The sequence below is a fragment of the Borostomias antarcticus genome (genome assembly GCF_949987555.1).
Source record: "Borostomias antarcticus genome assembly, chromosome: 13".
Lineage (NCBI taxonomy): Eukaryota > Metazoa > Chordata > Actinopteri > Stomiiformes > Stomiidae > Borostomias > Borostomias antarcticus.
In genome coordinates, this window is record NC_140246.1 from 13,572,716 (window position 1) to 13,643,035 (window position 70,320).

The 70,320-nt window shown below is 49.6% G+C and overlaps 1 protein-coding gene across 1 annotated transcript; it reads right to left on the reverse strand.

Moving 5' to 3' along the window:
* Positions 1-34,105: 34,105 nt before the first annotated feature.
* net1 (neuroepithelial cell transforming 1) lies at positions 34,106-42,727 on the reverse strand. The gene is made up of 9 exons (XM_084447840.1): positions 42,489-42,727; positions 38,774-38,881; positions 38,364-38,531; positions 37,663-37,725; positions 37,191-37,364; positions 36,818-37,075; positions 36,527-36,697; positions 36,025-36,211; positions 34,106-35,902 (listed from the first exon to the last, which is right to left on the reverse strand). Exons 1-9 carry the CDS (start codon positions 42,579-42,581, stop codon positions 35,457-35,459), a joined length of 1,668 nt encoding a protein of 555 aa, XP_084303966.1. The 5' UTR covers positions 42,582-42,727; the 3' UTR covers positions 34,106-35,456.
* Between the last annotated feature and the right edge of the window lie 27,593 nt (positions 42,728-70,320).

The following is a 70,320-nucleotide window of genomic DNA, read 5'->3' on the forward strand; positions in this document are numbered from 1 at the left end:
GACATGTTGAGTAAAAGGTGTGAGGTGTGTGTGTGCGTGTGTGTGTGTGTGTGCGTGTGTGTGCGTGTGTGTGTGTGTGTGTGTGAGAGAGAGAGAGAGAGAGAGAGAGAGAGAGAGAGAGAGAACGAGAGAGAGAGAGAACGAGAGAGAGAAAGAGAAACAGAGGACAGAGAGGGGGGACTGCAAGATTAAAACTGGGCTCCCTACAGAGGATGATGATCAACCTTTTGGGGAGCGTTTGATGGAATGATCAGCACGCTATGCTCGCATTGTGATTGGTTGCTGTCTGTCTGCTTCCACTCCAACGCAAAGGAGTCCACTTAAACACCCTGACGGAAATATCTCCTGCCGTTAGTTTAGTACCCACTCGTGTCGAACATGCCCGACCAGAGACACATCCGTCTACTCCAGGCTGGCGAGATTGTGTGGCGTGTCCGTTTGCGCTCACGAGGCACGCTTGACCTTGAGCTGCTAAAGTACCCTAGCAGCAGTCAAATACAAGAGAGACCTCTGGGAATACTGTCTAATGGTCCTAAACACACACACACACACACACACACACACACACACACACACACACACACACACACACACACACTGTGCTAGTAGAAAACAAACATAATTATGTACAGTAGCCAAACACACACATTTTAAAAGCTCTAGGGAACACTTAATGAAGCACTTACTGCCCCTTGGCAAGAGTCTGTCCAGAGAGTGGAAGACGCCAGACATTGTGCTCTCCTCCTCCACAGGGTCTGGTCCCTCCACACGCCCTGGTCCCTCCACACGCCCTGGTCCCTCCACACGCCCTGGTCCCTCCACACGCCCTGGTCCCTCCACACGCCCTGGTCCCTCTACACGCCCTGGTCCCCCACCACAACCCCCCACACAGCCCTGGTCCCTCTACACGCCCTGTTCCCCCCCCAGGCCCTGGTCCCCCACCATGACCCCCCACACGCCCTGGTCCCTCTACACGCCCTGTTCCCCCCCCAGGCCCTGGTCCCCCACCATGACCCCCCACACGCCCTGGTCCCCCACCATGAACCCCCACACGCCCTGGTCCCCCACCACAACCCTCCACACACCCTGGTCCCTCTACACGCCCTGGTCCCCCACCATGACCCCCCACACGCCCTGGTCCCCCACCACAACCCTCCACACGCCCTGGTCCCCCACCACAACCCTCCACACGCCCTGGTCCCCCACCACAACCCCCCACACGCCCTGGTCCCCCACCACAACCCTCCACACGCCCTGGTCCCCCACCACAACCCCCCACACGCCCTGGTCCCCCACCACAACCCTCCACACGCCCTGGTCCCCCACCACAACCCCCCACACGCCCTGGTCCCCCACCACAACCCTCCACACGCCCTGGTCCCCCACCACAACCCCCCACACGCCCTGGTCCCCCACCACAACCCCCCACACGCCCTGGTCCCCCACCACAACCCTCCACACGCCCTGGTCCCCCACCACAACCCCCCACACGCCCTGGTCCCCCACCACAACCCCCCACACGCCCTGGTCCCCCACCATGACCCCCCACACACCCTGGTCCCTCTACACGCCCTGGTCCCCCACCACAACCCTCCACACGCCCTGGTCCCCCACCACAACCCTCCACACTCCCTGGTCCCCCACCATGACCCCCCACACGCCCTGGTCCCCCACCACAACCCCCCACACGCCCTGGTCCCCCACCATGACCCCCCACACGCCCTGGTCCCCCACCATGACCCCCCACACGCCCTGGTCCCCCACCATGACCCCCCACACGCCCTGGTCCCCCTCCATGACCCCCCACACGCCCTGGTCCCCCACCATGACCCCCACACGCCCTGGTCCCCCACCACAACCCCCCACACGCCCTGGTCCCTCCACACGCCCTGGTCCCCCACCACAACCCTCCACACGCCCTGGTCCCCCACCATGACCCCCCACACGCCCTGGTCCCCCACCACACGCCCTGGTCCCCCACCATGACCCCCCACACGCCCCTGGTCCCCCACCATGACCCCCCACACGCCCTGGTCCCCCTCCATGACCCCCCACACGCCCTGGTCCCCCACCATGACCCCCACACGCCCTGGTCCCCCACCACAACCCCCCACACCCCCTGGTCCCCCACCACAACCCTCCACACTCCCTGGTCCCTCCACACGCCCTGGTCCCCCACCACAACCCCCCCCACGCCCTGGTCCCCCCCCCACGCCCTGGTCCCCCACCACAACCCCCCCCACGCCCTGGTCCCCCCCCACGCCCTGGTCCCCCACCACAAGCCTCCACACGCCCTGGTCCCCCACCACAACCCTCCACACCCCCTGGTCCCCCACCACAACCCCCCCCCACGCCCTGGTCCCCCACCACAACCCTCCACACCCCCTGGTCCCCCACCACAACCCCCCACACCCCCTGGTCCCCCACCACAACCCCCCCCACGCCCTGGTCCCCCACCACAACCCCCCCCACAACCTGGTCCCCCACCACAACCCCCCCACGCACTGTTCCCCCCCCAGGCCCTGGTCCCCCACCACAACCCTCCACACGCCCTGGTCCAATGGGGTTGCAGAGGGTAGAGACCTTGGGGTCCTTGTGAGACCATCCTGATCTCCCGAGCACCTGCCAAGTATGTTTTAAAGTGCCTGTCCTTTTCCAGTTCCCAACGGAGAGTTCCCAGACGGTTAAGCAAAGCAAAGCAGGTTAGGCTAGGGATGGGGGGATTGAGTGAGGAAGGACTGGTCACAATAATCCACGTCAAAAAAGAAGACAGAAATGTGAGAGTTCAGCCGGGGACTCGCTGTTTTTCAAGGAATAAAAGAACATTTTTGGAGCAGAGCGCGGGTTCTACAATCAGTCTTTACTGGTTCCCCTCCAGACCTGCTCTGAAGGAGCCCATTGTTGTGTGGAGGTACTAGGGAGGTATTTCTGGCTGGTCTCTATCTCTCTCCGACAAAATGGAACCCCTGGCCGCCCAGGCTCAGCTGCTCACAAAGGGAGGATTCAGAGCGCGGGGTGCAGCTCGCTGCCTGGTCGACGGCCTGCGAGGGGAACCAGAGACGGGGGGGGGGAACCAGAGACGGGGGTGGGGGGCGCGGGGAACCAGAGAAGGCCACGGCGTAATGGAGCTCTATCTTATCTCATAAGGCCATCTTACACTGCACCTTGAGCTGGCAGAGCCGTTACGCAACACGCGCACGCGCACACACATACCTGTACATACACACATGTACGCATACACACGCACATATACACACCCCGCACGTACATGCACAAACACACACAAACACACACACACACACACACAATACCAAAGAATACCAAAGCTTCTTAAAGCAATAAAGAACAAAAGCCTTCACAGACATACCTTAAAATATCCAAACCTGAGAGAGCTCACGTGCTAAAACCTGTTATGGAGATGAGGACCGGTGCCCTCAGACGAGGACCAACGTCTCTTCCAATAGTTCCTGGAACACACAGATCACTGGCTTTTCGACAACATGCTTCTCTGAAGAAGACACGCTGTTGTTGAGATGTCAGTGATTTGTGTGCCCTAATACATTTTTAAGATGATCTGTGCGCTCCTGTACCCCTCCAGCGTATCCCTCGGATTCACACCGCCTGGTTGTGACTTTTTCCTCTCACACACACCCCTCGCCTCTACCCACTCTACCCACCCTACCAACCCTACCCACCCTACCCACTCTACCCACCCTACCAACCCTACCAACCCTACCCACCCTATCAACGCTACCAACCCTACCCACCCTACCCACCCTACCCACCCTACCAATCCTACCCACCCTACCTACCCTACCAACCCTACCCACCCTACCCACCCTACCAACCCTACCCACCCTACCTACCAACCCTACCAACCCTACCCACCCTACCCACCCTACCCACCATACCCACCCTACCCACCCTACCCACCCTACCAACCCTACCCACCCTACCCACTCTACCCACCCTACCCACCCTACCAACCCTACCCACCCTACCAACCCTACCCACCCTACCCACCCTACCAACCCTACCTACCCTACCAACCCTACCAACCCTACCCACCCTACCCACCCTACCCACCCTACCCACTCTACCCACCCTACCAACCCTACCTACCAACCCTACCCACCCTACCCACCCTACCAACCCTACCCACCCTACCCACCCTACCCACTCTACCCACCCTACCAACCCTACCTACCCACCCTACCCACCCTACCCACCCTACCTACCCTACCCACCCTACCCACCCTACCAACCCTACCCACCCTACCTACCCTACCAACCCTACCCACCCTACCTACCCTACCCACCCTACCCACCCTACCAACACTACCCACCCTACCCACCCTACCCACCCTACCAACCCTACCCACCATACCCACCCTACCAACCCTACCCACCCTACCCACCCTACCCACCCTACCAATCCTACCCACCCTACCCACCCTACCAACCCTACCCACCCTACCAACCCTACCCACCCTACCCACCCTACCAATCCTACCCACCCTACCCACCCTACCCACCATACCAATCCTACCCACCCTACCCACCCTACCCACCCTACCCACCCTACCTACCAACCCTACCCACCCTACCCACCCTACCCACCCTACCCACCCTACCAACCCTACCCACCCTACCCACCCTACCCTACCAACCCTACCCACCTACCCACCCTACCCACCCTACCAACCCTACCCACCCTACCCACCCTACCCACCCTACCAACCCTACCCACCCTACCAACCCTACCCACCCTACCAACCCTACCTACCAACCCTACCTACCAACCCTACCAACCCTACCCACCCTACCCACTCTACCCACCCTACCAACCCTACCCACCCTACCTACCCTACCAACCCTACCCACCCTACCTACCAACCCTACCCACCCTACCAACCCTACCAACCCTACCCACCCTACCCACCCTACCTACCAACCCTACCTACCAACCCTACCCACCCTACCAACCCTACCAACCCTACCCACTCTACCCACTCTACCCACTCTACCCACCCTACCCACCCTACCCACCCTACCCACCCTACCCACCCTACCAGCCCTACCCACCCTACCCACCCTACCAGCCCTACCCACCCTACCTACCAACCCTACCAACCCTACCCACCCTACCCACAGGGCCCCGGGGGCGGACGGGAGAGACGCTCTCTGTCCCCTGGCCCCGCCCCCTCTGGCCCCGCCCTGCTATTGTCTGCGTCCTGTTTGTCAGGTGTGTGTCTGAATCGCCGTCTCCCCGCAGCGCAACAGCGCCGTCGCGTGATCGGGGCAAATCGGGATGTAATTACCCCTTGTTTCAACGTGCTCGTCTGAGTCGGTGAGTCATGTCGCTCCCGGACGATTGCATCCCAGAATGCAAATGGTGAGAGGTCGCGACCCCCCTGATGAGTGAACAAAAGGACACGCGTGCAGCACAACACATTCGCGTGAGAGGTTGGAACCTCTTTCAGGGAAGGGTTGTAAAAGCCTCTGGCATCCGAGTGTGAGTGAGCGCGGCCCTAGCAGGTCGGGAAGCAGGGGAGGGGTGTGTCTGAGGCATGTTTAGGTGGCAGAGCCCCAATGATCTCCAGTAAAGAGAGAGGGGGGGGGGGGGGGGGGGGTTCTGGGCAACATCAGTGCAGACAGGGTGATATTCAATAAGGACAAAAATACAGCAAATGGAGCCAGAGACCCTCTAGAGCAGGGGTGTCAAACTCAAATACACAGTGGGCCAAAATTTAAAACTTGAACAAAGTCGCGGGCCAACATTGAACAAATGAATATTTTAATATGGACCCAAACAAGTTTTGCTTTAACATTGAATATGGAACAAGCAACGCTTATTACCATACAATATATAACTTAATAGTGCAGACATGCAAAATCGAATTTCAAATAAAAAACACATCAATGTTATTCATTTATAAAATAAAATTTAAATAAAAATCGTATGCCTCTTTTCTATTTGCAGCCTTCTGATTTAAATATCAAAATAAACTTTTTTCACAGGCTATTACATTTAAAAATAAAATAACAATAATAAATTAATCATGTCCAGGTCCTTGTACTTGTCGTGGTGTTTCGTTTCATAGTGTCGTCTAATGTTGTACTCCTTAGTTATAGCCACGTTGGCTCCACAAACAAGGCAAACAGGTCTATCTTTTACATATGTAAACAGATATTCTGCCTCCCACCTGTCCAGAAAGCTTCTGTTTTCTGCCTTTCTTTTCGCCATTTTAAAGAAGGGGTAACACGGTTACAGTTGTAGTATGAGATTGCTATGACTACTGTCACAGAAGAGAGGGCGTTTCTGGGTCCTGTCTTGATTGACGCGCCAAAACCACAGCAGAGCATTATGGGATTTGTAGTATTAGCGGTGAATGCGCTGTATAATACTGGCGGGCCAGCTCTAGTAGTCATTTGGTATTGCCTCGCGGGCCAAATATAATTACACTGCGGGCCAAATTTGGCCCGCGGGCCAGAGTTTGACACCCATGCTCTAGAGAGTGTGTATTGGGAATGTGTGTTTGTGTGTGTGTAGTTTACTATGATTTGTGTGTGTGTGTGTGTGTGTGTGTGTGTAGGCCCAGGGGGCTGAGGAGACACTAAGACTATACAGAGAAGATAGAAAGCGTGTTGGCGGCCAAATCACAGCCTTTACCCGTAACCTCCCCTGGTGTTAGTGTGATTTTCTGTGTGCTTACTATACATCACTACTAAGTATTTGTGTGTGTATGTAAGATATATGCATGTGTGTATGTACTGTATGTGCATGTAAGGATATTGTGTACATCCTAGAAATGTGCTTGAAATGTGACATATGTTAAACCACCCAACAGCATGACCAATTTAGGCCCCTGCAATGTATACTGACAATGCGGACCTAAACAGAGAATTCAAATGTGTGTGTGTGTGTGTGTGTGTGTGTGTGTAGGCCCAGGGGGCTGAGAAGACACTAAGACTATACAGAGGAGAGAGAAAGCAGTGCTGCCCACCAAATCACAGCCATAACAAGACAGATGGCAAACGGAGAGAGAGAGAGAGAGAGAGAGAGAGAGGGAGAGAGAGAAACAAAGACAAATCTTATTTTCCTGCCATTTCCTGCCTGTTTCCTTCTGTCTATTTTTTTGTGAAGCACTCCATCACGTTCTCTGTTGTAAAGCACTTTGAGATGCATTTATTTGTATGAAAGGAGCTATACAAATACAGTTTATTATTAGTATTATTATTGGTTTTATTATTATTATTATTATTATCATTATTATTGTTAAAGAAGAGGAAGATAGATTATTGGGGTGCAGGATGGAGAGAAAGAGAGGGTAGAGATGCTGCTCTCAGCAGAAGTTTAACACATGGGCACTTTGGCTGAGGAGAGAGACTAAATGTACCAGTCAGCAAAATAGATTCTCAGGCCGAGGGGAGAGCAAGAGTGATTAGAGAGAGAGGGGGGGGGGAGAGCGTGTGTGTGTGTACATGTGTGCATGTGTGTGTGTGTACACAGGTGCGCGAGAGAGAACCAGAACAGAGTGTGTGTGTGTGTGTGTGTGTATGTGCGTGTGTCTGTATGTGCATGTGTGTGTGTGTGTGTGTGTGTGTGTGTGCGTGCGTGCGTGTGTGTGTGTGTGTGTGAGAGAAAGAACCAGAACAGAGAGGGCTCAGTCTGGCCGGCAGCAGGCCGCTGTCTGGAGGTGGGAACCGTAAGAAGCCGGTCCGTCTGGCCAGGGTCCTTCAGCTGGCCTAGATCTGACTCCACTGTGTGCCAGACAGAAAAGAGTCACTCACACACACACACACACACACACGCACACACACACACACACTCCTCTCCCTTCAGCGCTTTCTCAGGAAACATGGGAGGGGGTGGTCAGCCAGGGCCCGGCCTCTCCCCTCAGATGAAGTGCTAATTGAGCTCACAGCCTCACAGTGGACTACTTTCAGGAACAGCCATTCGCTTTTCTTTCAAACTCCCTTCAAAGGCTTCCTGAAGCCATATTTTAAATGGAGTGTGTGTGTTGTCAGAGCGCTGGAGGGTGACAGCGAGTTGAAAGGTTACGCAACAGGCTTTGGGGGTTCTGGGAGCCGTGGAGGTTTTACAGAGGATACGTTTTGTTTTTTTTAAATCGCTGAGCGAACTTTTCCTAAAGCTCCGTATTGAACTACGGTTAAATGACTGCATGAGAGCCCTGCGTTGTTCCTTGTGTAGCTCTCTCACCCCAGACGGAGGCTCTGAGGGACAACATTACTGCAGTTTGGTCTGAGGGACGCCCGCGACCGGCCAACTCCACAGTTGTTTTCAAATGAAAAAGAACAGTTGTAGCTCGTTTGAAAAACTGCTGCAAAGGTAAGCTCTGCTTCAAACAATGAACAGGCCCAAAACAAGGCCTGGTTTTCACCAACTGATTAAGGACACCGTTTCAACTGACAGTCTGTGTGCTTTAAAAAGAAAAACACAAAAAAAACACCCATGTTTATAGTGTGTCTTTACATAGACGGTGTATTAAAAGCCTGTCTCTGTGCTGCCTCTGTTTATAGCTTTGTGATGTGTTTTTGCAGATGGATGAAGGCTGACCCGTGGACCAGGTCTGGAGGCGGGGCTCTCAGCCTGGGTGGCTCGGGGTTTGACGGCCCCGACGCGCCACGGTTTAGACGGGCGCACAACGCCATGGCACGCAGGGGCCGCCGGATCCGATTTCACCATCTATCTCATCCCCTCTCTCATACTCTCTCCCCGTACCTCCCCTCCCCTCCCTCCAGCGTTCTCATCCCCTCCTCTCAATCATCCCCTCACTCCGTACCTTCCTATCTCCCCCTCTCTCTCTCCCTCCCTCCCTCCCTACTTCCTCATCCCTCTGTATCCACAACCTTTACCCGTTGGCGAGCAGCCCCTCCTCACCACCCCCCCCCCCTCTCTCTCTCTCTCTGCTCTCCTTTTGACCCACATTCAGAATCAAAGGCTGTCTGATCTAGGAACTGTAAACACACCAGGCGGCCGGGCAGCTGACTCTCATCCAGACGGGGCTGACGGGAGATGGAGAGAGAGCGATTGAGCAGATAAAACAGGAGGGGATCTTGTATCGGGGCCCGTTAGAAGCCCGGGCTTCGCCAGACGCCACGGGCGGGCTCGTCGTCACGAGCGGCATGTCTCTTGAGACTGACTCTTGGCGCCGCGGCGAGCGCGCACGTGAGGGAGGCACCCGGCGGTTTTACTCGGAACAAGGTCAGCTCCCCCCGACCGCGGAAGGCCGGCTCTCGTTTTATGAGCCGCGCCGAAGGAGAGAGCGTGATGAATAAGTGCGCCGCACGAGTATGAGACTGATAACGGATTCTTTAAACTCTCGCTCTCTCTCGTTCCCGCCCGCCCTCTCGCTCCCGACGGCTCTGCGCTTTCTCCTCCGCACTCCGGGGGAAATCGGGGGCCTAGCGGTGTAGATCTCTGGATTAGGCAGGAATGCGCCCCTCACATGGGGGGGCTTCAGCGCCACTTTTCTTTTCCAAAGCTTCTATCAATAGCCGCCTGTCACTGACCCCGCGCCTCAAAACAAACCGTCCGCTGCTTAGTCCAGGATTATCGGACCTCTGCTACTGTATCACTGCATTTAGCAACACCCCCCCAAACTGGCTTGGCCAAAAAAAAGTTTGTACAAGTGTGAACCGGTTGAGTTGAATAAACTCACTCCGCTAGTATAAATAACGTCCGGCTGAGTCATCGAATAGCTAGCCTTTCAGTAGCGGAGTATCGCTACAGGGCTCGGTGTAGAGATCAGAGTGGTGTGTGCTGGAGGTGGGATTACAGTGTTGTTGTTGTCCTGGTTTAGGATCCGCATGGCCTGTGGGTAGAAGCTCCTCCCAAGCCTCTCTGAGTTGGCTTTGTGGATGCGGTACCTTCTCCTCCGACCGTAGCAGAGAAGAATCCATGATCCAGGTGAGTGGGTTCTCCTGGCTTTGGTCTTGCACCTGCCTGGTGTAGAGGTCCTGGAGGTGTGGGAGAGCTCCTCCCATGATCCTCTGGATCCTGCGTGGTGCTGCTCCCATACCAGGCGGAGATGTTCCCAGCCAGGATGCTCCCTATGCAGGTATAGAGACTCTGTAATCTGGGACGTCTGAGGTGATATACTGTCTCTGCCTTGACTTCCTCACCACAGTGTCTGCTTGTTGTTCATGTGAGGTCCCTGGTGATCTGGAGTCCGAGATAAGATAAGACAAGATAAGATCTTAGACTTTATTAATCCCCAGGGGGTGGAATTCTGGTGTTACAGCAGCAGAGTGACACTGAACAGAGAATCAAGTCATAGCAGGGTATAATCATAATAAACAAGTGAAGAAAATAATACAAATACAAAAACAAGTCAATAAAGTAACAAAGTGGCAATCGTGACAACCCCGACACTGTCTGTGTGGGAACTTGAGAGGCCGGCCCATCGGAGGGTCAAGGTGGTGTCCCGGGGCCCTCATCAGTCAGAGCTCTGTGACGGCGCCCCCCCCCGGGGGCGTCTCAACTCGCCGCGTTGACCCCGCTGCTCCGAAACCCATTAGGAGCTTAGGCCCAGTCGGATAGGAGAGCGGCGCCGACAGCCTTTTACCCGGCCGAGTCGACTGCTTCCTCATTCTCGCCCCGTCTGATAAACAACCTTTCTGTCAGAGTCCCAGGGAGGAGCGGAGTTCACGCAACCACTCAGAACGCTCTCCTAGTTACGAGGCGGTCTCCGCATACTTCTCTCTCTCATTAACCAGGCTTTATCCCCTGCGAGTACAAAGCGAGTTGCCAGAACGAAATTCTCTGTCGTCTTTCGGAGGAGTTGAAGGGTGAGTGATCGGCCTGTGGCCTCCATCAAAGGACCTGCTTTAACGACCCCCAAAGACGGACGACATAGAGAGCATTAGGGGGGGCGCGTGTGCAGCCATGCGGCTAGGAAAGGTAACGAGGTCGTCGTGAGTGAGGTGGTGACATCACCGGATACTGTTGTGTTATCGGTGAGTTGTAAAGAACGGCTGTTAAACCGCGACAGGCTGTACTTCAGACCGGTCAGAACGTGACCGTCCGCGCCATAAAGTCTTTCAGTCCTCTGTGGGGAACGGCTTCAGTGCGGTCACACACACACGTGTGCAAACGCACACACACACACATGTGCACGTGTGCAAACGCACACATGTGCACGTGTGCAAATGCACACAAACACATGTGCACGTGCGCAAATGCACACACACATGTGCACGTGCACAAATGCACACACACACGTGCACATGCGCAAACGCACACACACACACACACATGTTCTACATGATCTACGATCTATGATCTACCGCAGAGATCACAGGCGCTCTCTGTGTTTGTAGGCTATAAGTACGCCACTCACTCCCATCTCCATAGGGGCTGATGCGCAGGGCGTGTGTGTGTGTGTGTGTGTGTGTGTGTGTGTGGGCGGTGGGGCTGGAGTTTACACGAGCACGTGCCTCCCAGCCGGGGCTGACCTTGCTCCTCTGGTACGCACGTGGCGCTAATCTGGAGGGGCGGAGACTCGCCGTTAGGGCCCACGCCGTCTCCACGTGAACGCCTTGCCTTGGCCCTGCGTCCGCCCGACAGCACGGAGACTTGGGGGACGGAGACGGGGGGACGGAGGCCCCAGAAGACAGGGGGACGGAGGCGTGGAGAGTCGCGTTACCGGCCGCCGCCGAGGAGACGGTCGGATCGGTCGGGAACGACCGCGGTCGGGTCAGAACCGGCAGGACGACTTCACGGAACGGCTCCGGCTTTGATCCGCGCCGCGAGAGGTTTAAGTAACTTGTGGCTGACGTGTGTGTGTGTGTGTGTTCCCCACACACTCAACACAAGAGAATCCTCTTTTATGTGGAACATGAGGGCCAAACTAAGGGCCTTTGAAACATAAAATGTTATAAATGAACGTACTAATGACCTCACTTTATTCTTCCTGATAACTCTTACAACGTGAGAGGTGACTTCTTGACGTACGGTGCTACAGCGTTCTTTGGCCGTTCCACGCATCCCAGGTTGATGAATGGGGCAGATAATGAGTGATAAACGCCCGGGTTCACCAGGCTAAGGGAAACCACGTGTGCTTCCTCTCTGCCCGGCTCTCTGAGAGAGAGGAGGGAGCAGAAAAAACGTGTGTGTTAGCAGAAGCACAAAGGGCTCTTTGTCACCCGTACCACCGCAGGTGAATGACATCATCCCTTCTCTCTGTGACTGTGGTGAATTGGGATTAAGCGGTCCGGTGTGTGTGTGTGTGTGTGTGTGTGTGTGTGTGTGTGTGTGTGTGTGCTGGTATCAGCTTTCTTATGAGATAAAGGAAAATCTCACATATTACAGTATCTGTCACCTTACCATGTTATGACCTACCATAACCCTTTCCACCATAACATATATATATATATATATATATATATATATATATATATATATATATATATCAGGTTGATACTAGGGAGAGCACACCACACACATATGACCTCACACATGTCAATCACAGGCCTCAGCACCAGGGGTGAGGCTGGGTTACACACTGCAACCTTTCCCCACACAGATAACAGAACAGTGTTCTCACAATATCACCAGGACGCTAAACATACACACACGCATGCTGTTCACACACATGGAAGCGCTGGAGTTAAGTAGCATGTTAGCTCAAACACAAAGACAGATGAGTGAGAGAGTTTTGTGGGTAACTGCGGAGGCGTGAAGGGATTGGGTTACCTCCAGCGACAACAAGCCAGTGTCTGCGTGTTTAAACCTCTCTCTTTGTCCCCCAACCCCCTCCCATGGGATACATTTTCATCAATGCAAATGTTTGCTTTGCTCGGTTTCTTTCATTGTTCTGACTGTCTTTGAATGCACATGTGGCTGGCCCTTTTTAACCCCACTGATGACAAACAGCTGTCTGTCCTCTCCCCAGCCCTCTAAAAGCCCCCCCATAGCAGCCGGGGGTGGGGTGGGTGAGGGGGGCTTACAGATACCACATCAAAGATCTAAAGACAGCCTGGATGGAGTGGTGTTTTGGGTTGCGCTCTTGAGTTGACATGGTGAAAGAGCACTTAGGTGAAGATCTGTTTCCAAACGCTGCTGGAAAGTAAGACCGCCGCCACTTCAATGGGCCGTGGGGCTGGTTGAGAGGAGCCGTTCTCCTGAGGAGACAGAAACTCTGCCTCGCGCCCGACTCCCTTACAACTACTCCCTCTCTCTCTCTCTCTCTCTCCCTCTCTCTCTCTCTCTCTCTCTCTCCTTCTCTCTCTCCCTTTCTCTCTCTCGGCTCTGCTCGTGGTTTGACAGCTGTGGACGTTCCAGCATGTTCCATTCCCTCGTAGACAGGACACAGCCCCTATCCCCAGGTAGCACAGAGTACTTTACACTGTAAACATGTGCAGGATGCACGAGATGAACGTACGCACACTGCCATAATGGGCCCAATGTCCCCCCCCCCCCCCAGGGTTGACAGGTGAGCCATGTACCGTGAGCTATATCACAGGCTAAATAAAATATTCATACAGTATAATGATGATTAATCACCTCATGATTTAACACGATAGCGGTATATTACAGGAAGTAAGATTATAATTTTGGTATCTATAACTGTCTCAGTATCAATATGCAGCATGACAGAGCAGTGCAGGTATGAGAGAGCAGCGAAGTCTGTGTCTGTTGACGCCAGCAGCGAGCGGTTCAACTTGACCCGCCGGCCGCAGCTGGCTGATAGCCCGACCTGCAAGCATCCCACAATGCACCCCGGGATCAGATTAGAGTCACCTGCTTGGCGCCAGGTGAACGAAGACTTTCGGAGTTGTCGTTTTTTTTTGTCTTGTGAGATTATCGCAGGTGATATACAGTAGGTACAGTACGACTTGAAACCGTATCGGTCTCTAATGTGCTGTAGGTCAAGACTGTGAGGTACGGAGACGGAGACAGATCCGGGCGGTCCGGGCGGTAAGTTGACAAGGACAAAAACAGAAACGGGCTTATTGTAGTCTACCAGACAGCAGAAAGATGTGAGGGAAGGATAGGAACCAGAGAGCCGGGGGAGGGAGGGGAGCCACTCCAACACATCCTGGCCGCTGACAGAAGTGTCAGAGGACAACTAGCGCGTTTATAAACAGTGATGTCATTTTTGTGTGTGTGTAGGGTGGGGGGGGGGGGGGGGGGGGGGGTGCAGCCCGAAAGCAGCACCCTCTGGGGTTTCATTGTTCTAAAAACCTGATTGTAATCCTGGCTCTGTACATAGACTAGGTCGGTGTTCATTGTGATGTTATCTACTCTATGTCAAGGTGACCCACGGCCGAGACTGCTAAAAGCAGTTTATGAGGCACAATGAGAGGCTCTATTTTTGAAGCGGAATATTTTGTATTTATATAACTCATGTCACACTGTGCTGAGCGAATGACTCCAGACTAATGCTGTTGCAGGGCATCCTGAGACAAAAACTTAAAACAGCTGTTACTGGGGGGCTGGAAATAGACTAGTCAGTCACAAAGGTACGTTGGCAAACACTCTCCCCGCAGTCAACAGCCAGGCCTAAGAATAGCAACACTGCCTTCTCTCCTATGTGCTCCAGAGGTGCTGAATGCATCACATTCTGTCTACTCCAGCAGCCTAGCTGACTACAGAGACGACCAACCTGGCAACCCGCTGAGCCAATATGGCAGTGAGTAGGGAACAGTATGCTCCCGTCCAGCACCTGACCGCAGCCCCGGCCTTGGCCATGAGAACGCTATATTACACCAGTAATGATGGATGCTAAAATCTGCGGTCTCTGTGAGGCTTTGGTGTTCTCTGAGAGGGAACAGGCTGCAACAGACAGACTAGGGTCAATATTTAGGTTGGCCGCGTCCCCCCCGGTCACCCGGTAAGACATCTCCGTCGCCGCTAGGAGCTAATTGTGGGATTACTCCCAGGGAGGCTGGAGGAGGTGAGGCAAGGTATGGCCATCCAGGGGAGCCATCAGTTCCCTCCCCACACACACAAACACACACACACACTCAGATGCGCACTCTCAGACACACACACTTACAATTACACACACACACACACACACATAAACACACACACACACTCAGACACACACACACACACACTCTCCGATGCGCACTCTCAAGACACACACTCTCTCTCTCTCACACACACACACACACACACACTCAGACACACACACACACACACACACACTCAGACACACACACACACACACTCTCAGATGCGCACTCTCAGACACACACACTTACAGTTACACACACAAACACACACACTCAGACACACACTCTTCGATGCACTCTCAAGACACACACTCTCTCTCACACACACACACGCACACACACACACGCACACACACACACGCACACACACACTCAGACACACACACACACACACACACATACACTCTCAGACACACTCAGACACACACACTCTCAGACCCACACACACACACACACACACACACACACACACACACACACACACTCAAGCACACTCAAGTTGTGGTACTGTATGAACATGGCTGACAGCAGACAAGAAAGACTCAGACAGACAAGCTGATAGAGTAGACAGACAGACAGACAGACAGACAGACAGACAGACAGACAGACAGACAGACAGACAGACAGACAGACAGACAGACAGACAGACAGAGCCCTTCCTGGTCTGCAGACGCTGTGCCTCACAGGGAGTAGAGATCCTCTCACGTGAGTCACACACTAATAGAGTGAAAGTCAACTTACACACTCATCCTATCCACCTACTTCATTACATCAAAATGGAGGAACACACAGATATGAAGTTGGATACTGGAAGTTATACCAGATGGGAAGCAGCTGGCAGGCCTATGTTCTTAGGCCAGGCTCAGGTTCTTAGGCCAGGCTCAGGTTCTTAGGCCAGACTCAGGTTCTTAGGCTGATATGTTGCTGCAGACGTTTTCATGAAAAAGCATGAGGGTAATATTGTACAATAGTTACACAGGACTCTGGCCATGTCTGGGTTTGATTCCCTGGAGGGCAGCGCACGCTACATCTGCATAGCTGGAGGTGGACTGTTTTCATTACAACATGAACCCTCAACCTAAACAGACATATCTGTAACCACACACAAACACACACACACACACACACACGTCACCTCCGCAGTCTGATGGCGATGGCAAGTGGACACAGAACACGTAGACATTGACAGATTCCTGTTCTACAGACTCACGGAGGGAGTAGGCCCGAGTCCTCTTTGCTGAGTCAGCATCTGAGGAACACGAACCCAGAACGCTAGCACGTACACACACACACACACACACACACGCACACACACACGACCACTCCTCCCACGTGTAGTTTAATGAAGCCTCTCAATAAAGACAGACATGCCTGTTATACAAGCGTTACATAAACAGATACTTACGACGACCAATGAGGCGTGAGGACGCGCAACTGTCATGTTTTGCCTGATTGTGAGTAATGACAAAACACGCTGTAGGCCTTTCATATATCAGACGTGCAAACAAACAGAGGTTTTAAAGATATAAACAGAGAACTTATAAATACTGTATGACAAACGCAACCTGAAAGGCTTAGCGACAGTGATGAATGAGACCGCGAGGGTTGGAGTAGCGGATAAAATCACCCCCCAACCACCATCACCACCACCACCACCACCCCCCCCCCCCCCTTGCCCACGCGGACCCCTGCCCCCCCCCACCCCGGTACACAGCCCTCCCTGTGTTCTCTGATTAACAGAGTGGTCTGCGGTCGGCAGCGGCCTCTCGTATTTCAGTAATAAACTTCATCAGGAGGCCAATCAGGCGACCTCACGCGCCGCGGCGGGAGTAAAATAACACCGCAACCGCCACCGAGCGGCCTGCTCCCGGGGGACGGCCAGACAGGAAGCGCTTTAATCAGGGCTTCCTGCGCCACTCGCTGCGCGAGCCTTGTTTTGTCTGAGAGGGGGAGAGTAATGCGCTGAGCAGCTGCTGCCGGGGGGCGAGGGGTGCAGCTGGAGGCTCGGGGTCGGGGGACAAAGAGGCGATGCATTAGGACTGAGAGAGAGAGAGAGGGGGGGGGGGGGGGCAGGCCCAGGCAATGGCAGCAGCATAGTAGCAACTTCTGAGAGCTCTTCAGGGGTCATATCAGTATGTACCCCCCTCCGCCATTTATCTCTATAAAGTGCATTTATTTACAAAACAACAACAACAAAAACAGTTTGATTTGATTTAATTTGTCAAGACCCACACGGGATTGATCCCCGTCGTGGTGACTTGAAGCTACATTGTAACTGTCACATCCTCTTCCTCCCTGACTGCCAACCAACAGCTTTATGAATTATGGACGTGTTGATTCACAAGATGAAACCCAACTGGACAAAAGACACATTAGGGACTGAGCTCTTTAACAGCCAAACCAGAGTCCATAAACCAGTTTTCACACCCACTCAGACAATGAACAGTTTGAACAGTAAAGGAACACTTCTGGATTGCAGTGTGTCACCTTAAGAAAGACACAACCTATTCAGTGCTAGTCAGGCATTGATATCAGTATAAACCATCAAGAGCTGTGTTCCTACCAGTAGTACAACACAGTATGATATAAGACATGAGGAGGGACAGTTTACTGATGCTTAGATAGGGCTGAATCCACTACAGGAAGGCCACTGTTCAGCTCTCTGAGGGAGGACTGATACCAGCCCTCAGTCTCGCACCCAGAGAGGTGCTTATCTTATCTTGTGATGGTGGAGGTCACGTTCTTTGTCATGCCTCGTCCTCTCTTTCTGTCTCTCTGCCTCTCCCTCTCTCTGTCTCTCTTTCTCTATCCCTTTCTTCCTCTTTCTCTCTGGCTTGTGGGTGAGTCACAGTTGATAGTGTGAAGGTTGTCCACACATTTTTGGACAATGCACTGTATTGTACGTAACAGTGGTAGTACCTGTAGAATGTCAACAAAAGAACAGCACATGCCTGAATGTGCGTCCTGGGTCTGATATCACATATTTCACATAATGACCGTACAGACATACCCAGCCAGACGTAGAATGACATGGTATGGAGCTTTGTCCCATGGTCAGTTTAAACAATGTCAAGGGTTGAATGATGCACTATCACAAGAGCATAATAGTCAATAGACAGACATGAACTTTAGTAATCCCCCATGTGAGGAAAAGTCTTGCATATCAGTTTTTTTCTTTTTTTTTTCCCCAAGCCACCCCCCCTTCCACTCTCTCTCTCTCTCCCTCTCTCTCTCTCTGATTTATTTACTCTCATTTTCTTGTTCATATCAAAGCAATATGTGACCTTTGATTTTCTCAGAAAAGCACCCGGGGTGGAATTCTGCGATTTCTCAGTATCCTAAATATCAGACCGGCATATCTTACTGTTGACAGAAAACAGGTCGTCCATGCAGGCCTCGCTTACCTCCTCCTCTAACCTCTGCCCTACCTGGCGCTGCCTCACGTAGTCCCTCGGTCACCCGTGTCATAGCACCCCCGGCCCCCGGCGACATAGCGGCCAGACAGACGAACTTGACAATCTCTCTGGGAAAGTGGGTCAAACCGTCTCTTGCGAGCGCTACCATCACACTCACCGTGGTTCAGTTCAGACAGATGCTAGTCTCATCACACTCATTAGATACGGTGTCTCTCTTTCTTTCTGGTCTCCCCCCCTTCTGCGCCTTGTGTTATGATCTGTCTCTTATCTTCCTCCTCACCGCATAAAAAACAACGATCACAACGCTTAATCAGCCCAAAACAGATACAGATGTTTATGTCTCTGCTGGGAGGGTGAACTAGCGTGCTCTCTTGGTGTTGGGGGGGGGGTCATATTTTGGACGGACCAGGGGGAGAGCAGAGGGGCTTCCCCCGACGTCTTTCTCACGGCGGTCATATCCAGAGCCTGGCGGATCATCTTACGGCTGAACCGTATCTGAGCAGGAGCACGATGTGCGCTGCGTGTCATCTATACCGGCACGGTCAACACTCAATAGGGCGCAGTTGTGTTTTACAGACGCAGAACAATGGTAGGCAGAGTGACAGCCCGTGGGTATGGGTCACATCACACGCACATTGCTGTTAGTGCAGATTTGGATTACTTATTGACAGAATGCAATAGAATAACTTCAAAAGTTATAGTGTTCATGGCTGCAGGTGGTGGACTTGACTTCTAGTGAAAACGAGAAGGGATCCTCGTCTACATTTGTGGCGTTTATTTAACCGTTAACAGGTTAACAGGTCACGTCTAGGCTTACTGTGGTCAACCCTTTATGGAAAAAGCTCTTCTCCCTTTGCTGATGGAAACCGAGGAAACGACCTCTTTAAAATTCAAGATAATAAAACCTAACAACCATAGCCTATGACTTCATATAATTACCCTTTAATGGAAAAACAATGCCTTTAGTAAGAATTGTGTTCTCAAATAAATTGTAATTCAGGATAATTATTGCTGTGTTTATGGTGATTCTTTAGGGTCCTCTAAAAATGCTCCTTCAGCCCAAGGGATACTATCGAGGAATCCACCATGTTGCTGGCAAGCTGACAATCCTTGTTATTGCAGCGGAGAGGGATTCTCAGAATGCAGATTTTCCAAGGAATGTTTCCATTTTAGCTCTGGCAGACCTTATCACCCCTCGGTTACCAAAAACAATATTACTCTGGTTGCTACTTCTTGACATATTGAACTACTGTTTTATTTCTCCGGTAGCCTACTGTAGCATGACTGCTATTACACGACTGGTAAAATGTATGACAGCGTTTTGTGTTCTGCGTTAGCTCTCTTATCTGCTCACTCCCCGCTCTCTGTCTCCTGTAACCCTTGCGAGAACCAGCAGACTCGTCTAAGGAGGCATTCAGACAGGAGAGACAAAGCAGACATTGTCAGGATCTGTCCTAGATACACCTTGCTGAGTGAGACTCTGAACAAGAGGCTTACTGGACGGGAGCCAGGAGGAGGCCCAGATCCCCGAGCCCTGAGCATAGACACAACAAGGCGAGCCAGGTATGGGGCTGCGTCTGATTGGAGAGCAGACAGCGAGGGTCTCTCTCTAGCCTGGTACAGAGGTTATGAAGTGCATGGCTCTGGGCACTGGCAGGTGTTACTCGTTGATTGCTGGAAACATCATTATTATTATTATTATTATTATTATTTGTTGTGGTAGTAGTAGTAGCAGCAGTAGTAGTAATAGTAGTAGCAGTAGTAGTAGTAGTAGTAGTAGTAATAGTAGTAGTAGTAGTAGTAGTAGTAGTAGTAATGTGGGTCTTTCACAAACGTAATCTCCAAGAGAAGAAGGGTTGGTGCAGTATAGCAGTAACTTGACACGCCAGATGTTTTGCTTCCATCACCATCTGGGAACTCTCCATTGGAAACTGGTTGCAGAAGGGCAGGCACTTTCAAAAATACTTGGTAGGTGATTGGATGAACCATCTGTCTATCACCGTCTATCACGCACCAACTTCAACCGCTCCCCACTGTCGTCACCTAAGTCCGCCCAGAGTAGCTGTTTGTATTTCCTCATAGAACGCTGATCGGCTAGATCGCTTTCTGATCGGGCCCAAACAGATCTCTGTAGAGAGTGTCCCGACTTGATTTGCGAGAGAAACGGAATGTGAGCTGGCGAGATCAGGAAGATCTCACGAGGCTAGGATAGTAGCCTAGGCCCTTGGCCACCCTCAAATATTTTCCCTGCCGATATTAAACTTGTGACGGTTGCTATCATGCCTGAGGGGTTAAGGCAGACAGTGAAAGTGTTTTTATAGGAATCCTCCGCGAGGGAAGAACAATATTATCCCATCTGCCCATGACAGGACTGAGCTCCTCACCCCACTGTGGGATGAACTACTGCACTGGGCTTGGGCTGTTTGATGTTGCTGTGTGTGTGTGTGTGTGTGTGTGTGTGCGTGCGGAGTGTTATTATTGAAGGATCAATTATGTAACGTAGGTGTTGCAGCGCTCCGTCGAGGCTTGCTGTGTGTGTAGACGGATAAAAGGGGGCGGGGCTCTGGCTCCATCTCTGTTTTGCTCCCGTGGGCCTCAGAGGTGCGGCGGTCGCCAAGGAGCGACTTCTGGAATGGCGTCAGCCGAGGCGCGGCGAGAGAAAGGTGTGAGGATGATTAGCGGAGGGAGGGAGGGAAAGGGCGAGGAGGGGACTGAGTGAGTAACGCGGTGAGTAACGCTGTCTGAACAACACAGCGTATCCACGACCCCGGGATACGCTCACACGCGACGGGCGGGTTGTGGGGGGGGGGGGGGGGGGGCGCGCAGGAGCCGGTGACCTGGGCGGGGGGGGGGCGGGGGCGCAGGAGCCGGTGACCTGGGCGGGGGGGGGGCGGGGGCACAGGAGCAGGTGACCTGGGCGGGGGGGCGGGGCACAGGTGTCAGCTGTAATAAACGAGTGGACGATGACGTTGTTCCAGGGCTCTGTGGTGCTGCGGTGAGCAGAAAGCTTCAGGGCGGGTGAGGTCACGTACGCACGCAACAGCGGCCGCCCAAACTGCTGACCGACACCGTCCGTTATCAGTCCTCCGCCCGCCCACACACACACACACACATATACACACACACACACACACACATATATACACAGACACATATACACACACACACACCTGGACAAACACGCACACATAGGCAGACGTGGCAGGCACACACACACACACACACACACACACACACACACACACACACACACACACACACACACACACATGCAGCACACACACAAACCCTTTGAGGTCAGGGCTTCATTCCACATAAAGATATGGACTGGTATCAATATGCATAGATATAGTAAGCCTATATAGATGTCTATAGATATAGCTGCTCTATATAGATATAGATATACTAGTAGGCCTAAATAGATACATGGGGTAAATTGTAGGCTACACGTCATAGGGTCAGTTGTGACGCAAACACACCCAATGTTACATAATCTTCCTCTCTAAAGCAAAGAGAGACAAACAAAATCTCTAGAGACACAAACAACCCCCCCCCCCCACACACACACAGTCAAATGGGTTTGTTTCATACATTGTGTGTGTGTGTGTGTGTGTGTGTGTGTGTGTGTGTGTGTGTGTGTGTGTGTGTGTGTGTGTGTGTATGTGTTCAGTCTATAAAGGTGCTAGAGATCTCAGCTAAGATCTCAGATTCTCAATTACAGGCCTAGAAATATTTCAGCAACCCGATACGGGTTAGGCCTCATGCCTGACGAGAATCATTGACCTCATATAAGCAGGCTAATTACTGTCCAATCAGAAAGGATCATTAAACTACAGCAGAACCCTGTGGAGCGGAAGGAAGTAGCTACGTGAAGATTGAGAACACGTCCTCGGAGCAAAGGGACGACAGGTTTGGGATGACGCTAACACAAGTGGCTGAGATCACGGCTGAAATCAAAAGTCACGTAAAGTCACTGGGCGTCGCCACTAACGAGAAGCGTCTGGTCCCACGGGTAACTCTTTAGAAAACAAACAAGAAAGACATGAGAGACGGAGAAGAAAAGAGAGAAGAGGATGAGAAGACGCAGGCCACACGGAGGGGATTAGAGCCGCACGCTGTGTGGGGCTTAAGTTCCGGTCTCAGCTGTGCAACAACGGTCACCGGGAAGCAGAGAGAAACACATAATTTGAGCATGAGGACGCCGCCTTCCCGCTTTGATGTTGGACAGCGGAGCAGTAGTCTGGAAGTGGATCAGGGTTTTTATATAACTGACTCACATCGTTACACAGGACAGAAGAGACAGGGGGGAGGAGAGACGGGGGCGGGGGGTTGATACTGTGGGTCGATGTTTGTATTATCGTATAAACTCCACCTGTTTGAAGATGCTGAGAAACACAAGGCTGCTCTCGGGACACTTGTTACGTGAGGTAGGCTAGCCTAGGGCCATGGTTACCTCCAGGCGCTACTGGCTTCTCTTCTGCCAGTCGCAGACGTCAGGTCAGTTCTTTAGGAGGGTATAGTTGGGACAAAATGAAAAACTCATTTAGGTAATACACTTTGCTGCTTCTATAATAAAAACCTCAGTGAAGTGAGAGTTAACTTGGAAGAGAGTCCAAGTGTGCCAGCTACAGACAGCTCGCTAGAGCGCAGGACTCGTTAGCAATACTTGAAAAGTGGAAATCTGCGGTCAGTGACCAATCAGAGGCCAAATTAGCCTCTCCGCACAGCCCACTATCTGCGCGGGCCAATCAGCGTCCGGTTGAAAATCCGATCGGATTCTCATTGGTAATATACATCCATGGTAATATCTTGTTCTAGGAACATATAGCTTGTTCCTAGAAGTTCTTGCCATAGCAAGAGCCTCTGGATAGCAAGAGCTTCTGGGTACTCAGAATCAGTCATGCTAGGGAGACTCATGGGAGTCGACCTGTGGGAGAGAGCCAAGGAGGAGGAGACAGAGCCATATCACGTTGGCTCACAGCTGAACAACGCTGCCTCCCTCTGCGACGCCTCCATGTTGTCCAGTAGGAACGTAGACGGAGACCGAGAGAGAAACAGGAGCTCACCCACCAGGCAAGGCTAAACCTCACTTCCATCCGTCCACAGAACCCCCTCCCCTCAAGTCTAACTCTTTTCTGCTGCTGGTTTTGGGCTACTGTCAACAAGTGGAGGATAGAGAGGATTGTTCCAGAACTTGGCTCATAATTATGATAATCATCCCTTATTTATGTAACAGATCTCTGCAGCAGAGGGACCACACAGTGAGGAGGAAGAGCCTTGGGGGAACGCCATCCTCCCTATTCCCTCCCGGGTCAAGTCTGCAAGAGCACTGGCCTGTGTGGTCCAGAAAGAGATACTCCAGCTTTACTTCAGGCCTGGGTAGAGCACCACTATGTACTCTGGGCTAGCGACTTAACCTGGGTAGAGCAGCACTATGTACTCTGGACTAGAGATTTAACCTGGGTAGAGCACCACTATGTACTCTGGGCTAGCGACTTAACCTGGGTAGAGCACCACTATGTACTCTAGGCTAGCGATTTAACCTGGGTAGAGCACCACTATGTACTCTAGGCTAGCGATTTAACCTGGGTAGAGCACCACTATGTACTCTGGGCTAGCGATTTAACCTGGGTAGAGCACCACTATGTACTCTGGACTAGCGATTAAACCTGGGTAGAGCACCACTATGTACTCTAGGCTAGCGATTTAAGATCTAGGATCCAGTTGTTTTGTCCACACCAGACCTATAGGTCATAATACAATTTGAAATAATCTCATCTATTTATCTGTGCTTGATTTTCCTTGTCTGGCACAATGGAGCTAATGCAAACCTCACCCACCCGAAACTCTGGGCAGATTTAAGCAAACACTAAAGCAATTGAAAGCAGACATTTTCCAGGTGTTACATATGTAGAAAAAGGGCCCGTGGTACTGAAAGTACTGTATAGGCTAATGGATGAACGCCCGCTGAGATGAAGGCGTGAAGCCAGACCAGTGTATACCTTCATGCTGTCTGTCTCTGAATACGTAATAAATCGCTATTAGATAACAAAGAACTGTTTATTCCATCTCAATAAGTTTGAGAATTCTTCAATAATTCAGCCCCGAGGGACCAGAGTGCCAAGTGTTTTTGCCAAAACATGATTTAAACACATGGTGTGTGTGCTCTGAGACAGTGTAAACTATAAAGCCGCAACTATAAATCATAAAACCATTTCTCTGTTCATGCGCTCTCTTTAACCATGGACTCGTATATACACAGACCCCCCCCCCCCTCCCACACACACACACACACACACACACACACACACACAGAGGAGACTATGGCATAGTATGGGAACTTGGCAAGTGGGGCATGGACCCAAGCTCTAGCTAGAGTCTATTCGGTCCAACACACAGAGCCATATCAAGATAAATCAACCTTATAAATCAGTGAGCCCCACTGGCCCGTACTGGCTCTTTGTAGTACACTGACATGCATCTTCAACACAGACACCCTAACGCCATGTTACAAAACAAAGAGCAGCGGCTCACATGGCCACAGCACACACACACACACACACACACACACACACACACACACACACACACACACTTGTCCCCTCCGTGTCTCCTCCCTGCATGCCAGCACTACTCCCTGTTGTAACCCCAGGCTCCGGCCTCTGAGATTTCCGTTCCCTTACGAACAGACCTGCTTCACCTACAGTACTGAAAGGAAGAGGTCAGATTGTGAAACAGGCCTACTTCCACACTGCCATGGATTATTAGGACTACAGAAACCCTCCGATAAATCGTCCTTTGTGTCAGTCTCTGGATTCTGCGTCGTGAATTCTATAGAGCTTCAGGGTTTAATCACAGATAGACACACTTGTTTGGTCTCGTACGATTTCAGAGGGGCTTCCTGCAGGCAGGAATGTGTTTCTCACTCTGTTGATGTCTTTGGAAGATGTTGGGCTCGGACCTGGTACGGTACACAGCCCATGGACAGACTGAAAACAAAGTGTTCACTCACAGCTCCAAACAGAGGCAGGCAACACTCTGAGAGAGGCCAGGGGAAGCCAAGCCGCCATCTTGACTTACTCCGGCACAGTCCTTGATTGCAAAGCTAATTATTTAATGACAGCCCTCAACAGACAGGGTACACTGAAGGAGAAAATCAAATCACTTCAAATGGATTATATATAACCTCTGTGAGTGTGGACTGAAATTAGATTTTCAACTTGATGTCAGTGCTTGATTACCATCTACCATGCAGTTTGCTAGTTTTACGTGCCAGTCTTGGCAGACTCTGTTCATCTCTCCTGTTGGCTCTAATATCTTGGCTTATAAGGGTCCATTACTCACGACCACCGCTTCATAACAGACAGTCAGAGAGGGGAATGTTTAGCGTAGCTGTGCCGGCGTCCAAGAAAAACTCCACTTCAGCCTGAGCAGAGTGAATATCTCATATACCCCAAAGCCACAGGCTTCCAGGGCGGAAATTAAATAACTTTAAGTCTACGTAGGCCTACCGACCTCACTGTCACACCAGATACAGTACATCATATTGATAAAATATAGAGGAAGAAAGGCTGCTCTTTTCACTCTCATAAGGATTTTCATTTTTGATGTATTTCACTGACATCAATGGATGGAAGCTAGGCCCACTATGAGCCTGTATGCTGTTTCTGTGTTGCAAGCTGGGGTTCCTCAGAGAGCTTTCCAGGGATTTTGTAAAATTATTGATCATTATTGATTATTGATTGTAAACAGCAAGAATACGTCAGCCATATTTAATTTGTGGGTAATCGTTGGGTGTCTACACACCTGCAGTATTTAGCAGCTGTCAGTATAGGCATTTTATCATTTCCACCACAGAAATCTCACATTTTCTGTTTCTGATGCAAATAACCACTACACTATGCATGGAGGTAGAAACATGTATTATTAAAAATATTACAATAATTAATATACATACATATTAAAATAAAATGCTCAGGTGGCTGTCAGCATAGCCTCCACAATGTCTGGCTGACATGGGTGCCCATGGATGGATCACTCAAACCCTAATCTAGGCCTGGATCACTCAAACCCTAATCTAGGCCTGGATCACTCAAACCCTAATCTAGGCCTGGATCACTCAAACCCTAATCTAGGCCTGGACTTCCATATCTGCTGTCAACACAACAACAATGTCATATGGCTTAGTCTAGGCTACTATTCTTTCCACAAATACCCAAGCCATATGCCATCTAGGCTACACCACATCCACTATTGCAAGAATAATGTTAATTCACTTTGTTCGTTTGAGGTCTACCATATACAGGCACATGTTCCTTGAGTGCTCCTGGTGATCCCTCACTCTGTGTTTCTGTGAGTGGTGTTCTTTAGAGCAGGGACTAGCCTAGCTGTTGCACATTTTTAAAACATACCTTTTTAATAACGGTTTTACCACATAGCTTTAGTTCTGTTAATATCTTAAAGTGTTCTTAATTTGTATTCTCTGTTTTTATATTTTTTTTATTCTAATTTACATTATCTTTAAGTTTATTTTTATTGTTTCTTTTAAATCTGTTCTCACTGTGTTTACATGATTTATGTTTGTATCCATCCCTTTTTATGTAAAGCACTGTGAAATAAAATGATACTGACACTTGGAAGTGCGGAGGCGGCAGTTTAAAGGTGCTCAATATCACCTTTTGATGAAACTTGGCTTCAGTGTTTTTCTCAATATTGGTGCTTGATTGAGTGCTGTGAAGACTAAATTTGGCTGTAACAGTGTAAAGTAGGCCTACTCATACACATATGAAACAGGAGGCATTTGTAATAAGTAATTGTAGCTTTATGATTTCGGTTAACAGGCCAAGTAGACAAATTACATAGAAAGCCACCAACATTAGTAAATCTTTTTAGACACCATCTCCTGGGGCCATTGTCTATGCGGAAATCCCTGAGACGTTAAATTAGAGGAGAACATATTTAGCTGACAGGTCCTTTCGGCAGTGTGAGCGTTGACTGAACAGGCTTCTCTTTGACAGGATGACAGAAGAGGTTTTTTTTGGTACATAAACAAAGAAGTTTCTATGGGGTCAATTGGGTGGCTGTGTACCCGTTTAACCTGAGGCTAGAAATTACCCCAAAGCATTGCTCCTTGGTCAGATGTTTTTCCCCTTCTTATTTGTTAAGGTAAGCTAATCCCAGGTGTGTGTACATATAGGGAGTTTACCTCTGCCAGGGCCTCTGACCCACTGACATAACAAAGAGGCAGGTCGACCGCACTGACACGCTGGCACAAAGGGGCGTAGTGGTGACTAAAGAAGTGGTATACTCTGACTAAAGAAGTGGCTATACTCTGACTAAAGAAGTGGGTATACTCTGACTAAAGAAGTGGTATACTCTGACTAAAGAAGTGGTATACTCTGACTAAAGAAGTGGGTATACTCTGACTAAAGAAGTGGTATACTCTGACTAAAGAAGTGGGTATACTCTGACTAAAGAAGTGGTATACTCTGACTAAAGAAGTGGCTATACTCTGACTAAAGAAGTGGTATACTCTGACTAAAGAAGTGGCTATACTCTGACTAAAGAAGTGGTATACTCTGACTAAAGAAGTGGGTATACTCTGACTAAAGAAGTGGGTATACTCTGACTAAAGAAGTGGTATACTCTGACTAAAGAAGTGGCTATACTCTGACTAAAGAAGTGGTATACTCTGACTAAAGAAGTGGTATACTCTGACTAAAGAAGTGGTATACTCTGACTAAAGATGTGGCTATACTCTGATTAAAGAAGTGGTATACTCTGACTAAAGAAGTGGCTATACTCTGACTAAAGAAGGGGCTATACTGTGACTAAAGAAGTGGCTATACTCTGACTAAAGTGGCTATACTCTGAATAAAGAAGTGGGTATACTGTGGGTCCGTGGATAAAGAAGTGGGTATACTCTGACTAAAGAAGTGAAATGTTCGTTTTTACATTAGTGGGGTTTAAAGAAGTGGGTATACTGTGGGTCCATGGGTAAAGAAGTGGGTGTAGTCTGTATAGCTCAGTATACCCTCCTCCACTACACCCCCACACAATGCTGAAGGAAGGCTCAGCACCAAAGCATGTTTCTGTGTTACATTCGCTAACAGAGGAGTTGTTCTTGTGCATTGACTACGCCTGTGAGTGGGAGGCTGACCTTTTGATTATTCATGGAGTTTGTGTATTAACATTCAACACCCACGGTCCAGCATGTCAGCTCTTTAGCCATGTTAATGTTGTAAACATGAACTGGAGGGCGGTGGGATGTGAGTTGGGGTGTAGCTTGATCAGGGCTGGAGTTTCCCGTTGCAGGCTTGGGGAAATATGTAACAGATGGCCCAGCTAGCCTCGGGCTAGTGCAGCGATATGGGAGTGGGCGTGGGCCTGAAGCACAGAGATATATCACTCTTCCGCATTTGGTCATTGTCAAGTGTGTGGCTTTCTGGGATTGAGTAAGGGTGTCCTTTCCTACGGTGCTGTTACAGTAATACAGCTTGTGAACATGAGTCACAGGAATCACAGAGAAGTTTCTGCTTACCTACTTTTTCCTCACCCCTAACCCTGTCACCGGAGGGTGTAGGATTACAGAGGCTTACAGGGACTTTTAAGACGAGTATTGTGGGGGTGTTCTGCGGATGGAGATTAGTGTTGCAGGATGTAGGTGTTGATGGAGTACTTAGGTGCGTGTGACACAGCTGTCGAGGTCCCCAGCTCCCCCAAGGCCCTCTGCCCCGAGCTGACACATAAAAGAGCAAACCTCTGTCTGTCTGTATCTCTGTCTGTCTGCTTCCATTTTCCTCAGATTCCGTCGGTCTTACAGTGATCATATTTACTACGGGTACAGGCAGCGGTGCTGGGCAGACAGTGACAGGGCTGGATTTTGTATTTAGGTAAATAGGGCCGACTAAATGGTCAATTGCTGATGAATGATAACAGGTCTCTTCCACCGTCTTGGATCACGCACACTCTTGCAGGACTTGCCAAGCAGAACATGTGAGAGAATAACCACCCGTTGACCACCAATCAGTTGGGACTTAGGCTTAGGAGCAAAATACATTTCTCTATTCATTCTCTATGGTGGCCAATTCGTTACCCGTATCTTGGGTTCTGGGGGGCAACGGGCGTATAATGGACAAAATGGCCAATGATGATTGTGTGCTCCAATGGGTACAGTATCAAAACTGGTACTCAAGAAAGCTCAAGAAAGGACTAAACTTCAAACCCAACGACCTTTTTAATTGGTCTGATGAACTCTATACCTTCAGAGCAATAGCAGTGGCTTCATAAAGAATAATATTTGGCGAGTATTTGAATGTGAATAACATACACCCACGATCGCTTACTATAAATAATTGCACTGTTAACAATTGAGATTGAGTCTGTAATGCAACCGCGTCCTCATACTTTCCCATGATTCCCTTATGATCCAAATGGAGAGATTTATTCTGTGATGATGGCGCCATTCTGTTTTGTAGGGGTCAAGCTGGGAAAATCCCATATAACCCTGCTCTAACGAACCTGTGGCCCTGTCCGATGTTTGTCTGTTAGTCTGAGTCTCTGATGGAAAATGACAACCCTCTTCATTTGGACTTCCTGTCGACGTCCAGTAAAGCAAAAAAGCAGTATTGTCTTTCTACCAGGGTTTGAAATCATATAGTAGTAGTTTATAATATTTCATAACAGTGTACTGACTGCGGACCCTTGATAGGATTCTTCTACATGACCTCACCGCGCTATAAACTTAGAAATGTCCATTTGCTGAACTGTAACTCACGTGCTTGCGTATGCTAGACCTTCATTGGTGTAAACAGCAGGCCTGCTCTGCGGAGAGAATGAGTGAATGCTTGGAGAATTCTCTTATTAGTCCTCTATAGAAGACATGAGGCCATTTCTCAATAAAAGCTGAACCCAGGCTCTGGCCTTGCCAAGCAGTGCTGGATAGAGATGTTAAAATAGCTGGAAGTTCAACCAGTCAAACAAATGACTTCATGCTTGTCATATTTGTGCTCAGACTATAGTTAAAAACTCTCAATTGTCTCTCTCTCTCTCCCTCTAATAATCCACTCCCAATAATATGCACACCACTCTTCCTAATCACATTCTTGGGTGTAGGCCTATCCCTCCATCTTCCTATAAAATCGTTGGTTGATTTTGAAAAGTGTGAAATGTTACCCCTTTCATATCATTGTATCCACAAAAGGCACACTTATCAGGAACCGGCCTGAATCCACAGTTCCCACAGATGTTTTCCCTTTATATGGTCAGGAGCCATTAATCATTCTCTTCTCTCTACCCTGGCTCCCTGTAGCAGCTCACATCGTTTAAAGCTCTGGTCCTAGCCTACAGGGCAATGAAAAGAACAGCTCCCTCCTACCTCCAGGGCATGGTCAACCCCTACACCTGCTCCTGACGCTCTGCTACCTCAGGGAGACTGATTACACCATCACTCTGAGGACTCTGCGACTCACATCACGGCTCTTCTCTGTCCTGTGGCCCCGCAGTGGTGGACTGAACTGCCCACTGACGTCAGGACAGCAGAGTCACTGCCCATCTTTCACCGCAGGCTCAAAACTCACCTCTTCAAGGAGTACTACCAGATCCACCCTCTTAAGCAACTACTGTATTTTTAGTTTGCTATTCTTCACTTTGCCTTCAGCACTAGATTATGCTCTTAGTTTTAGAAAGGAGATGCAATTATGAGTTCTGGCAAGTAGTAGTACACTGACGTTTCCTACATTAAATGCAATTATTGTAAGTGGCTTTGGATAAAAATGTCTGCTAAATGACTGTAATGTAATGAGGTAAATATGATCATGTTGAAATAGGCTCTCTTCATTGACACTCTTAAAAGTGGAAGCATGTTTTGTTTTTCAGTTTTGTTTCCTGGGTCCCATGTGTGAGTTATGGTTAGATTACCCACATGTCATAACATAAACGGGAAGCTCTACCTTGTTTAGGAATGCCAGTTCCACAGAAGAGTGCATTATCTCTTTCTCCTACAGTGACTATGAAGCAGCAGAGAGGAGCTCATCATATCTCCAGCTACTATCCAGTGAACAGGATGGATCTGTGACTTACATGTTCTAGAATGAGTGCAGAATGTTGAGGAACCAGGCCAGGTCCAGCCTGGCTTATGTGCGTGGCTGGCTTGTTTCTGTTCAGGACTGGTCGGACGGAAGCTAGTCACGCCACTGAAATAGCTGTGAATTGAAATGACATGAAATAATGTCTGATAAATTAAGATGGGTCTTGTCGCCTGGACACATCAGTTCCAATGCTTCCAATGCTAATCCAGCACAATAAGAGCGGTATAGCCAGTTAGCTCATGAGCTCACAACTAGCAGCAGCTTCCATAACATTAATGGTAGTGGTCAGTGGCTAAAGCAGTTACACTGATGATAACATAAAATCATCCCCACCGGAACTCCGGTCTCCCGGGTGGGAGTCCAATGCTCTAACATCGTCAACTGGTGGCCCGCGGGCCAAATCCGTCCCCCCAAAGCTTCCCATCCGGCCCGCAGAAGTATTTTGAATATCAAAAAAAAAAAATCTTCCAATATTGAAGCAACGCCAAAAATAGTTGTGATCGAAATAATTTCATTAGGAATGATTTATTGATCCCAAATATGTGTTTTTGACAGTGGGTTCTAAAGAATATGTCATATTATTAAACCAGTAGCCTAGCCTACACAACCCGATGCAAGAAATTAAGGGCAGGCTCACTTGCAAAGTTGTGCTTGCTTCGCTGTTTGTGAAGCTTATCTTCATGCAAGAATATGGCCAACTCATAGGCTAGCTCTCATTTAACATTTCATTTTACTTGTATGCTCGTTTGACATTTTGTTTAATTTTATTTCTCACATGCACAATGACAGTAGGCTAAATGTTGCTTTCAAGAGTCCTTAGAACGTAACAGGTTCACAGCGGCTTCTAAGCACTAAAGCAGGCCAAAGTCATTTCGGCGGAACACCCACCCACCTCACTACCATCACACCACCCTCCACCCATCTCACTACCATCACACCAACCATCTCACTACCATCACACCACCCTCCACCCACCTCACTACCATCACACCACCCTCCACCCATCTCACTACCATCACACCACCCTCCACCCATCTCACTACCATCACACCACCCTCCACCCATCTCACTACCATCACACCACCCTCCACCCACCTCACTACCATCACACCACCCTCCACCCATCTCACTACCATCACACCACCCTCCACCCATCTCACTACCATCACACCACCCATCTCACTACCATCACACCACCCACCTCACTACCATCACACCACCCTCCACCCTTCTCACTACCATCACACCACCCTCCACCCATCTCACTACCATCACACCACCCTCCACCCACCTCACTACCATCACACCACCCACCTCACTACCATCACACCACCCTCCACCCTTCTCACTACCATCACACCACCCTCCACCCATCTCACTACCATCACACCACCCTCCACCCATCTCACTACCATCACACCCTCCACCCACCTCACTACCATCACACCACCCTCCACCCATCTCACTACCATCACACCACCCTCCCGCCATCTCACTACCATCACACCACCCTCCACCCATCTCACTACCATCACACCACCCTCCCGCCATCTCACTACCATCACACCACCCATCTCACTACCATCACACCCTCCACCCTTCTCACTACCATCACACCATTTAACCCTTTAGATTACTCTAAAGGGTTAAAAATAAAACATTTTTGACATTATTTCAGCTTGGTACCCAATATAATGTTAAAATTGACACTTGAATGATAAAGAAATAACAGGTGGTGAAAATGCACCCTATGCGCTTTAGAAAATGAAAAGATAGTTGGCCTTTTTTTTTTTTTTGATGTTTTGGTCCAGAAATAGAGCCAATATGTTGTCAAAAGTCGAGAATAACCATTCAATTAAAGTCCTGGGATCAGAATTGTATGGGAAGATGTATTATTTTGTGTCTGTATGTTGTTTACTTCAAAAGTTATGCCACTTTCTATATCATATTTAGATTTTTCGGGTTTGGGTTACAGTAGGTGCAATAAAGGGTTAAAAATGAAGCCTTTGGGACATTATTTCAGCTTGTTACCTGGCAGATTCTGAAAATAGACATTTTAAGGATAAAGAAAAATCAGGTGGCCTAAAAAAATCCGGGGGGTGCGCGTGGACCCCTATTTCCATCTAGACTAATAAGGCAAGGGGAGATTGGCGGGTTGGTTTTGGTGTCCTTCTTCCAGTCCCTAGTGTGGGTTGGGGTTAGAATAAGGGTTGGGACAGGATCTGACCTATAAGGCAAGGGGTAAATGTCAGTGGAAAGGATGAACATGTGGAGGTTTGGGGTATAGTCCCATAAAGTCATCCCCATCAGGGCCTTGAACCCTGATCTCCCGGGTGGGAGTCCAATACTCTCACCACTACTCTACTTGTGCAGTGGAGATCGGAGGGTTGATTTTGGTGTCCTTCTTGATTCTGGTATGCTGGGACTACTGCCTCTTTTGGTGCCAACAGAGAGATGCAGGCCAACATTGTCCGGAGTGAAGGAGGGAGTGAGGGAGTGATAACCGGACAAACGCTATACTACGCTTCCAGCCACGCACAAAAAGATAGCACAGTAACTCGAGGTTCAGATGCAAATCTTACACAGATGTTTATTGTTCTTTAGTTATTGATTTACACCACATACATACATGCCATGGCAGCCATATAGATTTTCAGTACTGTTTTTCCATCTCCTTCTCAAAAAAACAGCTTTATATTCTCAAACATTTACACTCTTTTATTTTTCTTTATCACATACTGAATCTTTCTCTCTCTCTCCACTCTCTTACGTACAATGTCCTTCTGTATAGTTGCTCGCTGGCTTTTCACCAGCGCCTCAAACATCCTTTCTGAGCAAGGGGCCACATCAGCCATCAGTAGCCTACTGTTGTCACTAGGCACACCTTGCACCAAAAATCCAACTTCTCCATTTCCAACATACATTTCCTTCTTTCTCTTCCTCTCAAATCGTTCTACTAACATTCTCTTGTAATAACCCATCTCTCTTTTCGTTTTAGCCAACCTCATCTCTAAGACCCCGGCCTCTGACAAGCATGTACAGGACATACCACTGCTTCTGTTGCTAGTAGTGTCATCAACTAAAGCTCCATGCAAGATGCTACATTGAAAAAGTGATCCATTTCATTCAGAAGAGTCAGCTTTTTAAACCAACATGGCTCAGTTTAGATTTTTTTTCTTGCATTGAGTAAAACAAAATATCCGATTTTGTTTTTTTGGACGTGACACCACCACGTTTTGGTAGCAATGCATATTCTGTTCTATAACAATGAACAGTAAATAAAATCGAATGTGGTTGGATTTAAATTAATGCCTTCAACTGCAGTAAATACAACAAGGTAGCCGGATCATCATAACATCTGTAAATAAAGGAATGTACAAAAATAAGACTTGTCCTCTGGGAGAGCAATGTTTCTGGTTTTTCTAAACATCTCATCTTTTGCAGCTCTCTCTCCTTCTTTCCACCTCCATATCCCCGAAAATGTTAAAATAACTTCAGCTAAAAGCTAAAAACAGTGCTGTGTTCAAATAAAAAAAAAGAGCTACAGTAAGATTCAGATTGAGAGTATAAAAAACCAACAACTTTGAAGTATAAAACAAAATCTAAAATAATGCTTTAATACCAAATTAGCAGTAAACAGGTCTAGATGTACAACCTCTAGCGCGCATCGACACACGAGTGGATGTGTAAACGCGCGTGTTCTCTCGTTCGTTCTATGGGTTTCCCTTGTAGGACCCAGAGTGAGGGCCTCTCCAGAATACTGCCCCTCTACGGTAGGAACCCTGTGGACCCCAGGAGGAGGGGTGGGGGATGGAGGGGTGAAGTAAATAGCTGCCAATGAGGACAGTAACGCAGAACACTGCTGTAATACTAAACATGTAGACACACATAAATACAAGTCCGGCAGGGAGGCTCTGGCTCTGCCCTGGTATTTACATCAGAGTCCGTTCTCTCCGCCGCTCGGCTACACCATCGTCTCTTTTCTCTTCCCTAGGGAACAGAGGGACCTCTTGTCCTTTTTGGTTTTGTGAGAGGAGGGGGAGGAGAGCGGAGATGATGATGAGGAGGAGGGGGAGCGGGAGGGGGCCGGCGTGGAGGCGGGGCTGGGGGTCTCGTCGCCGGCGGGCGAGCCGGGGGGGGACGCGGCGGCCGTGCGGGGGCAGTTCTCGTCGGCCTCCTCCATGTGGACGATGGCGGAGGCGGCGGAGGAGCGGCGCTTGTGGCGGGCGGCAGTCCCCGGGGAGGAGGCGGCGGGCGCGGGGGCGGCGGGGTCGGGGAGGGGCCGGTGGACGGAGATGGCGCTGCGCAGGCAGTTGAGCCACTGCTGCTTGTGGAAGACGTCGTTGACCTGCAGGGTGTGGGACTGACCCTGGGTCGGGTCCTGGAAACGGACGCGGAAGATGTTCTTGGCTGTTGGGGGGGAGGACAGAGAAGACAAGTCAACAAATCAGCCTCACCTAGATCAAGCACAATAGACCGTAAGAGCCATATTTGATCCTAGGGTTTAGGGGTCAGAGGTCGGGGGGGCTCACCTTTGTCTGCGTTGCTGAAGGCGCCGCGAAACGAGCCGCCCATCCGCACGTCTCCGTCCTGCAGGTCCTCCAGAACCAGGTCCTGCACCGGGATGGGCTGCCGGTACACCTGGAAGCAGTGGCGCTCGTTCCTCGTCACGGGCCGGGTCAGGACCAGCACCTCGGTGAACAGGAACACGTGCAGCTTCTGCAGGGGAGAGGGGGGGAGAGAGAATGATTAAAAAACCCAGAGAACCGGTATAAAGGTTACTTTTTTCTCACGTTCTCATCGGCCAGATGTTGGGGGATTGTTATGGTAGCGGATGCTTACACGGTCACGTCGGGGGGTTACTGTATAAATCAAATTAATTTCTTTTTTTTTTACAGCCCAACCACTTTATTCGGCGGTGCGTTCGCCCGGCGCTGACCCTCGCGAGGGGCTCGCTTTTGGTACCGGGTCTGGATGCAGGCGTGCGCGTGTGTTAGCCTTAGTCCGAGAGTGTGTGTGTGTGCGTCCGCTCACCGCTCCGTTCTTGTTGCGCAGTTCTCCGTGGCAGAGCAGGCTCTTGCACTGGTGGATGCGCGGGTCCCTCTGCCGCTCGTCCAGGTACTCCAGCTTGTCGATGTAGTACCGGCACTCCGACTCGCCCTTCTTCGTGTTGATGTCGGACAGCACGCCCTGGATGATGCTGATCTGAAGAGCACACGCGCGGAGAGAGGGAGGTTATAGTCGCGTGTGTGTCCAGTTTACTCCCATTAATCCCCATAAATGTCTGTCCTGTGTGTGTGTGTGTGTGTCTGTGTGTCGACTCACCGCCTGCTCCAGGCTGGCCGTGTCGGGGTGCTCCGTGGGCGTGTGCCGGAGGATCTCTCGGAGCAGCAGCGGGTACTTGACCAGGCGCGAGCGCGGGATGTCCAGGAAGCTCCACAGGTCCAGCTTGCGGCTGAAGGGCGACTCCAGGCAGCGCTGCAGGAAGTCCTGCACCCGCCGGTCCTGCTTCTTCTGGTCCAGCAGCGCCTTGGCCGCCAGCTGGTTGCTGCAGTAGTCCCTGTAGGCGTTCAGCCCAGGCAACTGGAGGAAGGACGAAAAAACGGATTAGCCTAACGTGAATCGCCGCCGCGCCCTGGAGGATATGGTTGGTCGAGAGCGACCGAGAGGTAGGCGTGTTCTCCGCCCCGGCGCCTACCCAGCTGACGACGATCTTCCCGATCTGGCCCACGGTGCCGTTGGGACCCGTGGCCTTGGCCAGCTGCGACAGCAGGTCCTGGTGCAGGGGGATGTAGGCGTCCAGGTCCCCGAAGATGTGGGTCAGCTCCTCCTCCGACATGATGCACAGCTTCAGCATGGGGTCGTGGTACGCCTGGCGGGGGGGGGGGACAGCGGAGGGCAATCGGTCAATCTACGGCTCGCCTCGTTTATTTGCACGGAGACAGTAGGGGGGAGGATAAGTATAGCCCTGCACAGGTTTAGGACTGGGGCAGGGAGACAGAGCGAGAGAGAGAAGCATCATTCCTTTCTTATTATAGCCAATAGCAGGCCTGCGTGTGTGTGTGTGTGTGTGTGTGTGTGTGTGTGTGGAGGGCCTGCCAGCTTATCTGATTTAATATGTTTGCTTAATGTGTGCTCTCGCCCGTCTGTGTGTTTTGAGCGGTACCAACCTTGCGTGCGAGCTGGAGGTCTTCAATCAGGTCCTGTTCTCCGCGAGACAGCTCAAATATGGCCTGGAGGGGGGAAAGAGATGAAAGTCATGTTTAAAAAACCCTGGAACAGGACGTCGGCCGCATTACAACATTCAGTACACATTAAGCTAAGCGGACACATCACCGGCCAAAAGGACTTGAGGTCGACGTCGGATTCTCTTTGATGATTGGCTCCCTTCCCTCTCTACTCCCTCCCTCCCTCCCTGTGGTTCTCTGTGAGCGGTTCTGCCCTTTGTGGTTTCTGTCAGTTGGCTGAGATGTCTGAGGGGGCCGGGGCGCGCCTCGATAGGTCAGACACTCGGGTCCACGTTGACCAACACGGCGCCCCCGGACCCCGGGCCTTTCTAACCCCACCGTTAGCGCCTTCGGCTCAAATACCGAGGGCGGGCGCGAATCTAACAAGGTCTGGACCCGCGGCAGACAGACCGGAGCGAAGGAAGGAGAGAGACAAGAGAGGAGAGACAGAGAGACAAAGAGAGAGCCAAAGCAGGAAATCCTCTATAGCCCTCTGGGTTTAATAACTCTCGCTGGTCGGTAGGAGGTGGATAGCGTCATGTCTGACTTTGTGACCCGGGGCTGATTCATCTAGTCTTGTGTCTGCGCTCTCAGTTGGCTCTCTGACAAAACAATAAGTGAACGGCGCGCCGCTAGATCCTCACCTCCTGTCTCTTGATCTCCTTGGTGGAGAAGGCGCCCTTCTGATGCACGTCTAGCGTCTCCGACCACAGCGTGCTGTTCCTCCTCTTGGGCGGCGTGGGCGCCGCAGCCTTGCTGCACGCCTTCTGGGGCGCGCCCGGCGACTTGCCATCGCCCCGGAAGGAGATGGACTGCGCGCAGGGAAACAGGAAGAGCCCGCCGTTAACCACAATGCACTGCGTTCTTTTCCCCCCGAGAGGTGACCGTTGGCGTGTGAAAAGAGCATCAGAGTTGTTGTGGTGTGCTGTGCTAGGTGATGTGTGGAAGAACAGTGACATGCGTTTGTGAACACTGAACCCATAGTGCCATTAAGCACCAGTCCGAAGGTTAGTTATGGTGTGTGTGTGTGTGTGTGTGGATTCGGGGGGCTCACCTGGATGGTCTGGCCGAAGCGCCGGACGGCCCCATTCCTCACGGGAGAGATGAGGTTGGCTAGCGACGTCACCCTGCCGAGCGGACGGACACGCTTGGTGCTGGGTTCCTGGAGAGGGAGAGACGCACAGATCAGATCCGCAGTTCAAACATGCCACCTACGAACCGGCCCGTCCTCAAAGCTTCCTTAATCGTCACGACCGCAGAGGGGGGGCGGAGCCAGTCGGACCGGCCCACGATGCATTTCCGAGCCGAGAGGGGACGCTGGCTCCTGACTCGAGCCGTGGAGACAGGGGCTAGCAGTGGGGTCAGGCGACATACAGACGGACAGATAGACTGACTGGCGGTCAGGGAGGAGGAATCAACCTCAGCAGCTGTTGGCTCCATCATGTGAGGAGGGCGGCCGGGGCTGGGGGGGGGGTTGGGGGGTGGCCAGGGGAGCACAAAGACCCCCCTCTCTGACCGCTGCTGCGCTGGGAGTAGGGGGCCTGGGGGCATGCCAGGAATGCACGAGACCCTGCTCTCAGCTGTCTGGCGGTCTCGCACACTGGAACAAACACACACACACACACACACTTTCTCTGACGCACAACTACTCAGCGCGAGGGCCCAGCCGACGGCAAACATCCTCCCCAGAGTGAGTGTCCGAGGCCGAGACAAATGTCCCGGCCCTTTAAACTTCCCAGAGGGCGTTGGGTCAGGAGTCGGGACAGGACGGCGCTGTGTTTGGACAGCTCAGTGAAATCACCGCCGCCATTATTCTGAGGGAAGACCACCACTGAGAGACATGGAGGGAGGGGGGAGGGGCTACGGTCGTAAACAGCCAACGGAGGTAGGCAACCCCCCCCCCCCCGCCACCCACAAACACACACACAGTTCCCTGTCTTTTTTAGGGGTGTTGGGGGCGGGTTGTGGCCGGCGAGTCTGAACAGGCCCTGCAGCCGTCGCGTGAGAGCAGCACCACACCTGGGCCAGGTACGGCCCCCCTCCTCCTCCCCGCCTCCCCCCCCCCCCCTCTCTCTGGCCCCGGAGGCGGACAGCGGGGGAGGGGAGCGCTCTCCTGGACGCCCGGGCGCGCTGCCAACAGCAACAAACCAGCAGGAATCAAAGCGCTGCAGATCTGGAGGTAATGATTTCAGACCGCGAGACCTCTTCGAAAACACGACAGGATAACCCCACGGCCGTAATTATCTTTCTCTTAAGAGATGTTTCGGCTGACGTCTTATAAAACTTAACACTAATCACCGTGTGCGCTGCAGCGCTCCGAGGCCCAGAGTTTTTCTCCTGACTCAGGCCAAATAGGATTTATCCTTGGCTCAGGGGGAGAGGGAGACAGGGAGGGCCATTCAGACTCTGGGCCGACAGACAGACAGGCGCAGCTGGGGAACAGATCCGCCAGCGGAGCAGGAGTCTGGAGCAGGGGCCAGCCAGCCTCTGTGCGGTCGGGTCAGGGTCCAAATGTGGTCAGTTTAAACCTGACTGGGCGTCGGGCTGTGACTGGGCCCTGAGTGCAGAGAGCACCCTAAGTCCACTGAGCACCCTAACTCCACTGAGCACCCTAACTCCACAGAGCACCCTAACTCCACAGAGCACCCTAACTCCACAGAGCACCCTAACTCCACTGAGCACCCTAACTCCACAGAGCACTAACTTCATTGAGCACCCTAACTCCACTGAGCACCCTAACTCCACAGAGCACCCTAACTCCACAGAGCACCCCAACTCCACAGAGCACCCTAACTCCACAGAGCACCCTAACTCCACAGAGCACCCTAACTCCACTGAGCACCCCAACTCCACTGAGCACCCTAACTCCACAGAGCACCCTAACTCCACAGAGCACCCTAACTCCACTGAGCACCCCAACTCCACTGAGCACCCTAACTCCACAGAGCACCCTAACTCCACAGAGCACCCTAACTCCACAGAGCACCCTAACTCCACAGAGCACCCTAACTCCACTGAGCACCCTAACTCCACAGAGCACTAACTTCACAGACAAAGGAGCACAAGGGAGAGAGAGGCTGCTACTGGCTTTAAAAGTCAACATTGGAAAAACGTGTGTTGCCCATTGTGTCCTTCCTGTCCGTCGGGTGACCAGCCCTGGAATAACAAAGGGCCACTAGTGCAGGTCTTTGTACGCCCACCCACCCAGAGAGCTATCGGCTGGAGAGGGCGACACGGCAGACAGATAGTCTGCTTCTATTCCAGGCAGGCTCCCTGGAGGACGGTCTGGTCCTGCTCACCCCAGGAAGCGGGCCAGATCCGGAGTTTGTGCTGCGGGATGATGGAGGCCGTTTGCAGAAAGCCCCCCTCTACCTCTCCTAGTTCTCAACAATACACACAAGCAGGAGAGGGAGCATTCACAAGCAGACAACCAAATGACTCCCAGTCATTCATCTCCTAGCAATTATCCCCCAAAACCAATGAGCATAATCAATCAAATAAGTCTATTTTATTTTCTAGACAGGGCCCTCATTAACAAAAAAAAAAACAACCTTTGAAGTGCCCCTGCTCTCTCTCTGAGGAAACCCCATATATGCGTGTGTGAGCTCATCCTCACTCTGTGACCCGGCTCTGCCCTTGCTGATTACAGCCCAGTAGATAGGTCTGGATGGAAACACTACCATTACTCTGGGACTGGATGGAAACACTACTATTTACTCTGGGCAACTAAAGAGATGAGGTCATCACTCGCCTACTGCAGCTGAGGTAGGAAAAAAAGAAAAAGAAAAAAAGAACAGAAACCAAAATAAACGGGGTGTCACAATCTGAAAAGCCTGCACCAAAAGTCTCACATCATGAATGACTTACAGCTTCCCCTTTATCAGTCTGTTTACTGGAACTGATAGTTCCTCCTCGAACCCGCTTCCGAAATGCAACCGCAGAGATCTGGAAAAGGGGGGGGGGGGGGGGGTGGGGGAGACCCGTCTGGAGAAGCCGCGGTGCGGTCTGGAGCGAGCGGGGAGCCCGGGGAGGAGGAAGCGCACCTGGGTTTGGGTTCCAGCTCGGCACGGGCTGGAGGAATGCTCTCAGCCCGCTGGCGCTCCCACACCTGACGGCCGCTCCGCTCTGCTCTGCCGCCCCGGGGCTCTCTGGCTCCCACCTGACCCAGCAGTGTCCCAGCACCACACGCTGGCGTCTAAAACAAGCTTAGAATCGCCTCTTTCCCCTGCTAGAATTTTTTTACTGGCATGGAGGCTCGCATAGGTGCAAACACTAAGCTTCTTGTTGAAACTCTGTGGGCTGTATTGACGGCAAATCCCCCCCTGTTGCTTCCTTCCTGGTGGCGTGATTCTACTGCTTATTGAAACCCCTCCAGGGCTGAAGTACCTGCTAGGGCAGTTCTGAACTCAAACCAGCCGAGAGAGCAACAGAATACACAAAGCTGAAGGGAACGATCTCCATGTTCAATAGCCTCACATGACTGAAGTTACCATGACTCAGACTTAATTTGGAACAGTGCTGAACAAAGTACAGCTTTTTATCTCACAATCTGGGCGAGAATATAAGTCTCTCTCTCTCACACACACACACACACCTTCGCACACACACACACCTTCGCACACACCTCATTATGAGTTCAGGTGAGATAAGAACAGGGCTAGGTGCCGGTTAAGTCACGTCCGTGGACTTTAAGTTCCTGTCAAACTAATACCAAAAGACAAAGCAAACAGAACCAATTCCCCATTCCCTCGTTTCTCCCAGTGTCTCACCTCTAAGTCTTTGTTGGCTTGGTTCTGGTAGTCTATCACTTGTAGAGTCCGTTTGATGGGCACCAGGCTACCCAGCTCATCGTAAGCCACCATAGCTTTCAGCAAAACAAAAATATCCACCTAATCCAGATGGTCAGCTCGTAGTCGGGGTATTCCACATGAAAACCATCTAAGTACTAGTGCGAGGAAAAAAGTTCTCCTTAGTCCTCTGCTACAGGATGGGTCTTCAGAAAAGTCCCGCCACACACACACACACACACACACTCTCAGTCTAAACTTTGGTCTGAGGCAGAGGAAGGGAGGGAGGGCTTTAGTACTGGGAGCCGGGGGGGGGAGGGGCAACCGGCCTAAACCCCTCCCACTGTGAAGTGGGTTGGTGAGAGCGAGGAAGGGGGGTCACTTTACTTAGAAGTGTAAAGAGCGAGTCGGTAAGGAGCAGTGACCGGTAGGATTCTTGGTGGTGATTCACCTCCAGCCATAACACTAGTGAGAATTATGGAACTCACATTACAGCAGCAGTTTACAGTGAGGACAAACTGATGCAGGCAATGCGGGGGGCTGGGATAATTCCATGTAGTGGGACAATTCCATGTAGTTGACTTCCTGTAGATTTAAGAATGGGACGGTTTGGACATCATTCGTTTCTCAGATAATTGAAATGGGCTGGATTGGTGATGCAAAGGAAATGTAGAACATAAAAAAGTTCAATCAAGAGGAGAAAACAAAGATATCTCAACAATAAAGACATCTTTGAAAAGTACTTCAGAGCTTGTTTACTGGTTATCCACTTCAGTGGATCAAAGAAACAGACGGTTATCAGTGTCCTTCAAATGAACTCTTGCAACCAGTAAATCAATGCTGGCCTAAATCATCAGGTGATGAAAGTAATGCGTTGTCAGGCCAGTATCAGTCCCCCTCCACGGTATCACAGGTGTGAAGAGCAGAACTACTCTGCTCTCTGGATTAACTAACAATCAGGGTCATCTGCAGGAGACGCTCAATTACAATATCAATGAGGGGGCCACACTCTCTGTTACCCTAATCTCACTCTCACACACACACACACACACACACACGCACACACACACACACACACATTTGTGCTTGAAACCTGTACATTGAAGGTGTGTATTGTGCAAGGCGTGATAGGGTTAGACAGAGTTGTCCAACCAGTTACGGAGAGATACAGAGCCACTGACACAGAGAACAGAAGTGAAAACGAACCTCGGTTCCTACTTCCTAGAACTTCTTCTCCGTTCCTGTAAAAAGAGCTGCTACAACACAGATGAGTCAGACACCTGAACAGGAGCGAAGTCAGCGAGAGATTGGGGAAGTGTCAACACCTGAGGCTAACCACTAACCCTGAGCTCCAAAAACTGCTGTGCAAATGGAGTGCAGGAAGGGAGGTGTTGGGACGTGATGGACTGAATAATGTGCCGAGGCACAAACTGGAAGTGTTGTAAAACTGTGCTGAGTAAAGTCACCCAGTGTGTGTGTGTGTGTGTTTTGAGCAAATGGATGGAGCCAACGCCAAGACTCCAATTCACCCTACTGCGTCAACACTGAGGTGTGAAAGGGGACATATGCACCAGAGTACATGTGTGACAAGTGTGTGTGTGTGTGTGTGTGCGCACGCGCGCGCGTGTGGTGACGGGAAGAAAAAACCCAGATGGTCCGACCACCGCTGGTCTCTGCGTGGCCTCGGACTGGCACCTTGTCCATTAGGACTGTTTACTCAACGGCCCAGGCCATCATCTGTTAGGAGACCAGCAGGACTCTGTGTCTGGTGTAGATCATCCACACGTCCGCCATCATCATCACCACCACCACCAAGTCCACAAGCTGCCCGGCTCGCCGGCTACCGGCTACTTAGCTTTCACACCTCAGGGGAAAGGGTCTGTCAACAAATGACCACAGTCTACATGGGGGAGTTTCACTACACATTAGACTGACTGAAAAGATGATTTAAGGGTGAAAAGGGAGAGAGAGAGAGAGAGAGAGAGAGAGAGAGAGAGAGAGAGAGAGAGAGGAGGTTTGATGTGAATTGGAGGAGGTTTGATGTGAATTGGAGGGTCTTCTGCGGTAGTAGCAGAGTCTGGTCTGGAGTCGTGTTAGTCACACGGCGTGGAGAGGCCTCTGTCTGGTCTGGAGCGCAGATGTGTGGGTGGCTGCCGCCGCCGCCGCCGTAAAAGAAACACAACAAAACATGGCCGAGCCTGCCGGTCCCGAAAGACCTGGGTAAACTCAGAACAGCTGTAGTAAAAGGGGTGACACACACACGCAGAAATACTACCTCTCGCACTCACACGCACATACTCAGGAGAGGCCGGAGCACGTGAGTCAACGAGCCGTGGCGTGGTGCTCCCACCTGCCAGGGACAGTGAGTCCCAGGCCCGCAGAACTGAACTGAACACAACTGAACAGAACTGAACATCAGCAGGGGAAGACCAGGGACTTTAATTGTAGGTCTGGAGGAAGCATTAGACATGCAGCTCCAGGGGATATGACTTTCTCTCTCACGCACACACACGTATACACACACACACACGCATACACCCACCCACACACACACATGCACAAGCATACACCCACCCACACACAGAGGCATACACCCCCCTCCCCACACACACACACACACACAAAAATACCCCCCCCCCCAAACACACACACACACACACAGTGCTAGTAATGCTGGACATGCAGCTCCAGGGGATATGACTTTCTCTCTCACGCACACACACGTATACACACACACACACACACATGCATACACCCACCCACACACACGCACAAGCATACACCCACCCACCCACCCACCCACCCACCCACCCACCCACCCACCCACCCACACACCCACACCCACACACACACACACACACACACACACACACACACACACACACACACACACACACACACACACACACACAGTGCTAGTAATGCTGCCCTCTGATGGTGGGAGTTGGGAGTACCAAGCCAAATACAGGCACTGTTCAAGTACCAAAGAACTCCAGCCCTCATGGGTACTTATGTCCAATGTTAGCACTCTTACTGGGGTGGGTGCAGTGTGCACGGGGCACGGTCTAGAACAAGTTCTGTGCAAGTAGCCAGGCCTTCCTCAGCGTTGCCAACAACTGCCACAGCGCTGAGGAAAGCCGTGTGGCTGAAACATTTGTTGTCTGCCTGCCCCTGCTCTGAGAGAAAGTATTAAATTGTCCTAAAATTGGACATACCCGTGAGGGCTGGTTCTTTGCTACTTGAACAGAACTTTTTCCAGACCGTACACCCCCGGTAAGACAGTTTTTAGTTGCAGAGTCGGTCTCGCCCGCTCTTTGATCATCAAATACAGCCACTGAACACTCTCTCCCCTGCCTCTGAACACTCTCTCCCTGCCTCTGAACACTCTCTCCCTGCCTCTGAACACTCTCTCCCCTGCCTCTGAACACTCTCTCCCCTGCCTCTGAACACTCTCTCCCCTGCCTCTGAACACTCTCTCCCTGCCTCTGAACACTCTCTCCCCTGCCTCTGAACACTCTCTCCCCTGCCTCTGAACACTCTCTCCCCTGCCTCTGAACACTCTCTCCCCTGCCTCTGAACACTCTCTCCCCTGCCTCTGAACACTCTCTCCTGCCTCTGAACACTCTCTCCCCTGCCTCTGAACACTCTCTCCCCTGCCTCTGAACACTCTCTCCCTGTGCCTAAGTGCTGTTTACGGTAGTGTGCTTCTCCAGAACGTGATCTCTTGGTACGGGGGAGGAGGGGGAGGTGAGGGGAGGACTCCTGCCGCGCCTCGCTCCAAACCCATCCCTGAGCAGCCAATAAAAACCAGACAAGGAGCAGCTCTCCGACCAGGTAAACATTCCTCTGTTACTCAACGGTTTAGTTAGGCGAGTTTTCCTCAGCGCTCACACACCCAGGCAGAGCGCTCCTCCTGGTTGCTAACAAACAGAGCAGGGTAACAGAGGGGCGCGGGCAGAGCCAGAGAAACAGATCAATAGCAGAGCAACCAATCAAAGAACAGAAGCTCCAGCCCTGCATACCGAGAGGCAGACACTGACCGATTTGATATGCCACGCACGCAATCAGGCGCTGACACACACACACGCGGGCGTGCGGACACACACACACACACGACCTGTTCTCTCCCTGGTGCTAGCCACTAGCCAGTGCACTGACCCATCTACCTACCCAAATATTATTTGACGGAATCCTCCGGACTCAGGTGACGACATTGCCGGACTCAGTGTGCGTCATCCATCCCCCTGATATTTATTGTGGAAACACTGTGGATGGTCAGTGGAGGGCAGGTCAGTCCTGGAGACGGTGAGGAGGTGGGAGGGGACTGAGAGTACCCCTCCCTTACCCCCTCCACACCACCTGGGCCAGAGGGACAGACCTGACTGTAGGGGCGAAGGCGTGTTTTGGAGGCGGAGGGGGCCGGGGGGCGTGGACCTCGTCCATGTAGGTCCGGCGCGGCGGGTTTGAGCGTGTGTAGAGATACGGAGGGCCCAGACCGCTGCTCCGAGGTACAGACAGGAACACGCTGTCGTGTTCGTTTGATTCGAATCAGGGCGCGACACAATGGCTGCATGCCGAGAGAAACTGATAAGCTTTGTTTGAAAATCACAGCAGCTGAGAAGTCTGGTTATGAAACTAAAAGTGTAAACTGTGAATCTACACCTGTAATTCACCTTGTGGGGGCGCAGGGGCGATAAGAACATGATGGAACGGACCGTAATCTGATTGGCTGTAATGAAGGGGGTCTGTTTATAAACGCTGATCTCACAGGGCATCGCCATCGCCATCATCAACAGCGTAATCCCTGAGGGCCGCCCAGACCCAAACATCTGACCAAGGAAAAAGGAATTGCCTGAGAAGGGGTGGGGCCAATTTTCTGAAACGCTTTTATTTTCGTCTTGTTTTGTTTTGCTCATTCTTAGGTGTGGTGTTGGGAAAAAATTGAGACTCCTTGAACTCCCTTATGACATCATCCGATGGGGAATGTTAATTTCTGTCTGAGGATGTCGTCCGACGGACTCCGGCGTCAACGAGACTCATCCATCCTACTCCTACAGTGAGACGAGTGCTTACTTTATAGTGTTTGTTGCGAAACCGAGACCATAACAGAACGTGTTGCTAAGGGTGACTATTGATGATAAGAGTCACCCCCCCTTCGGATCACACAGACAGAGAGGTGGGGTGTGTGTGATAACCAAACACTGGAACAATACACCCACGGTGCAGGGGAGGACGTTGCCCAACCTCACTGGTCCTGCTCGTCAACCTTCTAAAACAAGCGCCGCTTCAGTGGAACTACAGCAGACGCAGTAATAACGCTGTGCCCAGCAGGCTTGGTGGATGAGTTGTTGTTGCTCTCTACACAAACAAGGCCTTATCGTCTGATGTTTGTCCGTGATAAGCATGACAGATACAAACACGCAAACAAACAGGAAAAGCCTAAACTGTTGTCGATACCGCTTGCGGGAATTCCCCAAAACGGTCCTCCAAATTGATAGCAAACAGATTTTATGACAGTAACATTGTATTCTGGACAGCAGTTTACACTAAATATGTGAGAAGAATGTGTAGAACTCTTAAAAACAAAAAACGTGTGAGCGTTTGTGCCAAGCTGCTCATAGAGCTCTGCTAGTCTGCCCTTGAGATGGGGGTTCTGATGTGATCTGGACCGGTCGGTTGTGATCTGGACCGGTCGGTTGTGATCTGGACCGGTCGGTTGTGATCTGGACCGGTCGGTTGTGTGTTTGTTTTTTTTACCTTGAAGTCCAAGCTGCACAGACTGATGGCGTCCACGTCATCCTTCTCCCTGCGCTTCCGTTTCTGCACAGAGAGATAGATGAGATAGATAGATGATATAGATAGATGAGATAAATAGATAGATGAGATAGATAGATGAGATAGATAGATAGATAGATGAGATAGATAGATAGATAGATGAGATAGATAGATGAGATAGATAGAGGAGATAGATAGATGAGATAAATAGATAGATGATATAGATAGATGAGATAGATAGATGAGATAAATAGATAGATGATATAGATAGATGAGATAAATAGATAGATGAGATAGATAAATGAGAGATAGATGAGATGAGATAGATAGATGAGATAGATAAATGAGAGATAGATGAGATAGATAGATAGATGAGATAGATAGATAGATGAGATAGATAGATGAGAGATAGATAGATGAGATATATAGATGAGATAGATAAATGAGAGATAGATAGATGAGATAGATAGATGAGAGATAGATAGATGAGATAGATGAGATAGACAGATAGATGAGATAGATAGATGATAGATAGATAGACGAGATAGATAGATAGATAGATGAGATAGATAGATGAGGTAGATATTAGCCTTTAATGTTCAGATACAGTGAAATATCTCCACAAGACGGTAAAAACACATTTCACATAGACCAATATAAGCAGCATCTCAGACAGACTAAGAAAGGTCAAGTAGGTTACCTCCAATATACATGCAGGGTGAACTACTAGCCTACATCTGGTCTGCTATGTCAGCTATGAAGAGAAGACTATTACAGCCAGTGACCCATCTCTCACTCAGTCTTGTCGCAGCCCGTCATGAGAATAGGCCTGCAGGAGCACTCTGCTCTATTGACGGCTGTCAATGCTCACTGCTGGAGGTCCCATTGGGGACAGGAAAGAGTTAATTAGCCAGAGGAGTACTTTGACACCTGGGGTGGAAGAGAGGGAGGGGGTGGGGGGGGAGAGAGGCCAGGTGGCAGGTGAGAACAGAAGTCCTGGGCTGTAAAGGTTGAGGACGGCCAAAGGGGGGTCGGCCTGGGGCAGGGCTGGTCAGTGTGGGACCCTCAGGGCTCCGTCATTACAGTCCATTAGCCACGGAGTGGAGGCAATCAGTGAGCACTCAGGAGGTCTGTGTCCAGACAGGGCCAGCGGTGGTGACAATGACAGACCAGACAGGCCTGCTGAGATATGACCTGTCTGGCAGGGTGTTGGTTTGTTTGTTTGTTTGTTTAGTTGTGGGCACGGAGGGATTTTACCTCAGGACTTGTTTGTATTCCCACAGCAAGAAGGTGACATGGTAGCTATTATGTCATATCTGACCACCTTTAGCCTGCTTACAGATGTCTATAACCTGCACTATTAACCCTAAACCAATACCATTACACCAGGGTCGGAAATGAACACCTGCCAAGTGCCAAATGTGGATAGATTTTCCATTTGATGGGTAAATCTCGGGAGGTTACCTGCTATACTGGTATTGTACATTTTTGTAATGTACAATCATTTTGTAATGTAATTATTGCAACAAAAGTGTATTTATTTATAGAAATAAATGACATATTGGAGAGCATTTGAGGCCACAAACCTCAAAATATTATTTTGCAACAAATCTGCTTGGGCAATTTTGTTTTTATAAATACATTAAAGAAATCATAGTAATACCCTATTCTCTCAATTAAATGTATAACTTATTGGTTCCCTCTCATTTTACCAAAAAGCTGTTTTTTTTTTTCCCATAACATTCTTCTTCTTTCCATAAGCCTATGATGATAGTTCAAAACTAATTTCTGGTCCATTTCAATGACTTTTACAGAACCTTCACAACATTTCCAGGCCTGGAAAAATAAATGTCAAATTCCACGACTTTTCCAGGATTTCCAAGAACGGAACCCGATGACACAACAGGCCATATAAATTGAGCTGGTAAAAATATGCTAACCGGGTAGATTTGTTCTTTTTCCAGTCCCCTTGGCAGGTGAGCTACAAAGTTAATTTAAGAAACTGCATTACACCATCAAAGTGATAGAAACAGGTTCATTCACAGGTCTAAGTTGGAGTTGGTCTAAATAAGAATAACAAAAGGCTAGAATCAGTACCACTCATCAAGTGCTAACGGTTCAATTCAGGAGTTTCACTCTGGGGTTGAACTGAGTGCCGTAGACAAAGCTGAGCTGATACAGGTCTTTGTTGAACTACTAATGTAGGGAGTGGGTGGGACATGAGGAACCAATACTAATCAATGCAGTCTCGTTTGACAGTTGTGCAGTAATGAGAGGCTCCATCTTCACTAAAGACAGGCCAAAACTTTCTTCCTGATCAACAGATGTCAGCATCAAAGCCTTAAGCCAATGTAGTCATCCTCATGATCCTCAGCTAATTTTAAAGGGCTTAGGTCCTCCCTTTTTTAGCCTTGACAATCAGCTAATGGGAGTATTGGACAGAGATGGCTGATGGCTCACATCCCCATTCAAACCACACAGGCTGGAGAGAGAGAAAACGCTGTCTGTGACCGATGAGCCCCTGATCAGCAACGCCTTGTTTCACAAGCAGAGAGAGGAACAGGACGCTACGGCCTCGGCCTACACAGTGAAGGCAGGACACATAAAGAGACAAGACGAGACATGTGGAGGTAGAGACAAACAAATACAAAGCCAGGTTTCGGTTTCAGTGAGGTGACAAGTCCAGTGACATTTCCATTTGACTCACTGTTAAAAGCTGCCCGCGCGTTTTACATGCCCATGACATCATGGGTCCGAATGCGCAAACAGACCCGTCTCTGACCCCAGACACGCTGGGGGAGAGAACTACGCAGGGCGTGTCCAACATACAAGCGCTCGATGAATAGCCGGAGCTTTTAGGCCTGCGGAGACCATTGTAGGGAGAGAAAGGAAAACAGAGATGCATAGAGAGGGACAGGAAGAGGGACATGGTGGTGTTGGGTCAAAAAGCCAAGCCTGGAAAACACACTTCCTCGCAAAAAAGAAAAGAGCGGATAATGGGAGCTCACGTGATCAGGATGGCGACGCCAGGCCATCAAAAAGCTGCTAATGACAGTTTATTTTTATTTTTTTTACCAATTAATTTCCAAAACTTTCCCATAATATTTTACCCCATTTCCATGACTTTATATAAGTAGTCTACAATAGGTAAAGCCTATATAGCGATCATAGGGTGCCATAATGAGGCTCTTACTCCGGTGTGCTATGCCTTAGGCCGTGTAGCAAAAATATAGCATGGAATATGGAATGAAATGCCTTTGTGTCTATACATACAGTAAACCCAGAGAATCCCGTTCCCAAATCCGTGTCACATCTGTGCTACACCACCCACCTATCCTAGAGCATAGCGCACTGGAGGAAGAGCCTCATCATGGCACCCATATTCTTTTATTTTCAGAAATCTTACATTTGCGTTTGCCAGTGTTTGCCACACATCACTTTAAAACGTATCAAAGTGTCAAAGACAACTTTATTTGTCAGGTAGTGAAATATTCTTCCGTCAGGTCCTAGATTGTGCACACGAGCTGAGTAATATACAGTAGAGAGAGGTTAAAAAAAGTTTCAATGGAAACAATGATGTACAGTATGATAATGGATCTAGATACAAGATACAGTGATGATGCTGTTTTTTTTGTTGGTTTGTCTATCTAAGTTAAATTCAACAAGAGGGCAGGCTAGTCATGAGGAGGGAAGAACATATGAAAAACGTACAAAGAGTGGTAAATGGTAAATGGACTGCACTTATATAGCGCTTTTCCACCTTAGCGGCACTCAAAGCGCTTTACAATGACCTCTCATTCACCCATTCCCTCACACATTCACACACCAATGGCGCTAGCTGCCATGCAAGGCGCTAACCTGCTCATTGGGAGCAATTTGGGGTTAGGTGTCTTGCTCAAGGACACTTCGACATGTGGACATTCGGAGCAGGGATTCGAACCACTGACCCTTCGATCACTGAACGACCCGCTCTGAGCTACCGCCGCCCCATAAGCCGCTACATAAGCATTGTTTACTGTATGAACAGCCTGTTGTTAAAGACACCAAAAAAAATACAGGCTACAATTTTCAATATGTACCAAATATCCACCGCTCCTTTGAGAGCGTTAGATCTGTCAAACAACAAACCAGGTGCTACAACATCTGACTGCTCACGAAAGCCCAAACCCTGAAGAGGTAACAGATAACATCGAATTATTTTCAGACAAACATAACAGGATACTCAATTACTGCGTTTCCAATTTAAAGTAGCTATTAATCCGAATGTTGAATGTTTAATTACGCAATAGCGGTGTAGATGGAAGGGGACACTGTGGCTAGGGATGGGGTCGTCTTATTTTGTTTGTTCTCTGGGTTTGTAGGACATGGCAACTCAGTCACCCCACAGTCACCCCACAGTCACTCCTCATGCCCCCTTTATTATTCTGGTCTACTTGTCTCACATGGAAATGACACCATAAACCAGGTGGTGTTCTGCAGCTAGAATACACAAGCGGGGCCTACGCAAACACAGCACCAAGCACTCTGGAGGTGAGGTCAGAGGGAGGGGGCGGGGCCTACGCAAACACAGCACCAAGCACTCTGGAGGTGAGGTCAGAGGGAGGGGGCGGGGTCTTGTTCCTTAACAACCCCTCACACAGCGGCATGCGGAATGCTGAGGAATCTCGCCAGATTCCAGAACTGGGAATAATAATCTGTGGTCACCCCACATCTCACAAAACTTATCTTATGTTGTTGATGATGCCTTAATTACATACAACATGGTAGACAGACAGACACAAACACACACACACACACACCTAGAAACACACACACACAAAACTGCTATCTGATTGAAGTTGGAATGCTTGTGTTTCCAGAGAGCAGATGCTGACTTTGGCAGTGTGGTAGTCTCAACATGCTGCCTGGTGAGATCGAGAAGCCACGGATTCACCTGCTAAATACCTTCACATTCTTCAGACAGCATCTTTGGTTTGATGTGCCGCTGCCCGTCACTGGCCTGGAAACCCAAGAACCCACGTTCTCAAAATGACACACACGCCCAGGGACCCGTACACCCGGCCAGCATTCAACACCAGCAGGACGGAGAGCACTGCCTGTGAAGCCCCTGCAGGCTGACACACACTGCTACAGTAGTACCCCCCCCGCCACACACACACACACACTGCTACAGTAGTACCCCCCCCCGCCACACACACACACACACTGCTACAGTAGTACCCCCCCCCCCCCCCCCCGCCACACACACACACACACTGCTACAGTAGTACCCCCCCCCCCCCCCCACACACTGCTACAGTAGTACCCCCCCCCCCCACCCCCCCCACACTGCTACATTAGTACCCCCCCCCCCCTCCCCACACTGCTACAGTAGTACCCCCCCCCCCCCCGCCACACACACACTGCTACAGTAGTACCACCCCCACTGCTACAGTAGTACCACCCCCACTGCTACAGTAGTACCCCCCCCCCCCCCACACACACACACACTGCTACAGTAGTACCCCCCCCCCCCCCCCACACACACACACACACACACATACACACAATCCCAGCCTCCAAAAGCCCCTCAACCACTTCAAAGCTTAAAGACCTGGCAAGCCCTTCTTCAGGTTTCAAGTGCCGGGGCAGAGATAAGAGGGGAGACGGGACAAAAGAAGAAGAAGAAGAAGAAGAAGAAAGGTGCTCAGAAGTTCCCTCTTTACAGCTGGTTGTTTGGCAGATTCATAAAGGTGAGATAATGGAGGAGTGTAATTTGGAGGGCGAGGCATAACGACGGCCATATGTTTTGCTCCACCGATGAGCTAAGTGTGCCAGTTAAAGATGTTAAGGAATCAAAGGCAAGGTTTTGGCATGAGATGAAGTGCCCCTGCCCCCCCCCCCCCCCTCCATTCAGATGAGCGACGGATAGGGTTTCAACCGGGGCCGTCCAATCACAAACCCCGGAATGCCTGCGGTCTTTTTCGCTCCGCTCTCCCTCTAATCTCTCCTCTTCTCTGTTTCCAATCAACAGTCTAAGGTTTACAGTAAACAGGGGTCGGGCCAATCTGAGAGGAACGAGAGCTATGTGAACGCTATTATGACGGGGGGGGGGGGGGGGCAGAGCAGGCTACTCCTCTTTGTCTGGGGGTCCGTGTGTGTGGGTATATGGCTCGATCCCAAGTCCTGCGTCAGCCACCAGGGGAGTCACAGCGTCCAAGCCCCCCGCTTCCCGAACGGAGGATTAGCTGAGCAGCACGCGCGCCCATCAAGTCGCCTCAGACGCCACGCTCGGGATTCGCCAGAGGAAAGTAGCGCAGAGGAAAGTTGCGCTGGCAGGACTGGTGTAGTCATATCACAGATTTGTCACCTCCAGGGATTCCTTCTCCTGGGCTGGGGATCCTGGCTCTTGTCTGTGGGATCCAGTCATCCAGATTAGCCTAATTATACAGTGCAATAAATGCAATAGGAGGGGTATAATTACTCTCCACTCACACACACCGGCTGGGTACTGGCTCCTGATGAGGTCATTACTCAGTGAGGTACCTACGCAGACCTGACCACCAGACCCAGCCCCTGTCAAGTAAACAACACCCTGGGCTGTGGGTCACTGAAATGGTATACTGTATTCTCATTGGGTGATTTACTAGTGATGAATAATACTGAATCAGATGCCTCAATGGGCTTTCCCAGACAAAATAGAGGTTTGAATTGGATTGAACACGCACAGCTAGCTACTTGTTTTGATCACAAAACGGACAATTTCAAATAGTGAAAAGCTAAAAAAAATAGAGACTGTGTGGATCTACAGCACGGCAGTGTTGCCAAGAGGAGATGCTCTTCTCACGTTGCAGTGTGGGTTAGTGGGAGAACAAGGGGGAACTGGGGGGGGGGGGGGGGGGGGGCGTGGGATGGGGAGACCGGACCGCCCCGAAGTAAAGAAGTTAAATAATAATAATAATAATAATAAAACAAATTCAAAATATATAAAGACCAAGATACAAAATATATACAATCTATCACTACTCTTCCTCTTCGTCATTCATCCCTCTTTCCGGTGAATCTGTAAACACGTTGCTTATTTCAGGGAGCCCTCTCTCCTTGACTCCTCTCTAAACACCGCACTAGGAGGTGAGAGAGGAGGACGCTTGAATTCTCTCCTCCAGTGTATTTTAAGCAGGCAAGGATCTAGGAAGACCAGGCCTCTGTATCTCACGAAGAGAGAGAGAGAGAGAGAGGGGAGGGGTGGAAGGTCGCTGACCTGAACCCATCTCGTTTCCCCTCTCCAGAACATAGATAATGTAAACAGAAGATTAGACGTGCGACAGCGCGCTCAGCACACTGCCTGAGACACAGGGCAGAGCCGGAGCCCCCGGGGGCCTCCCTCCCTCCACTCACCAGACTGAAGTCCCACTGGGCTCCGGGGGTGAGGAAGGTGAAGGAGCTCCCTCTGCGCAGCGGAGGCCTAGGAGACAGGAGGAGAGCAGGAATCTGGTATTATTATAGGAGACAAATCAACTATCCGGAATCAATTTCTCACTGACATACACGCCTTGGCTTTGTTTTTTACTTCACAGGTGAGAGCCCCCCCCCCCTCCACACACACACATTCCTTTTATCCACATGGTTACCTCTCAAACATTCCCTTCTCATGCTCACCCCCTTATCTTCAGTCAGGATGGCCATTAGGGTGTGCCAGATTAGGACTCTGTGGGGGTCCTTAAACAATCTCCTCCCAGTAAGTAGAACATTAGCCCAGCCCCAGACAGCAGGCCGGTGTTCTGAGCACACCTCAGACACAGGCAAGGAGTTGGATTCCTATGATGGCCCCACCGATAAGGTTACAGTCCACATGACTGATGATGGAGACAACCGGCTGGCCGTCTTTCAAAAGTCAAAGGTGGACAAGACGTTCCTGCTGTTGTAAACGGACTGCACTTATATAACGCTTTTTTTTATTATCCAAAGCACTTTATAATGAAGGCCGGTCATTCACCCGTTCACACACGCATCAATGGCGGCAGCTGCCACGCAAGGTGCTAGCCTGCTCATTGGGAGCAATTTGGGGTTCAGTGTCTTGCCCAAGGAGACTTCCGACCCAAGGACACTTCCGACATGAGCCGGGATTCGAACCGCTGACCCTACGATCATTGGATGGACGACCCGCTCTACCTCCTGAGCTACGGCCGCCCCTTTGTCTAAGCCTCCTGCTCCTTGGTCATCTATCCAGTCCAAAACAACACTGTGGTTGCAGGTAATCATATCTAGATCAACAAAGCCATCTAAACATCTAGCAGCCCCAAGAGGAATGTGGCTTCTGAACCCTAAGACTGCCTGATCCCTGTGGACGCTGGGGCATGTGTTCAGTCAGCGTGTCGCTGTTGGCCAGAGTCATTCCAGCCATTCTGGTGGTCTACAAACAGTTGTTGGCACAGGTGGCATTTGGTCCAGAGACTCGGCACTGTCGGCACTTGTTGGCACCGTCTAGGAAGAGCACAGCAGGCGGCCGGCCACACTCTCCACCAGGATACGACTGGAACTGTCTAACCTGAGGTCTGCGCTCCGACTCTGCGGTCTGGACGACAGCCTGGATGGAACAGGCCCAGTGGTCAGAGCGTCCGACCTGTGACCGAAAGGTCGCTGGTTTGAAGCCGGGCCATGCCACTTGACAAGCGATTTCCCATCAATCACTGCCTACCGTTGTGCCTTTGAGCAAGGGACTTCGCACCAGCTCATAATCGTAAGTTGCATTTGAATCGTAATGAGGTAAATGTACTGTAAATGAATGCCGGCCAAGTGGGAGGAAGAAGAAAATAAGGTGATGTAAAACAGAGAGATAACAGGGGGAGGCAGGAAATAACGACATGCAGATAGATTAACTTAATTTAGGTTTAGGATGGGTTACAGCCTACTGTATCAATTTCAAGGTGGAAAAAATATATTTTCACTTTCACTGTGACTAGGTTATCAGTGGAATGTACTGTACTGTGGCCTGGGGGGTAAGGCGAGTTACTGTCTGTCATACCACACGCGTGTGGGTGTCGGAAATCGACTTTAAGTTCAAACGGGAACGTATAAGACAACACCACAACCCTATACGAGCTGCTGCGCAACAGTATTCCGCGAATCCGCGCTATGATGGGAACCTGTCCGGATGCACCGGGGGCATTCCCGTGTATTTAACACTCATTGCTGTCACATCTGAAAGCTAAGGCTATGTGAGGTGCTTGTACATTGTAGGTGTGTGTGGGTGTGTTGCGGGTCGTGGTATGCAGGGTGATGGCTGAAGATGCTCCCTTGTGAGCGAGAACCAGGGTGGTGTGTGTGTGCCTGCCTGGCCTCCTCCCTTCCGTCTACTCTGGCGGTGGCGTGACTTTAAAAAATGTCTCTGGAATGGCTTCCCAGAAGCACCGCGCGATGACACCTGGGCAGAGTGTCGCTGAGGAGGAATGGCGGGCATGGACCCTGGGGACCGTCTGCGCCGCTAGCTTAGCATACGTCACGAGACGGTTACCTCGGTGGCCGCGCGACTATTTCTCACAAGGACCAGAGAGGCACGTGTGGAATGAAGTCTGAGCCCGGTAGAGGAATGCACACAACACACCCTCATAATATAACCCCTCCTCTCTCTAACGAGGTCCGGTTCTTCATCACCCGTAATCCAAACAATGACTGGGAAGGGAGGGAGACACTGCGTAACCGCGCAGAGAATGTCTCCTGGAGGTCGGCGAAGGACATTTCTGAAGGATTCCGTCATGCGTCGAGGACTCGTCTCCTCTCTAGCCAAGAGTAGCCTATAGGCTATCGTATAGCTCCCTCGATCATAACAATCACGCTGGTCTGGTCAGAATCCCAGCACAGACCCTACTCCTGTAGATTCGGGTTGTTGTTGTTGTTTTCGACTTTGTGGGTTGTGTTGGATTCTTCTGAGTCAAAATATCCTGATGATTAATTTACCACTGAATAGGAGTCATTAAAAGGATCTTTATAAAGACCTACTTAAGATTGCTAAACCTGATAGACCGCTCTCATGGGAATATCCAGTGTGTGTGTGTGTGAAGCAGTATACCCTGACGTCTTCACCTGGGGCGAGAGACTGTTTGCTGTGCGGTGGTGATCTCATGAGAAGCAGTAGCCGCTGTGCGAGCGGTGGAAGGAGGAAACAGCTCGGAGGTGAGTTCAGCGAGCAGCGCGGTTCCGTTTCACACGAGCCGAACCTGACGAACAAAGGCAGGGCCGAGCATGACGACGCTGGAGTTTGTGTGGACAAACACAGCCACAAACACAACACACACACAACCTTTGCCCCCGGGCTGGCTGCTACGAAGAGGGCGACTGCACGGTGACATCAATCCCCTAGGCTTTCTAAAGGCCATACGCACCAGCACACAATGGCTATGTAGCCTACTGGCTTCAAAACAGCATATTGTATGGGAATGGTGACATTGGATACATGACCCAATGCAGTATTATACGCAAATCCTGATTCTGTCACTCTAGATGTGGATGAGGATGACTAAGGAATCAGAGCTTGTGTTATTGAAGTAGCCTTAACAAGACTGTCGTTTCCCGAAGCATAACTGACTCACGTGATCTGTTATGACTCACGTGATCTGTTATGGCAGCTGTGCAAGATTAAACTAAGGTCTGTCCCTAAGGCCTGTGACTGGACGTCACACGGGGGTATGGTTTTACAGGGTAGGAGGTGTGGCGTACATAGGCTACGCATTAAACACAGCACGGCCATCACTGGACAAATCACCTGCCACTGGGCTCATCTTCAAATCACATCCATACCCAGACGAGAATTATGTCTAGGATCCACTGTCCATATTTCCTGTATTATGAACAGCTGCACCTCCCGTCATCAGTCAGTCAAGCTTCTGAAGTCTGCTGACACGACATCACCATCAATCCTGGTGCTGCCAAAACAACCTGGAGCTCAATGCTTTAAAGGCAGCGGAGATGGAGACTTCAGAAAGACAAACTCTTTGAGCCACTCCCCTCCGGCAGGAGGCTGCAGTCCATTAGGACCAAAACATTGAGGCACAAAACCAATTTCTTCCCGACTGCAACCGGAATCAACCAGGCATGAGAACCCCACTGGCACTGTTCCATTTTGTATATTCTTGTAAATTGTATTTTTATATTGTATTTGCCACTTTATTGTTCTTGCACTGTCTATTGTCACACACAACAGACCAAGGCTGATTCTTCATTAAAACCTACTTGATCAAATAAACCTGGTTCTGACTTGTTTTGCAGTGAAGCTGGTTAAGTGGGGTCAAAAATAAGGTCTTCTCTTTCCATGTTTTCCTGCTGGGCAACATTGGGCAGCGGCCTCTTTGGCACAAACTATGGAAAGCTTATCAGAGTACCTCTCGCCAACATCAACTTTCTCAGTGGCTCGATACCCCAAAATAAAAGTGACTTTTGACTGTCTGGGAGCTTCAATAGCACATTTTTATCACAACAAACAGAAAAACCACTGTGTATATCACTGCATGGATCTAAATCACCAGTCCTTAAATAGATGCAGGGTTAGAATGAACTCTACTTGCTAACCAATGGTTGGTAAAACAAAGATGGCTGGCTGGTAAGCCAAAAATTTTGATTTGGACCCTGCTAGTACAGTCAATGTTATGCACACTAATATTATACTGATTGAGTATCGCATATGAGATCATGAAGACCAACTTAATAGTAATAATAGCAAATTGCAAGAGTGAAAAGCTATTTATTATTTTTGGTTGGTAAAACATCTGGCTGGCTGGGGATTTTTTTCCATTTACCAACCAGTTGGCTGGTAAGCCAAAAAGTTCATTTTAACCCCTGAATAGATGATAGGACTGTGTCTGTCTGTGTGCATTATCCTGGACTACTGCCAAGAGATATCTGGACCCAACCTCTCCCCTCTCCTTTATCAAGCACAAGGGATCAAATAAGGGTTGAACTTCTATTTGATTTGTAGTATCTATCTTTATGAGTTTGCATGCTCTTCTCAGAGACGTGCAAAGTCTCTTCACAGTGCATCACATGCTCACCACCTTACAATGTCAGATGGGAGCCGAAATGACATCACTAGTGCAGAAAGGACAAAAACACCACCACCACCAGAGGCATCCCATCATGAATGAGTGGGCCTTTGCCGCCACCTTGTGGTGAAAGTGGGTATGCTATGGAAAGCTTAAAGGACAGGTTCGAATTTAGCATTATAAGCCATGTTATAAGGTTATTTACGATAAAATACAACGGCCGATATCAAAGTTTTGTCAAACGGTGCACTCTCGAGATAAAGCCCGCCACCGCCAACACACTCAATGGATCCATAGGTGCATAGACAAAATCCCTAAAAAAAAACACCATAAACTCCCATTTTCAAAGACAGGAAACTCACCGAGTGGTCACTGGTGTCCGTGATGTTCTGGCAAAAAAAAACACCACAAAGTATGCTTCCAGTCGGGGTTTATTGATCATTTAGAATATAACTATTTTCACTCACAGTACATACGTTTGTAAACTTCCGCTTGAATTTTGGGAGGTCTTGGCTGCGTTCCGAATCGCTTACTTCTATAGTATGGCAAAAATGGATGTAGTATGTTCCAATACATAGTATACCACATGCAGTATGGGAAAAATACCAGGATGTCATACTACATCCGGTCGTATTTTGCAGTATGCACACCAGCACACTTTTCTGGATATTCTGACCCACAATCCTGTGCGCAGCGGAAATCATGTGCAAGTCGGGCCGTGACAGACGGGTGTTTTGATGAATCCCAGCTGTGGATGAATGACGCTTTATGGACAGTGACGGATGAGGTCAAATTTCAAGGCGCAATGTTATGAAAGTAGTATATCCCAATTCAATGCATTCTGCGTGCAAAGTAGGTACTTTCTTGGGGCAGCTGTAGTACGTACTGGTAGTAAAAAGTAGAAGTATGTGATTCGGAACGCAGCCCTGGACTGAGTTTGGAGGCTACCACAGAAGAAGAGGAGCCACTTCCGGGTCACAGATGTACACAACAACAACAACAAGTCGAGAAGCCTAAGACTGCGTTGCAGGCAGCTGGTATTTCATTGATAGTGTTAGGTAGAAGTGTTTGTTGATCAAAACAAATATGGTACACGGAGGAATCTAAACATCTCTGGTTTTGTTGTCAATACAAATCAATGGATATAATATGATCAATAAAACCCAATTGGAAGCATACTTTGGTGATTTTTTTTTTGCCAGAACATCAACGGACACCAGTGACCACTCGGCGAGTTTCCTGTCTTTGAAAACTAGAGTTTATGGTGTTTTTGAGGGATTTTGTCTATGCACCTATGGATCCATTGAGTGTGTTAGCGGCGACGGGCTATATCTCGAGAGTGCACCGTTTGACAAAACGTTGATATCAGGCGTTGTATATGATCGTAAATGACCTTATAACATGGATTATAATCCAAACCTGTCCTTTTATTTAGAAACCCTGACAAGTTGAATGTGTCAGTTTTGAACTATTTGGTTGGCTAGCTAGATGTGAACATTAATAATACCCATAGGGGGGACTTTCAGCTGTGGGACATTACAAAGCAAAGGGTTGTAAATGCAGAATATACATAGTATAACAATAATCATAAAAAGAACAAGGGGTATATATACATCCTTACATACAGCATGCGTAAAGTATAGAATATGTATATAAGTATATATACATACATACATCCAGACTGTACAGATATATGTCTAATACTCATGTATGCACACCTCCACAACACTCAGGCACTGTTTTTCAACTGGGTGGCTAGGTTTCCCATACTCATGTTTAGCCTCTCGTAGCCAGGTGAATGTTAAAGTACAGTTTATTAATGGATAACCCCTTGAGATGAGCCATCTCGTTTTCGAGGGGGTCCACAACAATAATATAACAATATACACAATCAAATACAATGTACGTTACAAGAGCCTCTCATTTACCGACCCACTCACACATTCCCTTAAACCCACAGCACACACACACGATGTGGAAGTAGGCTAGATAAAGCAAAACATGTCTTCCTTTAAACGAATAGACTCACTCGTGCACAAGAGAATAATGACACGCGTTGCGCGGACAAGACAACACAGGACAGTTAGCTTAGCCCCCGGGACAACACAGGACAGTTAGCTTAGCCCCCGGGACAACACGGGACAGTTAGCTTAGCCCCCGGGACAACACGGGACAGTTAGCTTAGCCCCCGGGACAACACGGGACAGTTAGCTTAGCCCCCGGGACAACACAGGACAGTTAGCTTAGTCCCCGGGACAACACAGGACAGTTAGCTTAGTCCCCGGGACAACACAGGACAGTTAGCTTAGCCCCCGGGACAACACAGGACAGTTAGCTTAGCCCCCGGGACAACACAGGACAGTTAGCTTAGCCCCCGGGACAACACAGGACAGTTAGCTTAGCCCCCGGGACAACACAGGACAGTTAGCTTAGTCCCCGGGACAACACAGGACAGTTAGCTTAGTCCCCGGGACAACACAGGAGAGTTAGCTTAGTCCCCGGGACAACACAGGACAGTTAGCTTAGTCCCCGGGACAACACAGGAGAGTTAGCTTAGCCCCCGGGACAACACAGGACAGTTAGCTTAGCCCCCGGGACAACACAGGACAGTTAGCTTAGCCCCCGGGACAACACGGGACAGTTAGCTTAGCCCCCGGGACAACACAGGACAGTTAGCTTAGCCCCCGGCCATTACTAGCTACGCTAGCACGTTACCCAAGGGACTGCGACGACACAGATATTGTAGTTTACGTTTGCTCGCTAGAAAGAGAATTCTCTGAACTTGATCGGACAGCTAGGACAGGTTCTTCTCACCGTTTAGTATTGTTATTGGCCTCGGGGGACGTCTCATCCATGGAGAACTTCCTCTTCTTGGAGCTCGCTTTTCTTCTCGGTCGCTCGTTCTCTGTTTCTGTCATCGGGGTTTGTGCCCGAGCTTGACCAGTTTGCTCCATTTGAAATATTGGATCAGATAACTATGTAGTAGTGGCCTAGAATATAAATATGATTATATTTCAATGAAACTACTAACTACAAGGGGATGTTAAGGTAAATTCAAACCGGACTGGACGGATGTTTGAATATGGCGGAAATCTGAACAATGGCCAATGAGGAACAACCAGGGGGGTTAGTTGCTACGATACCACACAGAATAGGGCGGGGTCAAAGAACACACAGGCAGGCCGGGGCGGGGTCAGCAGACCGGGGCGGGGTCAGCCCTAGATAACAATAGGGAGGGAGATCAAGGAACTTTCTGGTGCTTTGCAAAATAACCTTCCGATTCAAACGTGCACTTCAAAAAAACACAATAGGCCATGCATTCATAACCCCACTTTTGTTCATTCAGTACAAAACAACAGTACAAAGGGCCTACACCCCTACAACAGTCACCACTAGTCAGGTGAGTAGCCAACAGTTGCAGTTGAGACCTGATGTAAAGACATTTATTAGAAAGAATTTAATAAACACAATCACACTCAAACACATATACAAATGTCACCTTCGAAGCTCCAGCTAAAATATTTATTGGGACCAATTTAATACACATTTGTATCAAACTGGTGGCAGTTCAGAGCTGCTTGTCACATTCCAGTTGGTAACCTGTCCATGCCGGAATGCCCCCTGTCCAGGTGCTGTCACGGTGGTCGCAGTCTCCAGCAGGGCAGAAAGGGTAAGAGGCTCCAACAGAGCACTGTTTTGCCCTATGACCTCCCTGCTCTGGGTCAGTTCTGGGTCACACCAACGCACACACACACACACATACACACACACACACGTATTTTATAGTATAATTGCTCAAAGCACTTTAAGCTGATGCCTGTCTACACTTGGACTCCTTGTACATCAGGGACAGTGATGGAAATAAGTCCTGCACTTTTCACTTTTATCCCTGACATTGCAGACATACTGTATGTTTTTATATATACTGATTGTAATTGCTTTTGTCAAATAAATCAAATCAAAATCAAATCAAAATCACACACACACAAATCAGATAACAAGACAAGATACAAGATAACTGTCTTCATCAGTATAATCGGAGAGATAATGGCACATTAAAATACCTTCTTCATCAGTCTCCCCATCAAAAGAAATCTTTGAACTGTCCTCAGAGAACTGGACACAGATACTAGGCACCCCCGACGAAGCCCTGTATTCAATTTACCATAGAGGGAGAGTGGGAAGACAAATAAAGCTTTGATTGATTGATTGATTGATTGATTGAAGACAGCAACAACTTAGGTACTACAATACTGCATCACTTCATTGAAGAATTGACAGCCCTGCTGTCTCCCAGATTGGATCACCGTTGTCCCTCTTGAATAGACAAACTATTTCACAACACACTGCTCTGACAATCTGCTCTGATTACTCAACTCTCTTTGTATCTGGGATGGAGATTTGGGAGGGTGTCTGAGAGGAGGCAGCAGGCCCCTCAGTTGACCGCGAATATGGTTCTTCCTCTGAGGGAACATTGGAGAGACCAAGACCAACCATCAACTCCTCATTACATAGAGTCTGAAGGTGAAGACAATGTAAGACAGTGTAGATAGGAAGCATACAGTTATAGTGTGGTTGACCCCACTGGGCTAGTAAGTGGGATCAGGACAGAAACGTGTTGGCATCATTGTAGATATATATTATATGGTTGACCTTAGTCTGCACAAGGCTGTCCGCAGAGAAGTACTTGGCCGGGCTGTCCCCTCCGTACAGGCTGCTGTGGTCTGTCAGAAGAGGGTTGTTGGCCATGAGCACGGCCGTCCTGTCCAGGTTGGCCTCCGAGGCCTTGAACATGAGGGCCACGCAACTCTTGTGGCGGTGAGACTTCCCCTGGCCCTGCACCGCCATCAGCTCCTCACACTCCAGCCTCTCATTGAATGCCTGATAGCGAGAGAGAGAGACCCCAAAGAGACAGAGAGAGAGAGAGAGAGAGACCCCAAAGAGAGAGAGAGAGACCCCAAAGAGACAGAGAGACCCCAAAGAGACAGAGAGAGAGAGACCCCAAAGAGACAGAGAGAGAGAGACCCCAAAGAGAGAGAGAGAGGCCACAAAGAGAGACAGACACAGACACAAAGAGAGACCAACACAGAGAAATAAAGGGTGTGTGCACTCAAACGCAGAAGTGGAAGAAGCGTCAAATGACTTTATTCATGAGAATGTCTTAGACATCGGTCTGTGACCACTGACCAAAGGAGTTTGATTGACAGACCTTCATCACTTTCATGGGCCCATCGGTGTCTGTCTCCATCTGAGCCAGTTTAGCCTCAGACTCCTCTCTTAGAATGTTCCATATCTCTTCTGAATTCTTTCCTGCAGTTCAATAGTAGCTACATCAGTGCAACACCAGTGTGCGTCAATACTGGAGGACTGACGGCTATACCCCATAGTAATATCAGCTCAATAGACTCTCACCTTTTGCCTTCCGATAGATCTTTGAAGTGGTAACCTCATCCTTGCTCACTGGCTTGAGGAAAACCTCTGCAATTTTATTTCCTAAAGCCCTGTAAAGTTCCCAACAAATGCTGCTTATTACTATTATTATTCATAATAATACTTTATTCATATAATAACATATTACATATTCATACAATAACATATTAATGCAATAACAACATTAACATCTATTTATCTTACATTAACTTGTTATAACAAATCATAATATACACACTGTAGGCCTACAAAATTAAATATATTATTTTGGTAATATATTACTTTTTATCCATTGACAACAGCCTTCTGACTACAGCTTGCAGGGCATAATGTCCTTCCTCGTCTTGAAGAATGTCAGAATCATGGATGTATGCATTCTAAATGGGTTTCACGGTTCTTCAATGATGTCACAGTGTGATGATGATGTACCCGTACCCTCAGCTGACACACACAGACATACACCAGTCCTGGGCTCAGATCCCCTTCCCCTCACCCTAACCCGGGTCTGTATCCTTTTCCTACCCCCTCCCTACCCCGACCCCTGCCTCTATCTGGGCCCAGGCACACTCACGCACACACAGACACACACCAGTGTTTGCCATGTCTCTCCTATGATGTTTTTAGCCTCTCTTACTCTGAAAATTTAATTTAATGTAATTTATTGCTTTATAAATGTTCTTAGCCAATAGACAAACATACTCCAGGAGCATGCTCGATCGCCTTGTTGAGAGGGGTCAGGGAAGAATTTTTACAGCTCACTTTTCTGGCCCCCGGGTGATACTGTTTTTTTGCTTCCCTCTGGAATATGTAGGGGTGGGTCGTATACCCACCTCCCTTGTTCTCTGTAAAGCGCATTGTTTTGCCTCTGGGTATGAAATGCGCTATACAAATAAAGCTTTGATTTGATTGATTTGATTTGAAACCAATATGGGCTCACTTAAGGGCTTGAAGGAATGGATAGGACAGATGAAGGGTTGCAAAACGAGATATCCATTTTGAGAAATATTGGTTCATCATAGCATTTTGTGTCAAACACATTTTAAGGTACAACAAAAATGTCTAATCTTAAAATCTGCTGACATAAATAGTTCACACATAAAGGCACCTATTAGCAATCATTTCTGATAATAAAATGCAAATGTGAAAAGTTGGTGTTTATCTAGTTTTGCAACGAAACTCAACAGATTGTCGGCAGAGGGAGGGAACACACTGATGGCATTGACGGCTGTATCTAGAGATGACTCATACAAGGCCATCAAGGTGACATGAGAACACAAGTATTATCTGACCACTGGAGGCGGTTCTGAGATAACGAGTGGCTTCAGAGAGCACTATTGAATAGAGGGAAGTAGCTCAATAGAATCACCGGTTCTAGCATCAAAACAAAAAGAGTCAGAAGCTGAAACACTGGGTTAATTATTATGACTGACTGATTACCTCTGAAGGGCTTGGATGTGGAGAGGAACGTTCTGCTCCCCTCCCAGCGCCTGTTCCTCTCCGGGCTCCGGCCCAGCCTCTGGGATGCCGTCCAACTTCATGCTCAGAATTATATGGCAACCAGATTCCCCTTATCTCCCCCGGGGCTAAGTGTGTTGTTAGATCTTACGTGTGACACGGTAACGCGGGACGACAAGGACACAGAGCAGAGATAAGATGAGAAGACAATGTTCCATCATTAAATTCTCAGTCGGGACATTTAAGCTTCCTCCTGCCCGAACCGATTCATCCACTCGCGGAACAGGAACTGTCAGGATCCGTTTTTGCTTACATTTCCAATGCTGTTCTCTGTGGTGTCTTGCGTCCACAGAGAAAGGCTCTTGCATGCGTTTCCATTCTCGTGCTGGCTGGACAGTGCTGAGAGATGTTCTGGTGATTACATCAGTTATGATGGGGGATTATATGAAAAAGGTATGGCGGTGTGGTCTCTCGAGCTACAGAACCCCTAGAACTCCCTTGGTTGGATTGGGGCTGATGCAGGGATGGTTGCATCCTGAACAGGTTTCCACAGCTTCACACAGCATGACATCCACAGGAAGAACATAATAAATACAAAAGACGGGTGATATACTATATTTGATATACCATGTTTTATTCATGAACAGTTTGAATCTGTAAAGATACAGCTATACTGTGAGCACTGCTGGAAATCAGCTTTGGCTCGCTCTAGTTCGGCCAATAGTCCAAAGAGTAGATGACACATTCGACAAACACTTGAGGTCATAGTTCATCTCCTCAGTCTTCGTCTGTAGCGTTGCCTTGGAAGACATTGTTGAATTGATCCCCAGTTTTATAACCGATTTCAAATGGTGCTAGAAGGCAGCAGCGGGCTCTAAGCACCAGGAGAAATCAGTCATCCTTGAGTGGAGAAAAAGAGGATGATGAAGAGGATGATGAAGGAGGATGAAGCTGCGACGAGTGTCCGTCGTCCCTGAGCTGCTCCTCTGTCCCCAAGAACACTGATTTCATATGGTGCTAGACACTGGGAACACAAATCTAAACCACCATGTGAAACCAGCCTCCGGGGGAAGACATTCTCAGACGGACCGCAGCGGCGCGACCTCCGGGGTGAGATATGGTCAGCAATGCTATAGATGACACAGACGTTTTTTGGCTAACCACACGAGACATGACTCAATTTACTGAGACACTACTGAGACACGCATACAGTGAGAATGAAACGCCGAGTCAGAATGAGATGAATGGGATGGTGCTTTTAGAGGAACTCCCTCTTTCTGATAAATGTGGTTGCCATGGCAGCGTGTCTGTGTGAAAAGCAGAGGTGTGACATCCTCATTTACACCTCCAACTCGTCAAGTCTCTTTTACAGTAGAGTGAAGAACTGTCAGAGTAATTCTCTATACTGTGTAGACGCATCATGTCTACACTGCAGAGAAATTCAGAAATACACAATAGTAAACAATTAAATATTAGCAATTTATATAATTTATTCAATAGATTTATTACAACATGTAACATCTGCACACGACAATCGGACAAAAGATTTTAAAATTACTAATATTAGTTGGGATATTAAATCATCAAGTCATTTGAAAGCTATAAGCATCAACAACAGACATGGTGGTTCTTACCAACAGAACGATTGGTTCCACAGCAAGGCGACATCCCAGCCAAGGGTCCTGGGAAAAACACACAGAAACACCAGATGATGACTGATCAGATCAGTGTGTGTGTGTGTTTGTGTTGTGAGCAAACACACCACACCAATAACTAAACAAATGACTCTTCCACATTTAACGAGACCTGATTTACTGGACCTCCCTAGTCGTAAAATAACAACAGACAGCTTATTGTACCCAGGTTACTGTACCTGTCCTGCAGGTATCTATGGACACAAGGCACATCCTGCTGTCAATGTGACAGGGGTGCCACACCTCCACTCACACACGCGCGCACGTGCGCGCATGCGCGCACACACACACACACACACACACACACACACACACACACACACACACACACACACACACACACACACACACACACACACACACACACACACACACAATCTTACCAGACTATGACAGCATGGCTACTCTTCAAACTGCTCCCTCCAAACAAGATGTGTGTGTGTGTGTGTGTGTCTGGTAGTGGTGGGGTGTGGCAGAACCCTCACACACCTGTGTATCTCACCTGAGGTGGCTGCTGAACCAGGCGGGGGTATAGGAATGTGCAGTGAGTGTGGTGTCCAGTGTCCGAGTCAACACAACACAAAGACCTCTATGCTATGTGTTCATGGGAACCAGGGCGAATGATTACGTAACTGTGGCGGTGTCATGGCAACGCGGCCTAACAGCCTCGGTCCACAAGGCTGTGTGAATGCCGGGTGCTGGTGGATGAACCGCAAGGCCACATGTAAACACAGTGGATGTCAGGGCATGACATACTGCTAGGATTTATGGGAAATGTAGTTTCCTTAAACTGAGGAAAACTAATCTGCCAGAATTCACTCATTACGTGATTGGTGTTGTCTCTTCTGACTTAAGATGTGTGTATGGACACAAGGGGGCGCTGCAATATCTAAAAATCCCCAAAACACCAACAAGTGTCACTCAGCAGCCAGCAAGTGGCAGTGGCTCACTGCAGAGAACAGAAGAATACTACAATTCTAGTATTTGGTCTACACGAAATTTCTAACCTTTAAAAAACAATGACAACACAAAAATTGATGACAACAACAACAATAAAAAGTGCAGATCAGAGCATCAGCCTGGATGGATGGATGATTACGTGACAAACATCTAAGGTCCCACACGCTCCCCATCTGATTAACTCTCCCCCCTAGTCTCTCCCCATCTCTCTCTCTCTCTCTCTCTCTCTCTCTCTCTCTCTCTCTCTGTGAAAGGATCCCTTGTGGAGGTGAGGCAGTGATGTTGTCAGCCCTCCGTCGCTCCCCTTCCTGTTCTATTCTCTCCCAGGAAGTGACACGCAGGGACAGAGTCTCCCACACACCGGTCCCTTGAATAGCAGGTCCTGGCTGCCATGGGTGACAGTGATGTCATTCTTCCGGCTGCTCCCCCGACCCCACGAGAGAGAGCGGCAACTGTATTAAATTATATAATAGCCTATATGATTCT

Coding starts and splice junctions, on each gene's coding strand:
- net1 (XM_084447840.1), bottom strand. CDS start 42,581: ATGGTGGCTTACGATGAGCTGGGTAGCCTGGTGCCCATCAAACGGACT. Junction 38,532..38,773: donor GCTTCGGCCAGACCATCCAG/GTGAGCCCCCCG, acceptor CCCTGCGCGCAG/TCCATCTCCTTCCGGGGCGA. Junction 36,698..36,817: donor CGGCCAGCCTGGAGCAGGCG/GTGAGTCGACAC, acceptor TGTGCTCTTCAG/ATCAGCATCATCCAGGGCGT.